The sequence below is a fragment of the Papaver somniferum genome, chromosome 11 (genome assembly GCF_003573695.1).
Source record: "Papaver somniferum cultivar HN1 chromosome 11, ASM357369v1, whole genome shotgun sequence".
Classification (NCBI taxonomy): domain Eukaryota; kingdom Viridiplantae; phylum Streptophyta; class Magnoliopsida; order Ranunculales; family Papaveraceae; genus Papaver; species Papaver somniferum.
In genome coordinates, this window is record NC_039368.1 from 91,914,788 (window position 1) to 91,986,876 (window position 72,089).

At 36.3% G+C, this 72,089-nt stretch overlaps 4 long non-coding RNA genes across 5 annotated transcripts; 2 read left to right on the forward strand and 2 right to left on the reverse strand.

Moving 5' to 3' along the window:
- Window positions 1-9,029: 9,029 nt before the first annotated feature.
- LOC113320778 lies at window positions 9,030-11,858 on the forward strand. The gene is made up of 2 exons (XR_003346288.1): window positions 9,030-9,663; window positions 10,149-11,858. It is a non-coding gene; the product is annotated as an uncharacterized LOC113320778 (long non-coding RNA).
- Window positions 11,859-13,446: 1,588 nt separating this feature from the next.
- On the forward strand, window positions 13,447-15,798 carry LOC113321014. 2 transcript variants are annotated; one of them, XR_003346419.1, is made up of 5 exons: window positions 13,447-13,613; window positions 13,800-13,963; window positions 14,592-14,685; window positions 14,978-15,249; window positions 15,428-15,798. It is a non-coding gene; the product is annotated as an uncharacterized LOC113321014 (long non-coding RNA). The 2 variants fall into 2 exon arrangements; XR_003346420.1 differs by lacking the exon at window positions 14,592-14,685.
- Window positions 15,799-30,069: 14,271 nt separating this feature from the next.
- Window positions 30,070-30,950, reverse strand: LOC113323620. The gene is made up of 2 exons (XR_003347721.1): window positions 30,660-30,950; window positions 30,070-30,525 (listed from the first exon to the last, which is right to left on the reverse strand). It is a non-coding gene; the product is annotated as an uncharacterized LOC113323620 (long non-coding RNA).
- Window positions 30,951-37,980: 7,030 nt separating this feature from the next.
- On the reverse strand, window positions 37,981-40,486 carry LOC113323292. The gene is made up of 2 exons (XR_003347524.1): window positions 38,851-40,486; window positions 37,981-38,210 (listed from the first exon to the last, which is right to left on the reverse strand). It is a non-coding gene; the product is annotated as an uncharacterized LOC113323292 (long non-coding RNA).
- Window positions 40,487-72,089: the final 31,603 nt, after the last annotated feature.

Below are 72,089 nucleotides of genomic sequence, written 5' to 3' on the forward strand. Positions count from 1 at the left end.
AGTTCACAAAGACTCTTTTCCCTGTCAGGGGATGCATAATTTCTGGGGACTTCGCCCGCAAAATCGTGCAGTCTATGATGAAACATTTATGTGAGATTCTATATTTCCCCAAGGCGCAACGTCAAGGCATATTTGCAGCCCTCAACCGCACTGCACCAGGGAAGCAGCTATTTCCAACCAGAGAAGTCGTTCCCAAACCCCAACCTCTCCTGAAAAGCACGATTGATAGATGGAATTGGGGACTCCTAACCATTGTTCGCTTGAAGGGTGTCCAGTTTGACATCACACTGATTAATGCAGCCGCTCCGTTTCAACATCCTCCAGCAGCGACTTCGCTTCAACGGTCACTCCGACAGCCGCTCCGTTTCATCGTTCTCTCCATAAGCTTCTCCATGATCCGAAGACGATTCAGCGTTCGGCTTCTTAAGTTTCAATATCTTCTCCAAGAGCCGAAGCTTCTTCATCGACGCTTCTTCCTGCAAAGGGTCGTACCACCATGCTCCCTATGTCAAGGATCGTGATCACAGCCAACCAATCTTCGTAGTCATGGACAGTTTGCTCGCTTACGCATCCAGCCAATCATTTTACTTCCACGGATGCCCGCACAACTCCATCCAATCCTTTTACTTCCACGGATGCCCATACAATTCCAGCCAACCTACTTTGTTACCACGACAATGTAGTCTCTTCTGATTACATCTGCTACCAAGAATTGTTGTCGCTCATTTGTTGATACCAGACAGAGCTTCACCACAGGAGCAATCACTACAAAGATGGAAACATGTAAACCATACTTGAGGACTGAGGATATACACGGAATCCCTTCACTGTCAAAGCTCAGAAGACACAGTCAACTAAAAGGCCATAGCCGCAACAAGGTCATCTACTCTTCAAGGTTTCAATGCAAGAATATCATCACCTCTTTGTCTAGAAGACGCCTTCAACACTTTACGAGGCCGCGGAGGATCCCAAGCCTGATCAGAGGAAAACAACTTCAGAAACTGAAGAAAAATGCGATTGGGGACTTCTCTTCGCAGTCCATCGACGACCATCAAAGACTCATGAGATAACTCCAGAGACGCGGCTGAAACATTTTCTTGAAGAAACAGAGGGATCCATGATAAACAACATAACTATCTCATTCCTACATCTTCGCTATCCAGAATATTTCGTCCATGCGATATCCTGAGCATCCCAGCGTCACAGAAGAGTACGATAAGCTTGTATCAAATCACGTGGACGTGTATTCAAGGCGATGCAATGAAAATAGGATACACATGGGACTACCAGCATGAGACGCTTTCACTCCCCTCAACCAGGTTATTTCTGATTTCAACATCATCACTGTTGAAGTTTCACGAGCCGCGGGAATTTCTCAACAAGAAGCCGTACATGTACACCGAAGACTTCAAGAGCACGCTACAAAGATACATTCACATATTCATCCATGACATCGGATCAAACCGAAGTATAACTGGGGACTTCTTACCACATCTCATTCCATACGATAGTCCAAGATTCAGAAGATGGTTCGAAGGATGTAGCTTGGAACAAAGTCCTGGAAGACTTGATAGAAGTACATCGTCAACGGAATGTCTCCCTATTTCATCCGGGGGCGCCAGAAGTTTTCGACCATACAAGCATTCACAGCACATCATCATCACGATCAGAAGGTCCAGGCAATGAAAAACCTAAAGTCGGGGATGGACCGACACCGCAACCACAATCTCCAAGATTAACCCTGACATGATCGTTGTCGAGCATATATTCCATCCATCCGTCCCAAGAATGCAATGGAGTTTGGTAAATTTTGGAATCCACTGGAGAGACATTGTAGACGAAAGCGCGGATACAAACGAGCAACAGAAAACAGAAGAAGGTCAATACCTCTTTTCATACTGATGGAGTTTCTAGAGTTTTGCACAGAATAAAGTTCCCTTCTTGCTCCATGAACGGGAACAGATGACTCGGCACGACTATGCTACCCTGGGCCCGCAACATCCCTCCTGAATTCTTCCGAGTTTCACTGTCGGGCCGTTTTCACCTCCTAAACGAGCTCAAAACCTAAATATTCACGCTTAAGGAGATAGGAAATTCTTTTCCGGTCAGATATAGGGGCGGACCGTCGAAATATGAGTTCATACGAGAATTATACAACGATTTTAGTAAGGAGCGCTAATTAGGATTTCGGCATCCCAAACCCTGATTTCGACAAAGTTGCCAGGCACCATCACTACCATTTGATAACCGAAGTTCCAGCGTCATCACCATCGTTTGGTAGTCGAAGTTCTGAAAACAGTTTACACCATTCTGTGAACTGAAGACAGTTTCCACCATTCCGCTGACCGAAGCCAGTTTCCTCCATTCCAAGCCGACCAATGCCTGCGGCTCCTATTCCAAGCCGACCAATGCCTGCGGCTCCCATTCCAAGCCGACTAACGCCTGTAGCACCCATCCCAAGCGGACCAACGCCTACGTCTCCCATTCCAAGCCGACCAACGTCTGCGGCTCCCGTTCCAAGCCGACAATCTACGTCTCACCACTTCACGGTCTAGCCAGCAACACCACAAGTAGAATCTATGCAAGGCCGCCAACACGAGAATCACGAACTCTCCTTACCTCTCGAAAAAGGTTATCGGGTCTTCTTGACCATCTTTTCACGACTTGTCATTTCGATTTTTTCCTCGCCTGTCACCATCTTATGCTTACCTCGCAACAATACTCCGGTTCCAAGCTAAGCAGGGGACTTAATGTTGATGGTAGTTTTTAGCTTAAGGTTAAAACTGTAAAACCTTACATCTGACATGATGTCACTAGGATCACTAGCGCATTTATTGAATCATTCAACACGCCTACGTAAGAATTACCAGGGTACCTTTTTTTTTTACATATATATGTGTCATGTTCCACGGTAGAACCCTTAGTATTGACCGACATCACCTTCGTACACCAAACCCTAAATTCTTACACCACTGTGCCAATGGAAAAGCATGCCAGCCACGTCTCCGCGCCAAAGCATGCCAACCATGCCAGCTGCGCCACCGTGCCAATGGCAAGCCGTACCAGCCACATCTCCGCGTCGAGGCATGTCAACCATGCAAGCCGCACCACCGTGCCAATGGAAAACCATGCCAGCCACGTCTCCGCGCCAAGGCATGCCAACCATGTCAGCGGCGCTACCGTGCAAATGGCAAACCATGCCAGCCACGTCTCCGCGCCAAGGCATGCCAACCATGCCAGCCGCACCACATGTGCCAATGGCATGTCGTGCCATCCACACCTCCGCGCCAAGGCATGCCAACCATGCCAGCCGCGCCACCGTGCCAATGGCAAACCATGTCAGTCACGATTCCATGCCAAAGCCATGCCGGCCCCGCTACATGTCGTTGGCTACCAAAACGAAGGGTTGCAACAATCAACGACCACCCTTCCATCTGAGATGCAGATCTTAGCCGTCCAAGGTCGCCATCCAACGCATGGTAACCTTTGTCACAACGCCAAAACCCTAGTTTTGGCCACGCCTAAACCGCGCCAAGGCATGCCGACCATGCCACATGTGCCAATGGCATGCCGTGCAAGCCACCTTGCCGCGACTAAACCATACCATGTCGTCTTTCCCTTTGCGGCTGCCAAAACGAAGGCGTGCGCTAATCAAGATCCACCCTTCCAATTTAGATGCAAATCTTAGCCGTCCAAGGTCGCCAGCCAACGCATGGTAACCTTTGGCCCAACGCCAAAACCCTAGTTTTGGCCACGCCTAAATCGCGCCAAGGCATGCCGACCATGCCACATGTGCCAATGGCATGCCGTGCCAGCCACCTTGCCGCGCCTAAACCATACCATGTCGGCCTTCCTTTTACGGCTGCCAAAACGAAGGCGTGGGACAATCAACGGCCACCCTTCCATATTAGATGCAAATCTTAGCCGTCCAAGGTCACCAACCAACGCATGAGAACCTTTGGCCCAACACCCACGCCTAAACCGCGCAAGGCATGCCGACCATGCCACATGTGCCAATGGCATGTCGTGCCAACCACCTTTCCGCGCCTAAACCATACCATGTCGGCCTTCCTTTCACGGCTGCCAAAACGAAGGCGTGCGACAATAAACGGCCACCCTTCCATCTTAGATGCAAATCTTAGTCGTCCAAGGTTACCAACCAACGCATGATAACCTTTGGCCCAACGCCCACGCCTAAACCGTGCAAAGGCATTCCGACCATGCCACATGTGCCAATGGCATGCCGTGACAGCCACCTTTCCGCGCCTAAACGATACCATGCCGGCCATCCCCTCAAGGCTGCCAAAACGAAGGCATGCGACAATCAACGACCACCCTTCCATCTTAGATGCAAATCTTAGCCGTCCAAGGTCACCAACCAACGCAAGATAACCTTTGCCCAATGCCCACGCATAAACCGCGCCAAGGCATGCCGACCATGCCACATGTGCCAATGGTACGCCATGCCAGCCACCTTGCCGCGCCTAAACTATACCATGCCGGCCTTCCCCTCACGGCTGCCAAAATGAAGGCGTGCGACAATCAACGGCCACCATTCCATTTTAGATGCAAATCTTAGTCGTCCAAGGTCACCAACCAACGCATGGTAACCTTTGGCACAACGCCCATGCCTAAACCGCGCCAAGGCATGCCACGTGTGCCAATGGCATGTCGTGCCAGCCACCTTGTCGCGCCTAAACCATACCATGTCGGCCTTCCCTTTACGGGTTCCAAACGAAGGCGTGCGACAATCAACGACCACCCTTCTATCTTAGATGCAAATCTTAGCCGTCCAAGGTCACCAACCAATGCATGATAACCTGTGGCCCAAATCCCACGCCTAAACCGCGCCAAGGCATGCCAACCATGCCACATGTGCCAATGGCATGCCGTGCCTAAACCATACCATGTCGGCCTTCCCCTCACGGCTGCCAAAACGAAGGCGTGCGACAATCAACGGCCACCTTTCCATCTTAGATGCAAATCTTAGTCGTCCAAGGTCACCAACCAACGCATGGTAACCTTTGGCCCAACGCCCACGCCTAAACCGCGCCAAGGCATGCCGACCATGCCACATGTGCCAATGGCATGCCGTGTCAGCCACCTTGCCGCGCCTAAACCATACCATGCTGGCCTTTCCCTCACGGCTGCCAAAACGAAGGCGTGCGACAATCAACGACCACCCTTCCATCTTAGATGCAAATCTTAGACGTCCAAGGTCACCAACCAACGCATGATAACCTTTGGCCCCAACGCCAAAAACCTAGTTTTGGCCACGCCTAAACCGCGCCAAGGCATGCCGACCATGACACATGTGCCAATGGCATGCCGTGCCAGCCACCTTGCTGCGACTAAACCATACCATTTCAGTATTCCCTTCACGGCTTCCAAAACAAAGGCTTGCAACAATCGACGTCCACATTTTCGTAGATCTTAGCCGTCCAAGGTTACCAGCTAACGCAGGGAAACCTTTTGGTTCGACGCCAAGCCCTAGTTTTGGTCGCGCCCAAACAATGCCAAAACCCTAGCTTTTGGCCACGCCTAAACTAGGCCATATTAAAGCCATGCCGGCCATGCTTTCATGCCACTGGCTACCAAACGAAGGGTTGCAATAATCAACGGCTTCCCTTCCTCTCAAGATGCAAAATCTCGACCGTCGAAGGTCACCACCGAGCCGGCAAGTCTCCCAAGCTCAACTTGCCAAACTACAGCAATATGCTACATGTTTTCCACGAAAACACTCGAGACATCAACATATGTCACAAACTGGGGGATGCTCATTGGGTATGGTTTGGCGGTTTACAACGTACGGCGTACACTACGCCCGTTATAAGAGAGTGTCATAAGGATGAGGCGGTTAGTAAATACAAGGAGTAATGGTGAAACACTTTCTTTTATGGAACATCAATTCCAGGCATTACCGGTTACTAACTCCTCTCATTTACTCACCCGTTTTCCATTTCTTAATGAGACCAGAGTACGTTTCACTTCGACTTGTATAAATAGGTCTTACCTATTTCCACCGAACAACAAGTTCTGGTCAGGAGCATACAACACTCAGAAAACGTTTGCTAGCTTTCCCATCTGTTAGCTTCCCACTTTTTGATGCAAGTCACAAAACAACTACTCTTCCAGGATCAATTATTCTTGTCTCAACACTCTCTTCGCTTCCTTCCCCAAAATCAACCCTTCTCCTCCTCTTTGTGATCGAAGCAAGTCTGGAACGACCATTTCTTGGTTTAGGCCGGATTTGTACAGATTAATCTCTTGAATCTACAGTACTCCCTTGCAGTACATTGTTTAGGGTTTATACTCGTTTCTCACCCACACACCCGAAATTACCGAAATCAACAGAAATCGTTTTCACCCACAAACACCAACACAACAAGGAAGTAATGATAATAACAATATATATATGCACAACAGATACCTGATTTTCAAGGAGGAGGAATATTGGTAGGAGGATGAACTGACTGACGAGAGGAGGAAGAAGAGCTCGATTCAGCTGGCTCTGAGTGATCTAATAAGAGATGAAAGCAAGAGAAAATGAGGAAATAAAATAATTTTATCAGATTAACACAGGAAATGAAGATGTGTATATAGATCACTAGGTGCATTCAATAATAACAACAGAATATTTTGACTGGCACGTGTCAGTACTCAAAACCTAACAAGGGGCAGTGCGATGTAGTCACGAGACTTAGAAGGGGAAGAGCTTTGATTCTTGGCGTTTCCCTTAAGTCCACTGTCTTCTTGGGAGTAATCGTGAACAAAGTGATCCGACTCAGACTCGCTCGCTGCACCTAGCATATCGGAAGGAGTATGAAGAGGGTGATTAGGATCTTGAACCGTCTTTACAATCAGAGGGCGAGTGGAGTGTAAAATCATACGGGAAGAAAGCACTTCAGGACCACTTTGACTAACTAATCGGCCTAGTTGATGTTCCACAAGCTCAATGAACGAACTCGCGGACGGTGACCCCATTTTTGGAGCCTGCGGGGAAAATGGAGGGGAAATATTAGCAGTAAGAATGGAAGGAAATCGTGGAATAGGTAGCACGCCAGCATCCCACTTCATATTTTTATCCATCCGATCAGCCCTCCATTCGTTGAGAGGCAGGTTAGTGTACTCTTCAAAGAGGAGGCCCATAGGCTTCCAGCCAATAGTCGGAGAATTCTAAAAGAATATGAAAAACAAATATAAAAGAAACTAAAGTAGGATTCGACTGGAAACAAAATAAAATAAGAAAGGAAGGGTACCTTAGTAGGAAGAGACGTGACAAGAGGAATGTCCAAGGGTTTCACTGCTTGAGGGCGCCTCCTCTTCTTAGAACTTGACGGGGGAGGTAAAAAACTACCTTTCCCATCCTCTTTAGAAGACTTCTCGCCTAGAAGAGGATCCCAACTAGTAACGAGTGGACGGAGAGGGCAACCTTTGTTGCTCGAGGAAAGCTTGTATTTCTTGGCAATCTCCTCATTCAGCTTCACGCGTCCTGATGCGTGCATCTCTTTGAGATCCTCCTTAGTTAAAGCCGTAGGAACATATGGTTTCTTGAGGAGAAGGTTTAGCACATTCTGGTTAATGCTATTATGATACCCAAGCCACTCGCTAGTGACACTGACTTGCCGCTGGGATTCAGGTTGGAAGAAATCAAAATGGCACTGACGATCACTCATCTGAAGACCATCTTTGAAAACAAAGCGATTAAAATTCTTTCAGACCTCTATATCCTCCTCAGATGAGGAAGGGAAAGGAGGATTATAAGGAACCCCTTGATCAAACTCAGCTGCCGAACCACACGAATGGTGTTATACGTCTCGGATAAAAACTTCCCACCATAAAAACCAGGAAGACGTCCCGGTAAAGTAGAGACAATAATGTTGAAATCCTCGGATGAGGGTGTATCCGCGGAAGACAACCTCCTCTGAGGCTTGATAACAAAACTATAATGCAAGGAGCCAGTACGACCGTCTTGATAAGTGATAGGGTTGAAATCACCCCCTCTATCCATGAAATCTTTGAGCTTAGCCTTAGGCAGAAAAGCCTTCTTGTGATAAAGAGCCATCCGACGGTGGGACTCGGGCATTGTCACAAGTTGTTTGGAACCATCTTTCTAAATGACCTCCTCTTGCCGCGAGAAAACAAGGGGATTCAGCTGAGGAGGCCTGTATAGGGGAAAGCGCTCCTAAGCCCATGCTTGGATAAAATTGGCAGGAAGGAACGTCTCCACCTCATGAGATCCGTCCACTTGATGAATATCAGGCGCCAGCAAATCCAGATGATGGTATAAACCACCTAGGAACATGGGGGCGAGTGAGAATGACACGCCACGGGACATCAATACCGCCATGGGAATAAGCTCATTCTTGATAGTGTCCTGAGGACTGTACTCGAACATATCATGACATAACCAAAAAAGAAAGAAAGCTACCAACTCCGCTCGATCTGTTTCCTCTTCACGAGGAGGAACACCTTCATGCGCACCAGAGATCATAGGGGCCCAATATTTAATTCAATAGGAGAATGAGGCTTGGCGTTGCCCGGATTTTGGTTTCTGGACGCTCTTTATCTCCTTCACATCATCGGATTTTTCAACAACATATGACTTTGGATGAGCAACTTTAATGGCGGATGCCATGAGTTTTGAGAAAGGTAAGACATTAACTGGAGAATCGTGAGCAACGCACGCAACAACTTTGCCCTTTCTCTTACCTATCGAGCCCTCTACTCCGCTCGGAGCTTCAATTTTGACCTCCCACGGATTCTGGAATATTATAGAACTTGCCTTGACTGCAATCAAATGATCACGAAGGATTCTGTCACTCTTGTTCAAAGACTTATGAAGATAACAACCCTCAAAAACTGTATCACCATGGATAGGTAGGCCGATAAACGCCACTACGACTTCTAGAATGGGGGTCGCTTCGCCCGAAAAAAAAATAGAAACGTGTGAGGATCAGTTCCCCAGCGTGCACATAAACGAATCAAGCTATCGTGATCCCCCGGACATAGGCTGGGACACATCCGTTGTATCAACTTGCGGGTGTGATCTCTCCCTCCCCTCCCAGCTCCATAGAGCATCTACGCATCCAATGGTTGTGGTAGTAGGGGTTGATCAACTTCCTTCACTGTGTGTTTCATTTATTTTCCGTCTTCAATACCATAGACCCTCTTTATCATCGAAAACAGAAAATGGATCGAATGAGTTTCTCATCAAAACAGAAAATGGATCGAATGAGTTTCTCATCAATTTTGTAGTGTTGCGAATTCAGCGATTACGTTTCCTGAGATATTCCCCTCTATTCTTCTAATCAATTGTTCTAAAACCCTATCAAATTTTACTTGCTTTTTTTTGTTCTCCAGATCAAATTCTGGAAATAAGACCTCCGATTAGGTTTTGTTGTTGTTCATAGCAAAATAAGTAGGAGCATTCGAATCAAAACTAAGGTTTTCCACTTCTGTTATTAGTTCACTTTCACAATTATACTATCTTCGTCATACTAATTTATTCAGGGTTATAATGGTGGAAGCGATGAAGATGCCTGCTGAAGCTCTTGACGGAAAAAAAATCTGTAGATGAAACTGCATCTACTCTTTCGCAACAACAACCTCCATCTGTAAACTTCATTCTGATTTTTGATCTGCTATTGATTTTTTGTTTAGGTAGGTAACATACTTAAACCAATTCATTGAATTTACAAAGAATTGTATGCAGTTTGCTAAAATCCAAATTATGAGATTTCGGTATTGTTTTTAATGTTAAATTTTTGGTATATGGACTTTGAATCAATTCAACTGTGTTGTTTTGATTGTTTAAATGGAGGAGAATTTAGGGTTCACTGACCTAGGTGTGGATGCGCCTATCCTAGCAACATATCATTTGTTTTGCTTCTTTCAGTGTTGTTTAGTTGATCATTAATTGATATATGCACATCTCCTCCTCTTTTTAGGATCATCTGATTTTGTTTACTTTGTTTTTGACTTTGGCATTCTTCAGAATTAAGTACTTTAGATTTTAGATAATTTTAGAGTGCATGATTGTGTAACTATTTCAGGTAATAGCAAAGTGCGCATATCAGTTAAAGGTATTCAGTCATGTTATTTAGCAATTCTAAATCTATTCACTAACTTCACATCTAAACTTGCAGCAGCTGGGCGTGGTGCCGAAAGAGGTGAATGAGTGACGGAGTATCAAAAAAAAAAAAAAATTCACAACTGTACATAAGACTGTCGTTCTGCTTCAAGTTGATGGTGTGAATTTTATTGCAGAATTCTTTGCTAAGCTTGAAGACAGAAGGTAAATAACAACAGAAAAGTGATTATTCCCCTGAAGTGTTTGAGAAAATGCTTGAAAAAGAGTTCTACCTGGAAAGATTACGATTAGAACTCTCATTGCTAGGCTGTGGAAGTAATGAGGTAAGTGTTTCCATTGAATTGTGTAAGAAGATGGTGAATGGGAATGATTTGTTTACTGCTACCGTAAATGGTCATTGCAAAGGCGTTTTAATCGGTTGGGCTTTTAGTTTCTTCTTTGAAATGGTTAGTGATTGGAGCATTCCTCCTATGTGTTCCTTTACAGATTTCTGATTAATATACTTTATGTTTCTGGGGGATTAAGTACAGTCATAAGAACCTCGACCATTGGAATTTTAAGTGCAAGTTCATAAGAACATAGAGAGTGGTGCAAAAAATCCTGAGATTGCATACAAAAATACATTGCAGGATGGTTTTCAAGGTTTTAGTTTTCAGGAGTTCTGGCCAGACTCTGAATTAAATAAGTCTTTAGTTTCTTATTGCTGAAATTTAAGATGCATGGTTGATAGTATGAAAGTGACCTCTAGCTTTCTGCTTCTTCTTTTTCCCAAGGAAACACAATGAGACATTGTAATTGCAGATGTGTCTGGACTATTTAAGGATAAGTTTAGTTTTCTTAGGTACATGTTCTGTCTGGGGCTTCCCAAATTGAGAGATTGAAATTTGGACTATTCATGGTCCAAACACAATCAGAGATTGTAATTTGGACTATTGATAGGATAAGTTCAGTTTTCAGAATGATTCAACGTGTTAAGGTGATATTTAAGGTATTGAAAAATATTTTGAATTTGATTCAGAAAAAATAAGAAGATTTTTAGTTTTCCGAAGTAAATTGCAGATGACTAACCATAGCTACTCAGTAATGTTCTTCTTCTTCTTCACCTGTTGGTGTAAGGAAACAAGTAATAGAGTTACTTCTTTCGAATTACTATTATAGTTAGATCTTCCTGATTATGTATAGTTATAATTATCTTTCTCTTTTACATGGATACTGTGGTACTGCTTATTATCTGAGTTGTAAAGCTAAGTTTGACGAAGTTTTCCCTAATGTGAATGGTATGGATAAATTTTATACGTTTTCTGGATTCCTGGGGGTTTTCGAGGAGGGTGAAATTTTTCATGAGCAAGAATTCAAGGAGTCTGTTGAACTGTCGTCCAAAGAGGCTCTTAAAGAGGATGACCAAGAAGATGACCGTGAAGATGGGTTATTGGAAGAAAAGAATAGAGTGTCTGTGAACCAAGGAGAAGACAATTTCTTAGAGAAATGGGAGACTGGGGATGAAGATGAACTAAAAAGGAATTATGAAGGGTCGAGCAACAGTAGCATGAGTATCAAACAGGGTGAGAATTTTCCACGCCTAACAAAAAGAGACTCACATTTGCAGCTTCTGAATTTTCAGCGGTTAGAAACATCTGCTGTGATGGCAGTTGGATTGCAAGAGTTATTAAGCTCCATCGACAATAAATTAGATTCATAAGGAGTGGTTGAAAAGAGAACGATGCTTGCTTCAATCTTAAATGGATACCTCTGATGGTTTTTCAAATAGTGATTGTAGTAGTGGTAAAAACTGGGTCTTTTCAGACTTGTGAAGAAAACAATTTTTATAGATTTAAATTAAACAGGCAACTAAATAAAATAATTCAAAGTTTTGGAGAAAAATACCAAGACTAGGATTCCACCATTGACCAAATAAATAGTAAACTCTAAATAATATTCATGCAATTTTATCTTTAAAAATAATTCTAATATTTGCCTCAAGTATATTCTTGAAGTAATAGTTGTAATCAAAGAGTATAAAACATCAAAAGTATTTAAAACCCAGCATGCTTCATCAAATTAATTCACAACTATTCAATAAGAACTAATATTTCAATTCAATCCCATGCAAATAATCAAATAATAATATTGCAAATAAATAATAAAATTAGAATTATACCAATTAATGTGGAACAATGGCTTCCTCCGTCGCCTTGGCTAATGGGTTTAGCTCTTCATGGTAAAAACACACACAAAATAATCACTCATGGCTGAATAGGTGTTTTTATTGAAGAAATAAGATGAAACAGAAATTCGCAACGCTGTAGAAGTGTTACAGCGTCGCTGTTACAAAACAGATGATGCTGTTTATATACGATAATAATGATATGCTGTAGATAAACGACAGTTTTATTTCGCTGTAAGCACTGTGGAAAAACGACTGACTCTGCGAGTCCGTTCTTCCTTCTTCGTCTTCCTCCTCGAGCAGCAGCAGCAGCAGGTATGATTTCTGTTCTTCGTTTCGGCTCTGAACTCTCTCCTAATTCTCTCCTCAGGGTTTCTAACCCTTCTATGACAAAAACCCAACTATATATAGCCTTCAGATTCCTTAGAAACTCGATCAAATTCGAGAATAAATCTCTTATTCTTCACGTGCAGTTTTAACAATAATTCCATCTGTCGATCTTTGTATGCGTCTGTTAGCTATTCTATTGCTCCCAAAATCTTCTCTGACTTGAACTCAATTGTTTTGAAGTATATCCCACGCAAGAATCTCTCCCAAATCTTTCAAACCAATTCAAAACCCTAAACAGGGACCGTGTGCACTGTCTTGACTTTGTGTGGATTTTCTGACTTATCCAGCCCAATTAGATGGGTCTAATCGCTTCTAACAGGTCCCTTATGTCTTGTAGAGTCCGTGGGTACCAAATTTGCCCATTGAATCGCCTGCTAGGTCGCTCAAATCCTTGATCCAAAACTGTTGACGCTGCTGCTTTTTTTCCCGCCAAAATCCAGTTTTGAAACTTTGAAAATGACCTCCCCCTATCCAGTTCCGGTCTCCCTTTAGCAGATGCCTGGAAATGGGTCACCCCTTAGTAATTAGGTTACCCCTTATCCAAAATGAGAGTCCGTATAGTAATTTTCTCCCACGGGCGCAAAAACCATTTTTTAGCCAATTTCGCTGCAAAAGCTTTATTCTTCCAAAAACACCTACAAATACATAAAATAACCGAATAAGTACGATATCGAGTACTAACAATATATACAAATGAGCTATATTAGACACATAAATGCGTCTATCAACCTCCTCGGGCAGCTATTAATGGCAATCGAATTATTTAATACTGGATTTCTGTGTTGGATTCTTGAGAAAATGGGGAAGTCAATTTTCGGCAATTGGATTTATACATCGCTAGAGTTAAAAGGCTGTAATGATTCAAGTTAACCCGCCATCATAAATCAGAAACCCCTTAGACTCCACAGTATTTGGTAGATCGATCACTTTGAGCACTTAGGTACAAACAAGCAACATCTATATACGGTATTGGAAATTTATAACCACCAACTAGAATGACTTCGATATTGTAAATTGTTGTTGTGAAATCTTATTGTTGTTTATGGTACTTTAGCCATTCAACTTCCTACTAAGTAATTAGGTATACCGTGTCTCTCTCAATCATATTTTTAAATTTGGTATCTGATGAAATGCTTTTTTGGAATTTTCCAGTAGATATCAAAAGAACCGACGAAACAGCCTTGCAGATGAATCGCGAACCCCAGAAGGTAGCATCCTCACCGGATGAGAAGACTCCTCTCTACTTTTTTCTATAATGGAGAACATTTGATCATAAACCCAACAAACGAACGGATTGAGAGAATCTCATGATAATGGTACGTTTTCTTTCTTTCTTTTTTTTCTTCTGATTTTTGCTTAAAAGTCTAAACCGAATGCTATCTTTGTGTTATATTTCGTTCTATCATCTTAAAGACTGTATAAAGGATTTGACCTATCAATGTGAACTGTGAAGTTCAAATATTCATGAGTGAACTGTGAAGTTCAAATACTCATGAGTTAAGAAAAACAACTGATTTTGTCCTTAATTGTGTTGTTCTGATTAAGATGATTGGAGTGCAGGAAGTCTGTGGCTCTTGTTATGGATCAATATTATTTTACTAAATCTAATAGCAAACTGAATTATCCATTTGTATCATTAAAATGGGAAAGTCAAAAATTTGAGTTAGAAGGTTGTAATGATCCAAGTTTTCCTGTCATCGTGAATAAAAATCTCACAGACTCCAAATTATTCTGTAGATCAACCACTTTGAGTACTCAAGCACTTACATACATATGTAGAATATCCATAAAAAATATTAGTATAATTCACCTAAGGTGGATAATGAGCAATATCCTTGGACCATGGTCATTTGCTTTCTTTTGCCACTCATGGTTATTACTGTTTCTCATTATGATAGAAAGTATCTCTTTCATTCTGATGATTGTTTCAGTCGCCTTTTTCAGCGCTGATGATAATGGTTCACGTTCATCAACTACATGGTCTAGATGCTGCAGTTGGGTTTAAACATCAAGTTGTGAGCAAGAGCAACTCAGATAGGTGGTTTAAAAGGAGTGATTTCACTCATTTTGGAGTTAGGGACTGCATAGATTAAAAGTCACCTCATTTATCTATCTATATGCATTTATTATTTGGAAGGTGTTTCTGAAAACGTTGTTTTCCTCTTGATTATGTATTGCCGTAATTCGTCTTTCCGAGTGTCAGAGAGGTTTCCTTTCTGGATTTTGGATTTATCACCACTACATTGTTTCTAGCTGTGTCCTTTTTATGGACTTTTCTAGGCAGAAGGGTTTATGTATCTATGGGTTTAACAGTTACACATTGGTTGCAGGTTATATATGGCACGGAGCGAAGGCGAGCTGTTAGGAATGTTACCTAGGCATGCTGTATATGTGAATTGTGCGAGACGGAATTCGAGGAACCTGCAGATGTTGGAATTTGCAAGTGATGACAGTAGCATTCCAGTTAGACGTTCAAACTGTGTTAACTTGAAGAGCAAAGAAACGCATGAAATTGGGGTTGTCTGTCGTAGCCCGTAGCAATGAACGAAACCAATGTTCGGTAGCAAATAGAATGAAATGAAACGTCATAATCCCAGCTCAGGTAATTTGATGTTCCAGTCCATCTCCGTTGATGATATGTAAATAACACTGTTTGAACTCAGGTAACACTGTTTGATGTTCCACTCCTCTTTCTCCTATTAAAATTCTGGTTTGTTTCGGGATTGCTCTTCGATATAAGTGGCTTGATGTTAGATATTGTTTGTTGATGAATAATGCAGGAAGGACCTTCATATGTTACTAAAGTAGGCTTTGAATTGATACAAACAATTCCACTTTTGCTGCGTATCAAAGAGATGGCTAACAGATAAAACACTAGGAATATTGCATAAGATAACAGCTCTGTTTTCAGCACAACTGAAGTACAATAGTTGGAGATTGTTTGGTGACCCTGAGTAACATAATAACTATAGGGGCCAATCATTAGCTACGCCATTCTTTGGGAAATTTGGAGTGAGCGCAAATGCTAGGGCCTTCGGTGGTCGCGCTAAGGAAGAGAATGGAGTGATTTTTCTTGTAAAACAAACTGTAATTCTCTGGAGAGAGGAGGATACATTAAAAAATTTAGATGTAAACCAAATTCTTTTCAAGTGGTATACGGTTATTCATTTGTAAATTGTGTCCTCACTGTCTCTGTAAGTTTTTTTTTTTTTTTAATATAAACTTTTTTTCCTCAAAAGAAAAGACTATAAGAGCCAATCAGATCAGTTCCATCTGGAGTAGTAGTTTGGGGTTCTTAACTGTTTATTACAACTCAAATTATCACCTAATGATCAAATTTTTCATGCTACATGCATATAAACAAATTTCATATGAGCGTAACTCGCGAGGCGACGCGAGCACACGCACTGTATTTAATTTGGCACATGAAAATCCCCTCAAATAATGATTAACCTGAAATGTAACTCATAAAAAAAAAAAAACAATTTTACTTTCGGCGGCGTATCAAGGTTTCGCAGTCTTTGACACTAACTCACGAAGAAGAGCAAAGGACTTACTGCCGCGTATTAACTGTCCTCAAATGATCAGAAGCCTCCATTGATTTAGATCAATGAAACTGATAGTAAGAAAAAAGGAAAATAGTTAAACTTAATGAAACTGACCCGTGCCTATTGGTGTGATCTTCTTTCACAAATTTTTAAAGACCGTCTAACACCCCCGCATAAAATACTGTGAAATAGCACGTGCCGTTACGGCATGGGTCATTTCCTAGTCTACATAACATGACAATTCATGAAACCCGTCGTGGTAACAAGTGGATTAACTATGAAGATGAAGATTTAAGGCCTAAGATTCAACCAGAAGAGGCTTTCCTGCAAGAAACTATACGCTTTTTTTTTTTAATAAAAAAACAGGGGAACTCCCGAAGTTACAAAAGGAATCCGATACATACAAGGCTTAAAACAAAGTAGTCCCTAACCCAAATCCCATAACCCAAATCATCTCGTAACCCGAATCTCTACCGGACCAGAATCTCTAACGAATCGTAACAGTAGAACAACAACACCCGCCTTTACGGGAGAATTTGAATCGATGAAGCTTGATTCACAGCTCAGGAGAAGAATTTTTTTAATACTAACCATCTGATAAAATCTCTCCCAAAAGAAGAGATACCGTAAATCTCATCTTGATTCTCATCTTCAATAACTGGTACAAGGAAAGTATGTCGGACACGACGCAACTTTATTTCCCACCGGAAAAGACAAAGATCAACACTACTCTTCTGGGTAACAACCAACAGACAGCAAACCACAAACCCAAAGATCCGGAGATGAATCACAAGACCAATGATAACAGGGACTAAGCAAGGAACAATAAAAATTTACATAAGCCTAGATCTAGTTGTAACAAGATAACAGAAAATAATAACATAAAGAAATAAAATCCGATCGGCACCATCAACCAAAAAAATTCCCAAACTGAAAAGCTCAGGTAAAGTTGAATCCACCTAAAGAACAGTTGCTGCTTCTTTAAACTTGTAGGAATTCGCTGAAATAGGTGATGTGCTTAGATTTCTTTGAAGCCCGGTAACACAACTCATCACTGCAAAGATATAACGATCATTTACCTGCCGGAGAGACTCGCCGTGAAAAGAAGGATCGCTGCAAACCATAACTATTTCAAACCCCTTAATACAACAAAATGAGAGAACCCCAGAAGTAAACCCAGAGAATCCACTCCATGAAGAAAAAACTACAAGAACTACTGGTACAAAATACTAGAGATCCACAAAAGAGAATAAAAACAACGGGAAAAAGAAGATTACAAACTAATACAGCATAAAAAGAAAGGGGTCTGCCCAGATTTGCTCCGAAAGGAGCGGATCTGAGCAGAAAAATAACCGCCGATGATGAAGTTTTCGTTAGGTTAAAGGAGAGGAAAGAGAAGGAGAGGATTGAGGAAGTATCAAACACAAGAAACCATACGTAAATGACTAATTACATTCAGAAACCAAAATTTGTATGACGGGTTAAGAGTAGATCTAAGAGTGAATCTTTAGGTAGAGTACGGAAGAGCCTGCGGGTGTAATTATCAAGTTTTTTTACATGTCTTAGATTTAACATTAATTTTTAATATGTTTGTAATATGTGTTATTCAATATTAATTTTTATAAAAATATTTAATTATTACTTAGCAGTTTTCAGTTGATCAAGCGATAAACACTTTATCACCAAAGGCAAGTTTTCCCTAACAACTTTCATTATATCCCTATATATACTCAATTCTACGATTTCAAAATCACACCTTCTAAACTATCCTTCTACAAAAATATTCTCTATCTAAACTCAAATATACCTAATCCTAACTTTACTATTGCCGAAGATTTATCTCTTTGCAAAAACTATGTAATATACTATCTGAAGAGGGGTGCGCGCCAAGTTGGTTTAGTCAGTCAGGTTTATTGGGGTAAAGTTCATAAGACCTTCTGCAATGATACAGGTAACCCTTGCAATCGGGATCGTGCACAACTATTCTGTCGATTTTTTGAAATAAAAAACAAACTAGAAGATTTTATAGCCTTAGTTCGGATTGTAAGTCAGTATAAACTTAGGGGTGAAACCTATGATGAAATTGTTGTACGATCTCGAGAGGAATGATGGAGATGAAAAAGAAATAATTCTGAATACGAAGCTCATTTTCACATCGTCAAGGAGTTTTTTATAACCCGTATTGGATTTTAAATTATGTAATGATGTTAATGTGATGTTATAATTAAGAAAAACCTATTAAGTAAAATTCAACAACATTTCAAATTAAGCAAATTTTCATTTCAAATAAATATTCAGTAAAATGCAACAAAAATTCAAATTAAAAATCAACATTTCAAATAAAAATTAAAATATACATTATCTAGAGGTACAACTACATCGAACTCATCATCATCACCAGTTGGGTTGTTATTAAATCTAGCTTGTTGTTCAATCTGTGTTTGTATCTTGTCAAATTCGAGTTGTCACACATGTTTTTGTTGGCGTTCATCCGCACCAAGAATCTTATGCTTGTCATAGTCATTCACATTTTTTTCTTGAGAAAGCCGATTTTTTCGTCTCCCTGTTTTGAAATTTCCGGTCACCCGTTCTTTACTTCTCGACGGTCTTCTTTAGGTAGAGTACGGAAGAGCTTGCGGGGGTAATTATTAAGTTTTTTTCCATGTCTTAGATTTAACATTTAATTGTTAATATGTTTGTAATATGTGTTATTCAATATTAATTTTTATAAAATTATTTAATTATCACTTAGCGGTTTTCAGTTGATCAAGCGATAAACACTTTATCACCAAAGGCTAGTTTTCCCTAACAAATGTACCTTAGCATTTGTATGGGGATGCTTTTCCTATTGCTAGATGGTTTCCGGAAATGCACATCCAAAGAAACTTATTAAAAACAATTGTTGTTTGGGTAAAATTTTTAAATCTTCAACCCATTCATTTCGATGAGTACATCATTGCGCAGATTGGCACCCATTTAGGTTTTGTGACAAAAAAAGTTATCCCACTAATGTTATACCAATTCAGGGCCAAGATGTCTTTGCTAGGATATATATAAACATCGAAAAACCCCTCTCAACTTTTGCTAGAGTGAAGGTGGGTTATCACCCGAAATCAATTATCGCTTTCATATATATGGACCTACCTTACAGGGTCTGTAACTTCTGCAATCGATTAGAGAATTTAGAGGAAACGTGTGCCATTAACTATAATCAGAGGTTAGAAGACATTGAGAGTCCCAACTCGGAATCGGTTGAAGAATCGCAGAGTTGGGCCTCATGGTTTAAGGTACTCATAAATGAACAAATAGATAGAGAAACTATTTCGGATGGTGCTACTGCACAACCAGTTTTTATCCCATCACCAGATTCAGTTTTTCTCAATAATAACCGATTCATAAGCATCTCATCTAATTCTATTTCTTCTGATGGTGAGGATCTGGTAAAAGAAGAAGCTTCATCTGTAAGGGGGAATCAATTCTTGGCAAACGTCAGAGACTCTGGGATTCATCTTTTAATCCTCTTTTTTTTCTCTTCTACCCAATACCAAGACATCTCAGATTCGGATTACAAAATCAGAAACGTGGGTCTCTTACAAGAAGTAGACAATCATATCTTATCCTCTCCCTCTCTACAAGATGATTTTATCCTTTTGGATGATGGTATCATGGATCTAGGCGATTCAATTGAACAGTATTTCACACCGGAGGAAGACATTTCTGACAACAACTCTTTGCCTAAGCCGGCGTTTTGCATCACCTTATCTGATTCGTCGGATAACATCAATCCTAGTCTAGAGGAAATTTCAGATTCTTTTGTCTCCAACCCAATCCCGGCATTCTCTATGTCTTTCTCAAACCAATCTGACTTTGAACTGTCGCCTAATAGCTCTCTAGGATCTAATGATTTCAACCTCTCTGTCTTCAAAACAATTTGGAAAATGAATTTCTAGATGACAATGTTTTAAACCAGTATGGGTATTTTAAAATGTCTCTCAATACGAAGACTGATACTACACTTCCCATAAGTGAGAAGATTGAGCTTCTTAAAGACCAGGCTGCAGAAAAAGGAAAAGGGATAATCCATGTATGTCTCTCACAACCCATCTATATAAGTCTATATCTCTACCTACATTTTTAACATAACCTAAAGCTCTTCTGCAAGTTTCTTTCCTAGACATTCTTATATCATTTTTGTAACTCTGCCTGTGTTTCTATACCCTGCTGCTTTTGTTTTTCTTCCTGCATGTTTAAGCTGAGGTTTAATTAGACTCAAAATTGCTTTCTCCTTTATTGTTTATTGCTTGTGCTCTGATAATTTTGATTGCTTCCCATGAAAATCCTAGCATGGAACACACAGGGGTGTGGTAAAAAAAACACACAACAACACTTAAAACCATTGTTAAATAATGAAAATCCTGACATTCTGTTCTTATCTGAAATCCAGTCTCGAAGGAGCTTGGTGAGAAGGATATTAGATTTTTTTCCAAACAACCACATTGTAGATCCAGATGGAATAGCTGGAGGTCTAGCAATTTCTTGGGTTGGTGGAATTCACTTTGAAGTGGTTCAATGAAACCTTAACATGATCAATGTCATTGTTAAAAAAAAAATTTATTCTAAAGAGTGACTTCTAAATTATTTTTATGAAGCACCTAAGAATGAACACAAGCTAGAGATAATGGGATATCTAGAGGATATAGCACAGAGAGTGAATTTAAAGGCAATGCCTTGGCTAGTAATAGGCGACCTTAACATAATCTTCAATGGTGAAGAGAAAGAGGGAGGTCTTCCTTTTAACAGGAAAAAAATAGAACCCATATTGAACTTAATTCAGAGAACAGGCTTAGAGGATTTAGGTAAAGGGAATATATTTACTTGGAGTAACAAGAGAAAAGGGAATTCTAACATAAAACAAAGGTTAGATAGAGCTATGGAGAATGCAGAATGGAATGAGGAATTCCAAGAAGCATCGTTACAAAATCTAGTAGCAATTGGCTCAGATCATGGGCCAATATGTCTTTCTTTTGATTCTCTGCATAAGCACCTAACAACAACTTTTAAATTTTATGATACTTGGTTAAAGGATCCAACTTGCATAGAGGTTATAAAACAGTCATGGAACATTAACACCAACAAACCAGCTTTAGATATGCTAGAAAATATTTCTAACTTAGGAAATAATCTGAGTATGTGGAAAAGAGACATTTTTGGAAAACCAAATAAGAAGATCAAATGCTTATTAAGAAATATAGAAAATCTAGAAGCAAAACAATCTACACCATCTATTCAGACTTTTATCCACAAGAAACACTTAGAATTAGAAGCACTATATGACACACAGGAAGAAATAGCGAAACAACAATCTAGAAACAATATTATTGCCTTAGGAGAAAGAAACACAAAATTCTTCCACATCCACACTCTCAAAAGGAGGAAAAGAAACCATATAGATTGTATTCAGGATAAGAACAATCTAGTTGTATCATCTAGGGAAGAAATAGACGAGGTTCCGACTTCTTATTTCTCAGAGCTGTTTACTGAATCTTCAATAGAATCTGAAGAAGAAATCTTTGCTAACATTAAGAGTACAATCTCCATGGAAGAGAACTGTACCTTAACTGCAATACCTTCTCCTGAAGAAATTTGGCTTGTTGTGAAGAATCTTAAATCTAAAAAAGCACCGGGCCCAGATGGATTTCCGGTGAGTTTCTTCAAGCACAACTGGGATATATTTGGATCTCAATTAGTGGCAGTAGTGCAAGACTTTTTTAGAACCAAACAGCTGAATAACAACCTAAACAAAACCTTTCTATTCTTAATATCCAAAATAAAAAAATCCGAAGTCCCATACTGATTACAGGACAATTGGTTTGTGTAACACACCATACAAAGTTATAGCTAAGTTAATGGCCAATAGATTCAAAAAATCACTAGAACATATCATATCCCCGCTACAATCAGCTTTTCTATCTTCTCGACAAATCTCAGACAACATGATTGTAGCACACGAAATAGTTCACTCAATGAAGAAAAGAAAGAAAAAAATAGGTAACATAGGCTTAAAGATAGATATGTCGAAGGCCTTCGACAGGTTGAATTGGGCCTCTTACTCAAAGCTTCAAAAGCTTTTGGATTTTCTAAAAAATGGTGTGCCCTGATTTATCAATGCATATCAACTTCTTCCATTGCGGTGTTACTCAATGGAAATCCTTGCAGTGAGTTTAAACCCACTAGGGGCATTAGACAAGGAGATCCTTTGTCCCCTTATATATTTATCTTATGTATGGAAGTCTTTTCAAGGCTCCTTAACCATCTAGAAACACAAAAAAAGGGTTTAGGGCATCAAATTGACACCAAAGTCAACACCTATTTCACACCTCTTTTTCGCAGATGACCTGCTTCCGTTCATAAAAGCTGACTTAATCAGTTGTAATAATATTCTAATTGTTATCCAGATGTTTAGTAAGGCATCAGGACAAGTCATTAACTTCACTAAGTCTGGGTTGTTTTTCAGCAAGAAGGTTCACAATAAACATCAAGGAATTATCTGCAGACTCATGAAAATTAGGAAGATAGATATAAAAGACACTCATTTAGGGGTTCCACTTTTCATAGATAGGTCTAAATTGAAAGCCCTTGATAACATTATTGAGAAAATGGAACAACGGATTAAATCTTGGTTAGGAAAAATTCTTTCACAACCCAGTAAGATTGTCTTGAATAAATCAGTTCTCTCCAGCATACCCATCTTTAGTATGGGTTGTTTTATCTTACCAAAAAAAATAACTAAACAAATAAATAACATTCAGCGTGATTTTTTGTGGGGTAAACACACTAACTCCAAAGTAATTTACATCAAAGCTTTTGACTTTCTTTGTAGACCTACTGATCAGGGAGGTTTAGGATTTAAAGAAGCCAATAAGGTTAACCAAGCAATGATTAGTAGAATAGGTTGGAGGCTTGTAAGTCATCCAGATGACCTATGGGCTCAATTTTAAAGGGTAAATACTTTAAAAATCAGGTGCTTTACTATCCAAGAAGAAATTTAATGCTTCTTGGATATGGAATTGCATCTTGCAAGGCATTGAGCACATAAAGAAGTACAACATCTTGGAAGTATGGGAAGGAAAGTCAATTAATATATGAGAAGATAGATGGTTACCATCTAGACCAGAAATCCTAGCTAATTCTGTCCAAAGGATAAACACTCACATAACACTTGTATCTGAATTGATTAATTCAGACACGAAAAAGTAGAATACGTTACTGTTGCATTCAGTTTTCGATAATGCAGTACTTCAAGACATTCTAAACATCAATCTGTACACGACTAGAAGTGGCAATCTTAAGAAAGACAAACTAAGATGGATTCTAACTATGAATGGTGAATTCTCAGTAAAATCCCTATATGCAAAACTCTTAAACTCTTCCAATTTTTCTTCTCATTCTTCTAAAAAATTCTTGAAGGGATTATGGAGTATGGATACGTCGCAAAGAGTAAAGCTTTTTGTCTGGAAATGTTTACAGGATGCCTTACCAACTAAACAAAAGTTGGGATCTGCCAGAGATGAAGATAAAAATTGTTTTTTTTGTAAAAACAGTGTAGAATCAACTTATCATTTGTTTTTTTAATGTGATTTTGCAAAGGCTGTCTAGAGCTTACCACCAATGGCTACACAGGGAGTACATCTAAACTTACTCAATGCAAATAGATCCTTTCTAGACAACTACAATGAATGAAGGATGGGAAACATACAGTCCATCTCAATGGCATTAGCAGCAACAACATGCTGGTTTATTTGGAAAGAAAGATGCTTAAGAGTTTTTGAAAATAAAACTAGATCACCTGAACAACTAGGTACTGCTATTTTAAGACATTTCACTTATTGGCACCCAGAAAGAAAACCCATCACAACTGAAATTAGCAGCACTACTCTAAATATGCACATTTTTTGGAAACTTCATGTTGTTAACACTTTTAAACTGAACTGTGATACTTCTTGGCTTTCTGAATTTACTAATGCTGGTTTTGGTCTTATTCTCCGCAACTGGACAGGTACCTTCCAAGCAGCAGAAATCGGATGCTGCATGACCTTCTCAGCTGAAGAGGCATAAGTTGTAGCTCTGATAAAGGCAACACAATGGGCCATCAGAAACAATATGCAAAAACTGGTCATGGAAGGGGATAATCAGGCGACAATATGGTATCTTCAGGGAAAGAAAGTGAATGTTCAATGGCAGTGCGTAGCAACATTATAAGAAGTTAGAGTATTAGAAGATCAATTAGTTGCATTTCTAGGATTCCAGCATGTAGATAGAAGAGCAAACAAGGTGGAAGACTTGTTGGCCAAAAAAGGGAGGAGCTCAAGCAGCATGGTTTCTTGGAATAACAGGCTCCTAGTTTTTTATTTCCTGCAATAGATTTTGATATGGTCAAAGCTTATGATATATATACTTTCAATAACAATGTTTTTGTAATTTCCTCTGTCGACATTAATCCTACAAATTCAGTCATTGGAAAAGCAACTCAACTCAACATGACTCTGTCTCTGAAGAGCCTGAATTTGCAGATTAAAGGTTGACCTAGTAATCTATGTCTTATTTTCAAAAAAAAAAAAAAAGGGGGGGAGAATAATTGTATGGTGAATGGTATTTGGGTTTCTTTGCTTTCCCTCCCCTAAGATTAACCCATCTTCTCTCCTTGTAACTTAAGCAGGACGTGAACGACCATTGTCTTGGTTTAGGCTCGTCCTGTATGATTTGGATCCCTAAAACTAAATAAAGTACTTCTACGGTACATTGTTGAAAAAGCGGGGTATAAAAACCACACCCAATAATTCATTCGACAATCTGTATGGACTAAACTCAGGTATAATTTCGAGAGCACCAACTTAAAAGTGAGACTCAGTCAAAAATTATATCAAAGAGTTTTATATCTTTCTCAATACAATCAACAAATCAAACAAATAGAAATTTGCGAGCCTGATTGATATGAGAAATAACTTGGACGGTACCTGTGACGGATCAGAGAATCTGGACTTCCAACGAACCTGATTTCAGCCCGCTAGGCAAGCTCCGACTCCCTGAAACGCCACTCAAGTCAAAAAAAAAAAAAAAAAAAAAAACTAGTTCATTGATAAAAATCCCTATCTCAGTAGGTAACAATCGTTTCTTCCCGAACAACAAACTTGCGATCCTGCTGAACAGAAATCTCATTGGTATCAAGGTTAGAATTCTATGAGCATATGTCACATACCATAATACTCATAAAATTCCACAAGAGTTCCAATTTCCAAACATATGGCCAGTTGCCAAAATTAACAGAAGCCAATTTCCAAAATTAACAGACGGCCAATTGCCCAAATAAACAGACGACCAATTACCAAAATTAACAGAGGCCAATTGCCCAAAATTATTAGGTGGTATGAACTGTCGAAACAGCAACCATCACTTTCAGATGATATGAACAATCTTGTAGATTTGTGATGAACCGCATATCGGCTTCCTACGTACCCTCTCCATTTCTCGAAGGGATCAAGCACGACCGTAGTTCGTCATCTTTATTTAGATAATATGAACTACCCTCAAAAGTAGCAATTATCTCTTAATAAATATCAAGTAAACTTATTCCACTTGCAGTTCCCATAATGAATTACGAGTAGACTACTTCTCTTAGTAAACCAAAAATAGCCGCTACACTTAAGCACTCAACAAATACATAAGAGATAGATGAACATGGTTATGTCAAACATAAAAACTTACAAGCTATTAAATCATACCGACTTCCAGAATAGAAATATAGTTGCCTCACCTCTAACCATTCCTATGACTACAGTACTGAATATAGGCTTACACTATGATAAATCAAAGAAGTGAGTCTGACACTCCGCTAGAAAGTTTAGTACGAGTCTTAGTTCTCTACGTTCCAATAATCTTAAAGAAAGAATATACTTGTATCAACAACAATCTTAAATGTTTTCAAACTAATCTATAATACAAAACAATATGGGTTTTTGAGCTTGGACGGTAGGATAACATTTCAAGAGACAAACGTTGTATCCAACCATCCCAGTCTCATCCCAGCTATAGACATCCGACGGCCATCATCTTTGTAACCTCTTTCACAATGAATTCAAATTTATTAACCTTTAATTAGTGCATCACCTCATAACTCAAGATATTCAAAGCAACATTAAATAAAAGCATAATATCATATATACATTATTAATTTGTTTTTGGTTTGTTTTTTGAAAGCATAGATATAAACACACTATTACTGAAATGATTGTGCTTCAACAAAAATTACTTAAACTATTGGGATTGGTTTATGGGTGATGCTAATGACTAATTTTAAAATGTATGAACATTATTTGTGCTCGAAATAAAGCACAGAACTACCTCGCATTGAGCACGATTGAAAAGTAGGAAAAAAAAATACATCAGTTATAGATCAGCTTAAAGCAGTGCCGTTACGACACGACATGTTATCCTTTTTTGTACGATCTAACCAATTTATTTTTCATGATTATTTGTGCTCCTATCCACATGTGTGTTTGTAATATGCATAGTTAAATGCTTAATACAAAAAAGAACTTTAGAATCTCCAAAAATAAAATAAATACTAACAATGAGTTTACAAATAAAAAAAAATATTTTACTTTTTGTATTGTCAAAGGTTCTAATGTTGTTGTTTCTTTACATGATGAAGAAAGATAATTACATTTATACATGATTGTAACCTCGAAAGATATAAATAATGGTATTGATTTTTATTTAAATATTTAATTTTTTAATGATCTTAATTATGAGGAAATCCAAATAATATATATATATATATATGTGCGTTCACAATTCTTAAATCAGTCGGATGTTTTTGTCTGGGATGCGACTGGAATGGTCAGATCCAGCACTACCACCACCTGTAAACATAGTCATGATTAAGAAAATGATAAAAAGAAACCACCGTTTGATGATCTAGATAATAGTCATGATCTGAATTGTATTTGTTTTCATTCTGGGTTATTTTGACTTAAGGCCACAAATAAATGGCCAGATTTGCGTTTCGGTCACAAAAAAATTAACATTAGAATTTGGGTCACAAGACCGTGATTGGCCGTCTTGATCATCCAAAAGAATAAAACAATTGAGTTTCTTAAATTTTCAGTCGGCCATCACATTTAAATAGTGTATAACTCACAATAACCCCACCGTCCCAATATCATCACATCCAAAAGACATCCAACCGATGTAATAGTTGTAACCTCTTTTTATTATGAATATATAATTTAAGCGAGTTCTCATATTTGGGATCATAAATAAAAACTAAATTATATGTGAAAAACATATTAAGATAATTAGTTTTAATTATCTCATTATTTAATTTTTCTTTTTTTAGTTTATATTCTCCATCTATAAATAAATATTTAAATTAAAAAAACAGAAGAAAATAAAAAATCCAAAAATTTCAATTAAATTCACAGAATTAAGTGAAAATAAGTTACTCTTCAGAAGAAAATAAAAAATAAAAAATTATAAAATTTCAATTAAACTCACAAAATTAAGTGAAAATAAGTTACTCTCCGGTCAATGGAGAATTGTACATAAAAACATCAATCATAGAAAAAATCCATGATATCCACATGTATTCTATGAGCATCTCGAAAGTCGAACTCATTTTCAAGCTCATTCACTGATTTCCAAATTATTCTCTAGGTAAAAAAATCTGTGAGCATCTTGAAAGTCGAATATGGAAGAAATAAAGATCCAGCATAACGGTCTGAGTATAACACACTCGGTATCAAAGAATACCAATCTTTGGGGATCAACCAAAAAATTTAAAGCCCAACAAAAAAAATTTACCTAGCACTTTTATCGGGAATAATTATTTTATTCAACCACGAGTGTAATCAAATATATAACTAAGTGAATAAAAAATATCTAAGATTTTCATAACTACATGTTCTCATGGTCAAAATAAGTCTCATGATAGTTTATAGTAATTATTAAAATCATCAAACCAATAATCATTTAATTAATCTCATGTCGTGCCGTTACATGACGGGTTATTTCTAGTATCTTACACTAAGAAAATGACGAGACTAGTTGACTGTATTTAAATAGATCTGCAACCATAATAAGTATGGAGCGCGAGTGCACGGCAACATTTACAAGCCGTAATACAAGGATGCCTGAAGTCAGATTACATTTTATGTATTTTATCAAACCAAAATTTAACCCAAACAATTCTATATAACTTCACCCAAACCATTACTGCCAACTACAGTCCCAAATTTGAATCAAAGACAACTTGCTATATTAACAAGATTAACCACGGTCCACCAACAGTATCGTTTTCTTCCATAAATTACTTTGAGCAAGTCCCATAATTTAGCATCTAAGTAGGCTAACAGAAAACAACTTAAAATGCTTGCTGCTGTAATCTACCCAAAATCTAAATTTTCAGTTTCAATTTTCCATATTGTTGTACCCATCAATTTCTAAAACATTTTAGAACCACTCTCGACAATTCCAAGACTAACAAGTAATTACACCGCAACAAGGCTAAATCGATTAGCGACAGTACATATCTATTTCACAAGTTGAAGAATCTGTGCATGTAAGTGATGATTTTTTCTAGAAATATCATAATGCCGAAATATATCATTTTAAGTCAAACTTAGATACTGCTTTGTTCTACAAATACATGCTAGCTAGGTCCATTTCTAGTCGATCCCATCAAAGATTCAAAATAAACGAAATGAAATAACGAAGCATATAATGTAGAAGGGTAAATGACAAACAACAACTCAGATGTACTCAAATAAAAGTAAGATGATTCGTCTACTCAATCCACTTTTACCACTGGGGTCAGAGAGCGCTAAGCTCAAGAACGGAGACAATAAAAATGAAAAGTTCTATTTAGCATATTGATAAGTCATGCTCGTACGTCCATTACCATTTCATTGATCTTATGCCACCACATCATAAAATTGCACGGACACTATTAATTAAACCTATCAAGACATTCAAATGAACAAGCTCATAAAAATGAAAGGCTTACTTTTATTAGTTTGAGATAATGGTAGAAACATGGAAGTAGAACACCATTTATAGTTAGCTTTTTCCATGTCCCCACTTCAACCACTCCACAGTCACCTCAGCACTAGCAGGTGATGGCTCGCATGTAAAGCAACCATTACATGTCGCAAAGGGGTCAACTCCTTTTAGCTAGTTAACGTGTGGATACAAAAACATTAAGCTAGCTAACATCAGAAATGCAAAACAGAATAATATAGTTAACCTTTGAAATACAACGAGAAAATTGTAGTATTTTTGAATGCTACTGTAAGAGCTATGCTTGCCAAAATTCCATCCGTACGTTAGACTTTGTGGCTAACCTCACAAGACATGCTTAGCATCAATACTCAAAAGTAATAATATTGTAATCAATTAACGACAAGAATTCTACTCTTGTCATTCAATTCATTAATTTAGTTCAAAGATCCGAATAATCAGCATGCAACTTAATATAGATGTGAGTTACTATCTTAATGCGCAATGGGCAAAGAATGCTTTAAAGGTCCACAGAAATGGACCATCAAAATGATTGGTAAATGTATCAATAATCACCTGTACAAGCACTAGACCTCATTCAGAACATCATAGTGCACCAGTGATGTCCAACAGATTGAGACTAGGTATGGGATTTTTAACTTGCGAATATGAACACAAAATCAATACTGTAAAAATTAGAATTTCACTTTCTAGCTAATTATAACCCTTCTATTTTTGCAAATGAGAAGAAATGTTTGCGGTCTATATAAGTAGAAAAATCACTTAAAAATGTATAATGAACTCAAACAAGCCAGAACAAGTGACAGAGTAATACCACCAGATAATCATTATTGCTAGTAAGAAAATAAATACCAAACAGGTCAAATGCCAACCCAGCCAACAACACAAACGAACACAAGAGTGATATCCGAAGTATCCTAAGAAAAACTCATGCTACAGCTCTACATGAAGCAAGACCCAAATTATCATTTCAATCGATATAAGATAAATTTCAAGCATGGCCAAGACACCAAACTTTAACAGTAATAGTAATACTAACATCATTCAAACCCATATTTTATTGCATGCCATTTGAAGATGCGAGACACTTGCATAAATTCAACATATCAAAATGCATACTCCTCTAGCCATTTTTTTTTCCTCTGTGGAGCGTTTCACCGAACAGTTTGTGGTTCTGGGCACTTTGATGTTGGTGAGGACTGAGGAGATGAGTTTTCTGTAGTATTTCTAGCTTCTTTTTTTATACCTCTTCTTCACTGCAAAATCAAATTGGTAAACAAACTCATCAATCCTAGTACTACTAGGACTCCAAGACATTCATAATCCAAGCCAAAATAGATTCTCATCCATTCCTCTCACTGCTCTTGCCATGCAATTAATAAGAAAATACCTTGACAAATTGAGTTAGGACCCATTACTTCAGATCAAACCCCCAATTCAAAATTCCCAAATCTAAATTAGGTAATGCAAACAAATTGAACCAATAAGCCACAAATTCGGAAATGTTACTTCAAACCCAGATCAACCATTTGTAATGCAATCAACCTAAACTCCATCAGCAACTAGGTGTGACTGTCTATAGAGATTACTACTACCTTTTTGTCATTTTAGTCGATTTTCTGGGTTTGAGACGAATCACCAGAGAAAGAAAAGAAAGGAAAATGGGAAGACAGGAAAAAGATCAGAGCTCCCGAAAAAGACCCCATCTATTTTTATTTCCAGTTTCTTAAGACTACATGTGTGCCTCATACATGCAGGGCTATTAAGGCACCAATGATTTAGACTTAGACAACCTCGGTGTTTAGAAACTAAAATTTCACCATTAAGGCACCCAAAATCGTTAAAGGCGCCATATATTAAACTTTTAACTAATCGTAGAATTTGGTTACTAGGTTCACTTAAACCGGAGAACAAGGTATGTACTGTTACACTACCAAAGACCAAAGTCCGGGTATCAATCAAGTTTTATCCAACAAACAAAGTCGGATTTATCAACTGATTGAACTATGCACAACCTGTGATATTTCAATTATATAAACAAGAGTTAATTAGTGTTTGGGTCCTGGATTTTGGTATGGTAGAGGATTTGGGTCCTAAGTTTGTCCAATTTTGAGTTTGGGTCCTTAAAAAACCGGTTACTAGTTCTTCTAAGTTTCTATATCCCTCCAAAATCATAATAGCATCAACTCTTATTTCACATGATAGGTTTTATATTTTATTTTTCCCTAATATAACCCCTAATATATAATAGTGTTGTTTAACGATTTTGGAATTTTGAGTTTCTGTTTAGTGATTTGATGAAATCGATTACTTGTTTGTGTGTTGATTTAACAAAATATGGGTTTTCAATTTTGGAGGTGCGATTTTAAGGTTACAGAGGTTGCACAAAATGTTTTTAAGGACCCAAACTCAAAATTGGACAAACTTAGGACCCAAATCCTCTACCATACCAAAATTTAGGACCCAAGCACTAATTAACTCTATAAACAAATATAATGCAGAAAAGAAATAACACAAACACAAGAAATTTTGTTTATGGGGAAACTGCAAATGCAGAAAAGCCCCGGGATCTAGTCCATATTTGAACACCACATTATATTAAGCCACTACAGACTCTAGCCTACTACAAATTAACTTTGGACTGAAATGTAGTTGAGCCCTAACCAAGTCTCACACCGATTAAGGTACAGTCGCGTTCCTTACGCCTCAACAACCACGCCGGGTTCTACGCACTTGATTCCCTTAGCTGATCTCACCTATAACTAAGAGTTGCTACGACCCAAAGTCGAAGACTTACAAACAAATCTGTCTCCCACAAATATGTCTATTCTTTATTCGGTTTTTGTTCCGTCTTTTGATACAAAGATCAAGGTGAACAAGAACCAACTAATAATCCGGTCTTATATTCCCGAAGAGTTGTAGCTCCCCCTAAGCTAGCAGCTGACTAATCCAAGTGATTAACTAAATAAGAGGCACTAAAATCTAAATCAATTATTTAAACATTCAATTAAGAATTCTGCTACAAAACTTATTCCAAAACTAGCCCCGCTCAGAAATATATATATACAAGAACTTCTCTCAAATTATACATATACAATAGTCATTTGGTTACAAATAAAATATACAACATAATAAACATAGCAAATGTTAACCAACTAACGAACTCAACTCCTCGAAGCTTCCGTTGCGCAACTCTTATCTATCTCTAAAACTGAAAGGTGGGTATGGGTGAGCACATCATCCCTAAAAGGGGTGCCCCGCAGGAATAACATTTAACTTTCAAGTAATTATTGAAAATGATTTGAAAACAATTCATATTTTCCCAAAACGCTAAAGCGCAATCAATTTCACATAGGTAAACAATCATGTATATGAAACTAACTACTTGCAAACAATATATAATATGGTGACTCATCCCGCACCTAGATAGCTATATGGTGAACTCGTCCGGCACCTTTTAAGCATAAAAGCTCGAATTCATGTAGATATAAATGAAGGAGCAGTATCGCATATACCACAAATGGAAATTCTCATTTCTCAATCAATTCATAAAGACAAACAACGCATTACAATTCCTTTCCAAGCAATGGAAAGATTAAAAGAAATAACATAACTTTCGTAATTCAAAGTTAAACAAATGCATGGAAAGCACAACCATACAATGCATGAATTTGTTAAACATAAACTTTTGCAAAAAAAAACTACAATAATAACAATAGGGTTAAATATAAATGTCCACTTCTTTTGATGACAAGCCACGCCTACCTCGAGATCCACGATCCACTGGTTCTCCTTTGAATCGATCGTTGTTAATACAGACTAATTGTTAATCACACAAGAAGTCTAAGAAACTAGCCAGAATTGCTCATACAAGAATCATACAAGTCTATCTAATGGTTCTAAGCCCATTTATGACTTTACACATTATAAATCTCTATCTTTAGCATAGCCAAGGTTTACTAAATCTATTAGGTTGATTCCATAGTTCACTAGCTAGATCAAAAGAGTATCTACAACTTTGTAGAAGAATCCAAAGGTTAAATCAGACCATAAGGGTCCAATACATCAAAATAAAAACTAACTATAAGCCCAAGCCCAACAAACCATCTTCTTAAACTAAGGTCTGGTCCTTATGAGTCAACTAATGGTCACTGACGGTCGAACTAACGGTCACGGGTCAACTAACAGTCAACGTCCAAGGTCGGGTCAAAGTCCTGTTCAAATATCAGGTCAACTCGGAAAAAGTAAAGTCAACTAGTCAACTAAGGTCAATACAAGGAACTAGGTGAGTCAACGATTCAACTCAGTCAGATACTCAGTCATGCAAGCTTAACTAACACACTATGTTACAGATCACTTTAGCTCTAGTTCTTACATCTTCATCTACCATTTTAACATAACAACATCAATTCAACATTCTTAAACAAATTATAACTTCATTTACAAATGTACACTAGGTTCACCTGCGATTGCAGCTCTAAACCAAACTATTATCAGCTCAACTTCTCTCTTGTGACTTTACTGTCACAACATCATCGTCTCAGGTTATAAAATCTCCCTGGACTGTAGTCAGACTATCAATTACAATGATTTATATAAACTTCAACTCATCCACAGATGAATCTCAATCCATTAGTATCAGTTTTCCCTTTTCAATTTCAGCTGCAATCTAGTCAACATCCATAACACCACTTAAACCAGCCACCTTCTAGAAGTTCAATCATACCCTACACCTTAACACAACAACACCAACATTCACATACTTGTAACACAACTCAATACCCTCATTTACTTCAGCAATAAAGCAATATACAAATCCACCAACCAATATAATCTTGTGTAATTCAAAACAATAACCAACCTTCGTTCCATATCCAACATTCAGCCTTAACCCAATTACCAATCACAAATACTCAATCAAATTATCTTCTTAAGAACCTGCAATAACACCAACCTTTTCACCAGCATTCTACAACAACCATTCACTACTGATATCCCATCATCCATTTATTCTTTTCTCCCATCGACACAACTGCAATATCAGCCCAACTACAGAACCATCACTAAGTATCTTAAATCCATACAACAGGTTCTGTGTTCAACTCGTAACGCAACCATTACATTTAAGCTAAATCCCAACTCAAGTAACATACTCTTCCTTATATCAAAACAACTCTAATTTGCTACTCATCTACCAGCTCAACACCAATCCAAGTTTCCTTCTTACATTTACAGCATCACAGCAGCAACAATCTCACCATTACTACCTCAATTCATCCGTTAAACACTTATTACTTCAATATAATCAACTCAACCTTCACCTCTAACAAAGATAGCAACCACAGACCCAATCCCAACTATACTTCAACCTTAACAATTCATCTTCTATCAACACCACTTCTAACTACAATTACAGTTTCATTATCTAATAACTTAATCTCAACAATTTAAACAATCCAATACAAAATCTTGAAATTAGAATAATTAGAAGCTTACCCAAACTTTAGCATACCTTGAATTGTTAATATGCTGAATCAATTCCACCGAAGACCTAATTTCTATTTTGGGGAAGAACAGAAACCCTAATTCGCAAATCTTCACCAAATTAACTTTTAAACTTCAATTAAACATCTACCCATTTATCCTCAATCCATCAGCAACTCGATCTACATCTCAGATCCACATAATTCTTCAACAACTTTCATCTTCAAGAAACCCTAAATTATTCAATTATTCTCTGAATCAGCTTTAGAACTTCCATTAAACAGCGACCCAGTCATTCTTCATCCCTAAACCACTCAAATCCATCTTTAATTTCTCAATTCTTCTACAGAGAAACCCGAACTCAAACCCTAACTTCCTAATTCTCTCTAGATACCATTATTTTTTTCTTCTCATAACAAATCGACAGCAACACCACCCCCATCACTTGATTCTTGGTTAATCTCTTCTTATATCGATCTCAAAATCACTAATTTGGTTACTCAACCATCTCATGACCGAAGAACAGGAAAAACAGAGATGAGAAGAAGAAAGAAGAAGAAAGAGAAAGTAAGGGAATGAATGAGCTTATCTGCTCGATTCAGAAGGTGATAAGGCAAACAAGAAATACTATTCCACATACTCGCTTCGGTAAGGGAAGCCTAGGTCGTCCTATCTGCGAAAGACCATTTTTCCCTCCAAATCAATCTGATGATATCCTCTTCGTCCGATATCCGAATAACACGTTCGCATAGTCCATTCTTCGTAACTTTTCGAGATCTATCTTACGATATCAGTTTCGTATCTAAATCTTTGTTAGATTATTTCCTATTAATTATCATTCGTGTTAAACTAGTCGAGTTATTAACAGCTAAAACGAACTTGACCGGTCAAATAACGTTGACGAGCTTGCGGGTCTTTACATTCTCCCCACCTTATACATTTTCGTACTCGAAAATCAAACCATCTTTCGGGTCATCAAAAAATCCCCACATTTTAGAGAACTACTATCTCTCAACCAAGCGCAAACAAAACGAACCAAAGCACAAACCTTTATGGCATTCTACAACTAAAATTTGTGGCTCTAGGTTCAATAGACTAGTTTGTATTTCAAAAAGTTACTGGTTCTAATTACGAGAGAAATTACTCTATAATAAAGTTCTATCAAATTGAAAAGTTTAAGTTTCTCATCCTAATTTCTATAATTGAAAATTATAAGTTTTAGTTTCTAAGCTCCTCACACTAATTTCTATTTTATAAAATTCTTGTCTCTAATTACAAGGAAGATTCCTATGAGTTTTTCTAAGTGAACTTCCATCTATTGGTTTTCTAAATTAATTTACAACATACTTCTATGATCAGTCATCTCTGAATGTAGTTGCCATGTCAAGGTTGGCCAAGCCCAACAACGCCTTCCTACGAACAGAGAAAACAAAACCTTTCTCTAGTCCCTAGTGCTGATTAACTATTTATTAATTTATTAAAATTAATTAGTTTCTAAACTTTTACCGTAATTCTTATTATTTTACTTCGTAAATATATAAATGGTTCACGGCATTTTAAACAACTTAGTTATCAAAATTTATTTTATTTTATTTTATTTTATTATTTGTCATTATTTTTATTTATTTATTTTATCAAGATAAATAATCCAAATTCGATTCACGTCAATTTATAATATCTGATATTTTAACTTTAGTCTAATACATATAAAAAATTTCTAAATATTATTTACTATAGATTTACTACTAGTCTAATTCTTGAATATTATTATCAATTGTATTATCATTCTCATTATTCTTAAGTTGATAGTCCAGTTGGTATACTAAGTATTAATATTCTAAATACAATTTTACATTCACGTAAGGGTTAATATGATAGATTTTACTTATTCATACTGAGTCCATATACTATGTCTCGTCAAATGTTGACATTGGAAATTTTAATATAATTTAAATTTGAGTCTACACACAATTTAGAATATATCCTCATTGAAATTTTAGTTAAACTAAGGTTAATACAACACTAATTGATAATTGCTAACTACTTTATTAAAATTATTATTACTTTGATTATCATCTATAATTACTATTATAATATTTTCTTATTAACATGGATGGTCGAACTATTATTCTAACTACTCTTACAATTATTATTGAGTCCCAAAAATATTATTAACATTTATGTGATTATAAATTATTGACCCTACGTATAAGTCAAGGTGCTTAATAAGTTTATACGTGACTTCCAAGATTTATAAATAATACTAATCTCACTATTTTTATAGTATTAGATTGTGTACGTGTTCATACTATTTAGATCAATTACTCTCAAATCCTCATCAGCTAAATTTATTGATGTACCCTACAATTTTTACTTCATTACAAACAGACAATCAATCAATCAAATAATTCTTTTAATTGTAGATAGTTTTTAGTGATTAAGATTTATCTCACAACCCAACCCAGTTATAAACTAAACTAGTTCTCTAACTGACATTGGCTATTCCTATTGTTTCCCATATAAGATCTAATAGTGAGCTCTGATACCAATATTGTAGCCCCCTAAGCTAGCAGCTGACTAATCCAAGTGATTAACTAAATAAGAGGCACTAAAATCTAAATCAATTATTTAAACATTTAATTAAGAATTCTGCTACAGAACTTATCCGAAAACCAGCCCCGCTCAGAAATATATATATACAAGAACTTCTCTCAAATGATACATATACAATAATCATTTGGTTACAAATAAAATATACAACATAATAAACATAGCAAATGTTAATCAACTAACGAACCCAACTCCTCGAAGCTTCCGCTACGCAGCTCTTATCTGTCTCTGAAGCTGAAATTGGGAATGGGTGAGCACATCATCCCTAAAAGGGGTGCCCCGCAGGAATAACATTTAACTTTCAAGTAATTATTGAAAATGATTTGAAAACAATTCATGTTCTCCCTAAACGCTAAAGCGCAATCAATTTCACATAGGTAAACAATCATGTATATGGAACTAACTCCTTGCAAACAATATATAATATGGTGACTCGTCCCGCACCTAGATAGCTATTATGGTGAACTCGTCCCGCACCTTTTAAGCGTAAAAGCTCGAATTCATGTAGATATAAATGAAGGAGCAGTATCATATATACCACATATGGAAATTCTCATTTCTCAATCAATTCATAAAAACAAACAAGGCATTACAATTCCTTTCCAAGCAATGGAAAAATTAAAAGAAATAACAGAACTTTCGTAATTCAAAGTTAAACAAATGCATGGAAAGCACAACCATACAATGCATGAATTTGTTAAACATAAGCTTTTGTAAAGGAAAACGACAACAATCACAATAGGGTTAAATATAAATTCCCACCTCTTTTGATAACAAGCCATGCCTAACTCGAAATCCACGATCCACTGGTTCATCCTTTGAATCGATCGTTGTTAATACAGACTAACTGTTAATCACACAAGAAGTCTAAGAAACTAGCCAGAATGGCTCATACAAGAATCATACAAGTCTATCTAATGGTTCTAAGCCCATTTATGACTTTACACATTATAAATCTCTATCTTTAGCATAGCTAAGGTTTACTAAATCTATTAGGTTGATTCCATAGTTCACTAGCTAGATCAAAAAAAGTATCTACAACTTTGTAGAAGAATCCAAAGGTTAAATCAGACCATAAGAGTCCAATACATCAAAATAAAAACTAACTATAAGCCCAAGCCCAACAAACCATCTTCTTAAACTAAGGTCCGGTCCTTCTGGGTCAACTAACTGTCACTGACGGTCGAACTAACGGTCAAGGGTCAACTAACAGTCAACGTCCAAGGTCGGGTCAAAGTCCTGGTCAAATATCAGGTAACTCGGTCAAAGTAAAGTCAACTAGTCAACTCAGGTCAATACAATGAACTAGGTGAGTCAACGATTCAACTCAGTCAGATACTCAGTCATACAAGCTTAACTAACACACTACGTTACATATCACTTTAACTCTAGTTCTTACATCTTCATCTACCATTTTAACATAACAACATCAATTCAACATTCTTAAATAAATTATAACTTCATTTACAAATGTACACTAGGTTTACCTGCGATTGCAGCTCTAAACCAAACTATGATCAGCTCAACTTCTTTAAGTCACAAGAATTGTGACTTTACTGTCACAGCATCATCGTCTCAGGTTATAAAATCTCCCTGGACTGTAGTCAGACTATCAATTACAATGATTTATATAAACTTCAACTCATCCACAGATGAATCTCAATCCATTATTATCAGTTTTCCCCTTTAAATTTCAGCTGCAATCTAGTCAACATCCATAACACCACTTAAACCAGCCACCCTCTAGAAGTTCAATCATACCCTGCACCTTAACACAACAACACCACCATTCGCATACCTGTAACACAACTCAATACCCCATTTACTTCAGCAATAAAGCAATATACAGATCCACCAGCCAATATAATCCTGTGTAATTCAAAACAATAACCAACCTTCGTTCAATATCCAACATCCAGCCTTAACACAATTACCAATCACAAATACTCAATCAGATTATCTTCTTAGGAACCTGCAACAACACCAACCTTTTCACCAACATTCTACAACAATCATTCACTACTGATATCCCATCATCCATTTATTCTTTTCTCCCATCAACACAATTGCAATATCAACCCAACTACGGAACCACCACTAAGTATCTTAAATCCGTCCAACAGGTTCTGTGTTCAACTCATAACACAACCATTACATTTCAGCTAAATCCCAACTCAGGTAACATACTCTTCCTGTATATCAAAACAACTCTAATTTGCTACTCATCTACCAGCTCAACACCAATCCAAGTTTCCTTCTTGCATTTACAGCATCACAGCAGCAACAACCTCACCATTACTACCTCAATTCATCCGTTAAACACTTATTACTTCAATATAATCAACTCAACCTTCACCTCTAACAAAGATAGCAACCACAGACCCAATCCCAACTATACTTCAACCTCAACAATTCATCTTCTATCAACATCACTTCTAACTACAATTACAGTTCCATTATCAAATAACTTAATCTCAACAATTTAAACAATCCAATAAAAAATCTTGAAATTAGAATAATTAGAAGCTTCCCCAAACTTTAGCATACCTTGAATCGCTAATACGCTGAATCAATTCCACCGAAGACCTAATTTCTGTTTTGCGGAAGAACATAAACCCTAATTCGCAAATCTTCACCAAATTAACTTTTAAACTTCAATTAAACATCTACCCATTAATCCTCAATCCATCAGCAACTCGATCTACATCTTAGATCCACATAATTCTTCAACAACTTTCATCTTCAAGAAACCCTAAATTATTCAATTATTCTCTGAATCAGCTTTAGAACTTCCATTAAACAGCGACCCAGTCATTCTTCATCCCTAAACCACTCAAATCCATCTTTAATTTCTCAATTCTTCTACAGAAAAACCCGAACTCAAACCCTAACTTCCTGATTCTCTCTAGATACCATTCTCTTCTTCTTCTCGTAACAAATCGACAGCAACACCACCCCCATCACTTGATTCTTGGTTAATCTCTTCTTATATCGATCTCAAAATCACTAATTTGGTTACTCAACCATCTCATGACCGAAGAACATGAGAAAACAGAGATGAGAAGAAGAAAGAAGAAGAAGAGAAAGTAAGAGAATGAATGAGCTTATCTGCTCGATTCAGAAGGTGATAAGGCAAACGAGAAATACTCTTCCACACACTCGCTTCGATAATGGAAGCCTAGGTCGGCCTATCTGCGAAAGACCATTTTGCCCTTCAAATCAATCTGATGATATCCTCTTCGTCCGATATCCGAATAACACGTTCGCATAGTCCATTCTTCGTAACTTTTCGAGATCTACCTTACGATATCTGTTTCGTATCTAAATCTTTGTTAGATTAATTCCTATTAATTATCATTCGTGTTAAACTAGTCCAGTTATTAACAACTAAAACGAACTTGACCGGTCTAATAGCGTTGACGAGCTTGCGGGTCTTTACAGGAGCAACGTAGAAATATTAGTCATCTCACAATAACCTAACTGATTGACACAAGAAGTTATTTTGGAATCACAAGAGTCTGAGACGAAGAACTGTTGTGATTACTTTTTATATCTTACCTATCGAAGATAAATCTCGAGTAAATCTTACAGAATATAAAACCCAATACGATAAAACAAGTAAGATCAGAATACACAACTACATAGAAAATAGTTGGATTTGGCTTCACGAATCCCAAATGAAGTCTTTAAGTCGTTACCCTAATAATGGTTTTGGAAAACCTTGGTTAAAGGAGAATCGACTCTAGTTTGCAACCAGGACACAGGAAAGTATTGGGTCCAGTTATTAGAGTTCTCCCTTATATAGTATTTCAAATCATGGTTTCTTTCAATCAAAGCAAAGATAGCTTAGTAACAAAGCATTCAATATTCACCGTTAGATGAACTCCTGATTTAAGATTCAAGCTAAGTCTGCTTAGAAATTAAGCAATCAATCTCCACCGTAGATGGTCTTAGCTTGTTACACACAAATGAAATATACTTATATTTAGATTTGGGTTACCGTACCTAAACGTGTATATTGACTTGGCTTAATAACAGTTAACCGAAGTTAGTCATTTGAGCACTTTTATCTTAGTCGTATTCATCATCTAACACTTGTAGATCAAAAATGAAGATCAATCAATCATGATAGATAATCAAATGAATCTAACTGTGTTTCATTAGAGTTGTTCAATTGTTCACTATCTCATAGAAATATATGTGAACAAATTGAATTGATATCAGTTTGATTCGTAATCGTACAAAGTACTTATACAAGAATCAATTCATGAACATTAATCCACGGTTTGCAAAGTTAATTTGCATTCCTTAAATCATAAATGTTTTAGTTCATGAGTATGAGAATCATACATAACCGATTATAGAACTTCACCACTGTGTTCGCTAACTAGGTACCCGAACAGCAGCTCCGGACCTTGTCCTAGTCAAGACGTTCGCGAACAACTGTCCCGGACCCAACTCAGGTAAACCCGTTCACATACTAGGTACGCAAACAAGAGTTTCGGACCTGAATCATCATAAAATAGTTCGCATACTAGGTATGCATACCGTGTTGTATCCAGACATGGATAATTGTTTTAAACTCTCATTTCAATCATTGAAACATCCTTGGAAGACGGCAACGGTAATCTCACACATACCATTAGCTTCAAGTAATTTTTAAGTGATCGAATGAACAATACGAAACTTCCCGAGTTAACATCAAATGACTGTCTCACACAAATCATATAAGATGTTCAAGGTAATTTTCACATGATCATCTTTTGACTTAATATTTAGTTTCCAACAGATAAATTGTTTCCAACTAAACTCGTCAAGAATACGATGAACACGGCTAAAGAAAAAAGCTTCCAACACATATTTCGAAAAATAGATAAGCGAGATAAACTCAACTCGAAATATCAAATGTGTATAATGTAAAAGTCTATATAGCTATACGACTTAATCTCATTAGAATATATAATAGAGTAGACTTCTGAGTGATAGATAAGTTTTAGTCTCCATATACCTTTTGTTGATGAAGTTCCTCCAAGCTTGATAGACACATTTTTGTGTCTAAGTTGTTCTCAATTTTCTCTATGTTGGTACTCGATTTTGTACTTATCATGGTGTTTTGTGTGTTTGTAGGTATTTTTAGGAAATAAACATTTTTGGAAAAATCGGTTCGAAAAATTATGTGGAGCACCCCCAGAAGACATTTGCTATGCGGACTCTCACTTTGGTTAAGGGGCGCCTCAATTACTAAGGGGTACCTCAATTACTATTTACACCCAGGGGCGCCAACTGATATTTGCACCCCATCTCTTTAAAGCCGAGTAATGGAGGATGATTGGAGTTAATGAGGGAAGATTCTTGTCACTGTGGGTATAAAAAGGGAGCTGGGGACTCATATAAGGGTTATCGAGAGTGTGGAGAGATAAGGGACGCTGCAGATATAGTTTTGATCATCAGAGAAATGAAGAAGGTGAAGAACAGAATACAGTCAAAGACAACAATTTACTGACTGTCATCTATTCTTCCCTTTGTAACGGTGACTCTGTTTTCTTTATAACAGTCAGTTTACTGAATTGTGACACCCTTTTACTGTTATGAACCTCTGTTTTACTAGAATTTCATCTTTGTAAACACCTTTGAGCAATAAAAATGAATTTTGAGTGTGTTTCCATCATGATGAGATGCTAAGTATCCGGTGACTAAGTCAGTGAGGGAAACTATTCACTCATGCTTTATTGGTAATTTCTTTTTACGATTTCTTTAATTATTTATTTTATTTAATTCACTAGGATTAACATAAAGATAAAATTGGTTTTTTAATTAGTTGTGAATCAATGAGTTATGCTTAGAATGAAGTCTTTGATAATTCATGCTTAGGGATTACAATCTAATATTTGGACACCTTATAGATTAATAGTGAATTAATGAGAAAAATATCTTAATAATAATTTCAGAAATATCATTATAAACCAACCAACTAGAAGGAATAGTGGAATCTGGAGTCTTGGTCTATTGTTAAATCTTCACATCACTTTTTTGAGTTTGCTATATTTTTAATTTTAAAATTAAGTCTGAAATATACTTTCACAAGTCTAAACGAACCTATTACTACAACACTATTGAAATCCCATCAATTTTTCGCGCCGCCAACGCGAACTTGTCTTTAGGTTTATAGTTTTTAGATTATTTTTTTTAGGTTTTTGTTTCTTTTTTTGTTCTATTTTACGTTTTTGGGTATTTTTCTTTTCATTACAGATTTTTGGAACTTGGAGCGAAAGAAAAAGAATTTGCCAAAGCTGTTGGTGATTACTTAAAGATTTGGAGTCAAAGGACAAATCGAAAAGAACGAAGAAGTCAAAAAATATATAAAAAAATTCTAAAAAAAGAGAGAATATTTTATTAGATTTTGTTTTTATCTTTTAGATTATTTTTAGTTTTTAGCAATTGTATTAGGATATTCTCTATTTTCTTAATTTTCTTTTTATTTTGCACTTTGTTTTTTGGACTTCGAACTTTGGACTTTGGACTTGGACATTTATTTTATTTTTAAACTCTAAGAAAGGGTATATTAAATATTAAACCGTTTGCAGAGAAGGACGGCAATTACGATATTGCCTCGGCCCCTCGGGTTCGCACGCTGACATAGGTTTTGGTGGCCCTAGTCGACTTCAGCGGTCCATCCCCCGTCTAGAACGGGAGGTAAGTTTGTCTAAACACCCGCGAATCCCCTGTCAGCGGGTTTACAGTCTTCCTTCGTGTGCTTGTATGTTGAGGAATTGAAAACGGTTTAATTTTCTAGTAAAGGGAAAGGACTGGCCATACAAGATAAGGGTTCAGATTTCATCACCGTTCTCTTCTTGTCTGTTTTAGGAAAATGATGCCAAATGCGAACCCAAGCCTAAAATACTGACTAGAACGATAGCGATAGGGTAACGAGCTTATAGGAAATTATTTCAAAAGGATCGTATTGGGTATCTTGTTAGCTTATCTCAAAGTTCAAGAAGATTATTGGAAGTCGATTAAAGCCGCCTTGCAACCAAGGGAAGCGTTGCCAAAGAGGTGGGGGTATCAAAGCTCCTCTGAGCTTCTCCCGCTTCTCTTCAACTTACTTTATTCGGATCGTCCTACGAGGTTTGCTAAAATTGTACCTAGTTGCATCTTGGAAGAGTATAAGCTGGTCTAGAAACAATCTAAGTGGAGAGTGGAGCCATCATGCTTGTTGTTTGCTAGAAATCAGTAGGATTGCTTTGGTGGAGTCAGCCTTGTGTGTGTTTGCATGGAACTTCGCTTCCTTTTAGGATTTTTATTTTTAATTTTGTTTTTCTAGTGTATGCCCGAGGTTATTAGAGACCGACCTTGGAAAAGAGACAATCTGGGTCGATTGATTAGTGAAAAACCTAGTAGTTCTTCTTGTGGAAGCGGGGAGCTCGAAGACTCTTCTTTTGAGAGCCCCGTTTTGGAAACTTCAGTTTTAAGAATTTGTTTCTTCGTGAGGAAAGTACCCCCTAGTACTTAACATGTGCCAGAAGTGGCTACTTTGAAAGATTTCATGTATCCAACTAGGACCAATCGACCATCGTGTATTAAATTGCCAGCCTCTGCGACTAATTATGAGTTGAAACCTGGTATTCTTCATATGATCCCTATATTCTTAGGAAAAGATGATGAAAACCCTTACTTTCATGTTAGGGACTTCGGGGAAGACCTCTTGAAGATATTTATGACATTACAGTTAATTCACCTTATCCAAGTAACGATATGAATTGGTTAAATAACGTCTTAGTACAAGTTTGGAATCCTAAAGACAATTTTAATCACACTGGGGTACCTGTTCCCGTGCAAGAGTAATTAAATCAACCTGGAGTACGTGAAACGTTCCATGAAATTTTTAGAACCTACGTCGAAGAGGAACCTGCACTGCGTAATGATAGTCATGCAAACCAAACTAGAACCCAACCATCAACATTTAATTCTTATGATGTTTTAGGACCGTTTATCATTACTGATTCTTCGTCTTCTGATATAGACATGCCACTAGCTTCATTTACTGTTCTAGGTAAACGAACATTCCCGTTTAACTTGCCAGAAAATTTTATTCCGTTACCGTCTTCGGATGATGAATCGTTCTGATCTGCTAACTCGGAAACGTTCCGAGTTTTGGCTGAATCGGAGCCGGTTTCTATTGTTATTCTTGAGGCCGGTTCTGACCAGGATACTGTTATTGCGGTTCAAGTATCTAGCTCTCCTACTAGGCCTATCAGCGACAGTTTATTGGGGGCAAATAGAAGACTCTCTTTCTCATCTCCGATTTTGGGGAGGGATACTTTGGAATCCCTAATTTTCCCTTCTTTGCATTGGAGCTCTTCAATTAGATCTGCTACCTGCATTGATCATAATTTTTCCATCGCATCATCCTTTCAAACACCCATAACTCAGCCAAAATCTGCTTTCAAAATCTCGGTCTCTGATTTCATTTCTTCCTCATCGTCTGAACAACTTTGTTCCTTTCCCTCTCAAGAAGGAAAATCTTTTACAATTAATCAATATGGGTCAAACATTGCTGATCACAAGGAAAGCTCTAGCACTTATCAGCCAATTCCCTTCCCTGATCTGGTCCCTCCAATGCAGAAGGAAGAGACACATGTACTTTTATTTTAAATTTCATATAAATTCACCATATCACTGAGTCTACTAAATCCTCTTTAAATTTAACATTTTGTTCTCTTTAGCTGTAAAATCATTTAATTTGCTGCTTCATTTTGTTGTTCTGTGAGTGAATTTCTCTGCACTTTTAATTTTGAGTCTCTTGTTTGTTTTCTTGAAATATTTGCTCTCTCTAGTACGTCTAGCAATATGAAAATTCTTGCCTGGAATGTGCAAGGATGTAGAAACCCCTTAACCAAAAGTCACTTAACCAATCTTCTTCATAAAGAAAAACCAGAAATTCTCTTTCTATATGAAACCAAAAATCAAAGACCCCTTGTCAAAAAATTAGTATCCTCCTACCATAATTATCATATTGTTGACCCTAGAGGAACTGCAGGATGTTTGGTTGTTGCTTGAATAGATGATTTCATTTTGAAATAGTACAATGAAATATTAATATAATAAATATCATTGTCAAATCCTCTATTGAGAACAAAAAATGGATTATAACATGTTTTTATGGCAGTCCCTACCCAGCCAATAGAAGCATAGCTTGGGATTTTTTTAGAAGCAATTAGTAAACAAGTTTCTCAAAGAATGATGCCTTGGATAGTAATAGAATATTTCAACATGATTTTCAACCAAACTGAAAAACTAGGAGGTGTACCTTTCAACAAAAGTAATAGTGATTATTATGCAAATATCCTAGAAAGATCAGGACTATATGACTTAGGCTATGCAGGTAATGACTATACTTGGGAAAACCATAGGTAAGGGAATCAAAACATCCAGGAAAGACTGGATAGAGCAGTGATCAATGCAGAATGGCACAACCAATTCCCAAATGCTTCCCTTTCACATTTAGTAGCAGTAGGTTTTGATCATTGCCCCATTTTACTTACAGTAGATTCTAAAATATCTAAAACTGACTGGGTGTTTAAATTTGATGATACATGGTTGAAAGACCTATCTTGCTTACAAGTAATTCAAGGTTATTGGAATGACCATACTGAGTTAGAAGCATCAACTAGTCTTGTTCATAACCTTAAACGGGTAGGGATAAATCTTGCTGACTGGAAAAAAAAACATTTTTGGCCTACCCTTTAAAAAAATAAATAAACTTCTTAAGAGCAACCACAGTCGACGACCAAAACCAAATATTTGGTCAAGAAACCAATCACTATCGAACGGAGTAAAGATCAAATACCAGACTAAAACCAAAAACCAAACTATATTTGATCTTTAGTTTGGTTTTGGTCGGGCGTAAGTATAGATTGCGTTAGAGGTGGGGCGAAGTTACAAATTACGTTTCAAAGGGGCGAACATTTAAGTTACGTTCGAAATTCAGGCGCAAATTAAAGTTGCGCCCGTATGGGGTGAAGGCTTAGACGTCAGGCGTGAATTATAACTACGCCCATTCTGAACGCTCTTTATAACTACGCCCCACATCAAGCGTAAGCATATCATTACACTCCACCATATTTACTCCTCCACCATAACGTCGCACCACGGACTAAACCCATTTCTTTTAAAAAAATTGGTTTTTACTCTTTAGTTATGGTCGCACCACTGCAGTTGCTCTAAGGAAATTGAAAGATTACAATCTCAGGGAGTTACTTTACATCAACATAATAAAATTAAAGGTAAATTAAAAGAACTAGAAATCCTTTATGACACCCAAGAGACCATAGCTAAACAACAATCAAGAGACAACATAATCAATCTAGGAGAAAGAAACACTAAATATTTTCATACAATTACTTTGATAAGAAGGAAATGAAACACAATACAAAGTACAACTAATGAACAAAACCAAATAACTAAGGACAGGAAGGAAATTCATAATATTTTAACTTCTTACTTTCAATCTATCTTTTGTGAGATTTCCTCAGAAGTGGAGTTATCTAACCCAATTTTTACAGATAATCAAGCATCTGTTTCTACTTCTGAAAATGATAGAATTCTAGCTATCCCCTCTAATGAGGAAATCTTGTTGGTCCTCAAAAACATGAAACATAATAAATCCCCAGGTCCAGACGGCTTCCCAGTTAGTTTCTTTATCCATAACTGGAATTTGGTAGGTTCACAAGTCACTGACACAATTCAGAACTTCTTTAAAGAGAAAATTATGAACCCTGACTGTGAATACCAATATTCTGCGGAGCATGTGTCACGATCTCACTGGTCGCATACAAGATAACTGTGTATCCCTCGCTATACAGAAGAATCCAAGTGACAGAGGATACCTTCGTAGATCTACTTTATCTCGTCCCAAGAAAGGATGCCTCGACGGCTAAGATGAAAGAAGTAAAAGCCTAGTCTATGAGGAGGCAGCTAGCGAAGGGACAGAGGTAGATGACATATCTAACCAGCATTAAATGCACAAATCTCTTATCTACACGCATAATCAAAGCATGTGGAGATAGATTATGTGTCGGAACCAGATTGGCAGAAACTGGCGGTGAACGAAGGTACAACCTGTACTGAGGTTGGGAAGTTCCCGAAGGAACGTGGGTCAGCTAAGGTGGCAGAGTTCAATTGGAGAAAGCACGCGGAGAACGAAAGTACCATCTGTACGAAAGGTATATCAGCAAACGACAGACCCAGAGGCAGCAAAGATATACCTGGAGCAGAAGGGGATATAAATACCAAGCCTCACCGACAAACTAAAGGCATTCAATTTCTAGGAGAAGAAGATCTAGTCTTAAGCTTATACCTCTTTAATGTTTAGAACTTAAGTAATGACTTCAACTTGATTTCTCTGTATTACTTTGGGAAACATTTAAGATCTTTTGTAACCACTACAACTTAATATAAACAAATCACTCATTACCCCGGGGATGTAGACGAAAGTCGAACCACGTAATATCTTGTGTCTCATGATAACTTATTAGCATTTACTTTATATTTGTGTTCTTTGTTATTATTGTGATCTTTGATATATTTTGTTACTTAGCATCATCAGTTCAACTGAGGCATCGATACTACTTAGTATCTGATTCTCTGAACTGTATACATCACGTAGACTACGGGAAAACGAGTAGTCACACTGACCTAAACATAACTCATCTTTTCCTTATTCCTAAACTAAAAAACTCTAAGAATCCTAGTCAATTCAGTCCCATAGGACTGTGCAATACTATTTACAAAGTCATCGCTAAGTTGTTAGCAAATAGAAACAAACCAACCATAGAAAAAATTATATATCCATTTCAATCTGCATTTATATCCTCTAGACAAATCTCATAAAACATCATTGTTGCTCATGAGATCATACATTCTTTCAAAAAGAAAAAAGTTAAAACTGAAGGTCTAGGAATTAAAATAGATATGTCCAAAGCCTTTTATAGGGTTAATTGGAGTTTTCTTTTAAATGCTTTAAAAACCTTTGGTTTCAATGATGAGGTGTGTAAACTAATAGAACAATGCATTTCAACTACTTCTATTGTTGTGTTGTTAAATGGTAGTCCTAGAGAAATCTTTAAACCATCTAGAGGATTACGGCAGGGTGATCCCCTCTCCCCTTATCTTTTTATCATTTGCATGGAAATCTTCTCTAGACTCTTACTTACACGGGAACATAATCAAATCCTTCATGGAGTTAAAATAACTCCTAAAAGTGAGCCTATATCCCACTTTTTTTTGGCTGATGATTGCCTTCTTTTTGTGAAAGCTGACTTAGTGGAATGTAGAAATCTTTTAGACACAATAGAAACCTTTAGTAAGGTCTCAGGACAAGTTATAAACTTTGAGAAATCAGGGTTTTTTTTTAGTAGGAAAGTTGAACCTAAACATCAAAGGATAATATCCAAGTTACTAAAACTAAAACATATCAATCTAAAAGACCCTTATTTAGGAGCTCCTCTGTTCATGGAGAAACCAAAAATAAAAACTTTTACTCCCATACTGGAAAGAATGGAATCTAAATTCAAAGGGTGGAAAAGTCTTGTACTTGCCCAACCTTGTAGATCTGTCCTCAGTAAAGCTGTCCTTTCTAGTATTCCATCTTACTTAATGGGATGTTTTGTACTACCAAAAACAATAACTAGTAAAATAAATGTCATACTGAGAGACTTTTGGTGGGGAAAAGAGGCTGGAGGAAAAGGTTTTTATCCTAAAGCATGGCCACATCTTTGTAAACCTATTCTTAAGGGAGGTCTTGGCTTTAGAGATGCTAGAAAATTTAATTTTGCTATGATAGGCAAAGTAGCTTGGAGATTGTTAAAAGAACCTAATGCTTTATGGGTCAAAACGTTAGGTCCAAAATATTTCAGAAATAAATCCCCTCTTAGGACTAAAGTTAATTCTAGAAGTTCTTGGACTTGGAAATGCATAAAACAAGGACTAGATTTAGTGCAAAAATATAGTATATGGGAAGTAGGAAATGGCTAAGATATCAATATTTGGGAAGATAACTGGATCCCTGGATTAAACCAACATTTACTGCATCTAAAAGGCTCTAGCAACAACAACCTTGTTAGAGTATCTGATCTGATCGACTCTGAAACTGCTACTTGGAAATCTGCTCTTCTCTGTTCTACATTCCCTAGTAAAATTTCTAACAAAACTAAGAAAATACACCTCTTTAAAGAAACTAATCATATTCTTAGGAAAGACCAATTACGATGGACTCTAACTAGATCAGGAGATTTTACTGTTAAGTCGATGTATGAAAAGCTAAATGATAGTGATATGGATATAACTAGTCTATCCTTACCTGAATCCTTCTGGAAATCTCTTTGGAGACTTAATATTTCTGAAAGAATTAAACTCTTTTTATGGAAATGCTTACAAGATGCCCTGCCTACTAATGTTAAACTTTATGGTAAAGTTAAAGATGTTTCTCCTCTTTGTACTATGTGTAGAAATGAAATTGAACTACATAACACCTTCTTTTTCATTTCCCTTATGCTGCTTCTATTTGGAACTCTGCCCCCAACCATGTATCTTTGAACATAGATCATTCCAACACAATTTTGGGTCTTTGTGAAACTTGGATGAAAAACCCTAGGAAAGATATTTCTTTAGAAATATTACTCACGGAAATGTGGTTCATTTGGAAGGAAAGATGTGACAGAATTTTTGAAGCTAAAAGTGAGGATAATACTAAGACAATTTTAAACTTGGAAATACTAAGACATATTGAGTTCTGATCCACAAAAAAAGGCAATACCTCTAAAACTAAGCAGAAAAAAAAGAACAATTTTAAATGGAAAGCACCAAGTCTCGGAAATTTGAAATTTAATGTTGATGCTACTTGGATTTCTGAATCTTTACCATCTACTTATGTTTTTATTTTGAGAAATGAATTAGGAGATTATGAAGGAGGAAAGGCAAGACTTGCAGCAGGTCTCGACCCACAAGAAGCAGTTTGGGCCAACGAGAAGCAGATAAAGAACTTCAGTATCGGGGGTGATTGTGAAAGTCTTTTTAACTACATCAATGGTCAGAATGCAGATGTATCTTGGATAGCTAAAGCTTATATGCAAGAAGCTCACAGATTAGCTCATCTTTGCAACAACTTTTTGGGTTATGTCTTTGTTCCTAGACTAGGAAATCAAGTGGCTGATAACATAGCAAAATTTGCTAAAAATGTAAGCAACTGTTTCGAATGGGAAAATATCCCACCTATTTGAAGTAGAAAACAACTCTTAGTAGATAAATCTAATATTGGGATCTCCACAAATCCCATATTAGATGGCTCTACTTCTTTTGTAACCTTGACTCTTTCAGAGTCCTAGTTCTTTATGCAATGCCTTATTTATAAAAAAAAAATGTTAGGGACTTTGAAGAAATTTGTGGAACAATTAAGATTAAAGACTGATGAAGTCGTGAAACTTAGGATGTTCCCCTTTTCCTTGAGAGATAAATCCAAGTCCTGGATGTGTAAACTACCATCCGAGTCTATAGAAACATGGAATGAACGTACTGCTGCTTTCTACTTAAAGTTTTACCCTAAGCATAGAACCGCATCTGTTAGGCAGAAAATTAGTTCCAGTGTGCAACAAGAAGGAGAATCTCTTTATAGTATATTAGAGAAAACAGTTAATCCTAATCGGAAAGACTGGTCGTCTAGACATACTGATGCCTTATGGGCTTACCGTACTACGTTTAAAACCCCCATTAGAATGTCACCTTATCGACTTGTATATGGAAAGGCATGTCACTTACCTGTTGAGTTAGAACATAGAACATATTGGATTGTTAAGCAGCTAAACTCTTCGCTTGACAAGGCAGGAACCCATAGGAAACTCCAGCTCAATGAGTTGGAAGAGATTCATACGATAGTGCCAAGGAGTATAAGAACAAAATGAAACTTGTGCATGATAGAAATATTTTAAGAAAGTCATTTTCTCCAGGTCAAAAAGTTGTTCTGTATGATACCCGCTTGCATCTTTTCCCTGGGAAGTTACGTTCTCGGTGGATGGATCCTTTTATTATTCGCATTGTCTTTCCTCATGGAGCTGTTGAGATCGAGACACCGGATGGTAGTAGTTCTTCGAAGGTTAACGGTAATTATGTAAGATGTTACTAGGTGATTTTCACATGATCATCTTTTGACTTTAGTCAAGAACAATGATGAACATGGTTAAAGCAAAAAATCTTACCAACACATATTTCGAGAAAGATATAAGCGAGTTAAACTCGGTTCAAAATATCAAATGTGTATATTGTAAAGTCTATATAGCTGTACGACTTTTGTCTCAATAGGAGATAAAATAGAATAGACTTCTGAGTGATAGATGAGTTCAAGTCTCCACATACCTTTTGTTGATGAAGTTCCACAAGCTCCCCTTAGTAGTTCTTTGTCTTCAATCGATGAACACCGTGAAGTCTGAAGATCAACTACACATTCTATCCTAATCCGATACATAGCTACGAGTATACTAGAAATCAAGACTTATAGTTTTGACAACTAAACTTGACAAACAAGCTTGAGATAGCAACGCTTGCGATTTCGACCGAGCAGTGATCTAACAATCCCCCCCTTTGTCATTTTTAGTGACAAAACTATCAATACATATGGATTACAAAATAAATAAACTTTGTAGCTTCTCATCCAAATGCTTGATTTCCTTGGTTCTTCAACATTCCTTGAATTCTTCTCCACTCCAAGTACTCCAGTGATTTTGAACGTGTTCAACTCAACATCATAGTTGTTGAAGATCCGTAGCCATAACAATAAGAAAACAATTGTTCTTAATTATTGTTATACAGTGTCATAGTATTATTACACAAAATCAAAGTTCAATTGTATCACAACTTTGACAATGATACTATGGTGATATGTATCACTCCCCCTTAGTCAATATACTCAATACTTCATCTCATAATGAAAATCACTCCCCCTTACATAATGGTCTGTAAACCATATGTATATGTAATGTGAACTACAAAATAATTCTCCCCCTTTTTTTCAATACAAATTGGCAAAGGTACGAAAACTAGCGGGATCATAATGAAATTCTCAAAGAGATACTTCATGACTAAAAGAGAACATATCAACTTTGTTTCGATGATTTCACATAGTCGAAACTTAGTGTATTTATCAAATAGTTTATAAAGATACAAGATAACTCCTACAATATTCCACAACCACACTCCCCACAAAGATATGGCAATTAAGCACAAGTTCAATTAAGAACTCTCCCCCATAATATGTCATTCCAGAAAGAACAACAAGAGCGACCTTAGTTTTACAAGAAAAGAAGGATTTCTTTGGACATTAACAAATCTCATGAAACATGAATTTGTATCTAGAAAACTCAATTAAATTAACCACAAAGGAACCTTAATGATTAATTTAATCGGAAATGCTCAACATAAGAGAACTTACGGAGCCATACAATACTTTCACATAGAAGTGGACCAGGGAAAGATCAATACTACGAAATATTCAAAGATTCATTCTATTTTTCATCAATATTTGTATAATGATACCATAGACTTAATCTTTGACATATAATTCAAAAGTTCATTTTATTTTCCATCAATATTTGCATAATGACACATTAGACTTAACTTTTGACATGTATGGGATAATCATAGTTCATGGATGTAATAACATTATTTGCAATATATAAAACCAATAAAGATTAATACTGCAAAATCATCTTCCAAAATATCTTTGAGTTTAAATAAATAAATCTAAAAACATTGCAAGATGAAAATCGTTGGCAATAGCTATGTGTAATCACAAAATATGCTATTCCAACCCTAGTTATCTTTCTTAAAATACAAGAATAAATTATAAGAAGTTTCCTAGACAAAATCAAGTTTCTTTGATAACATCATACCTTTGGAAGACTCAATCATAAAAAGTATCATTGATATCCTTGATTATTTTGACCATGGAGACTCCATATTCATGGGTTAGAACATTCACTTTTCGATCAACAATTCGGGAAAGCCGCCTAGCTTTGATGCAGTCCACGATGAGTTTCTTCTGATTCCGAATCAAGATATCTTGATTTTCAAGGATTTTGGTATGGCCATCAATGAGTTGATTTATTTGTAGTTGAAGATTAGCAAATTCGACCTTTAAGTCATTCTGAAAAAGAATTAAATCCTTGACAGATTCACCAATACAGAAGTTGTACTCTTTCCTTGCAATCATCTTTTTTCAAGACAAGTTCTTGAACTGAATCGCATCCTTTAATGTCTTCTTCCATCTCAAGATTCACCACTTCTTGAGGTCTTGAAGAGTTCTCCAAAAAAAATTATTTAGGGAAGGAAAAGACAGTATAATATATATATATATATATATATATATGTTTACGAACAAGAGAAGAACACCCTTGTTAAGGAAACCTTAAAAACTCCCAAGTAAGACACGGACGTTCTTGGACCAGTTATGGAAGGTTAATGGATTAAGAATAGATCCAAAAAGGAAATACACTACGTTTTCAGATATCTCTTACCTTTATAGCTCAATAATTAAAAGATTTGCTTTAAATCAGAGTATATGAAAGAGATACACTAGTTACTAGGAGTCAAGATATGACTCAACATTCACAAGAGAAGAAAACAACAATTTCAAACACAAGGCAGATGGTAACCTATAATATACTTAAGCATCTCGCAAATGTCATCCTTGCAACTCTCAAGGAAGATACAAGGATGAAATTAACTAGAGCCAGGTTGCTAAGTGAGATGTAATTCCACCATGAATATTGAGACATGAGGTGTACCATCTTAATGTTTAAGCCTCGTATTCCTTACCTTCCTTTGGTTGTTTCTTCTCCTAGAGGAAAAAGACATAAACCTTTTTGAGTATCCATCAGAAGGATTTTTCTGAGGACTAAATTTAGAACCTCTAGAGATTGGTTCCAGAGGGTCAAAATTTATAGTTATTCATTGCCTAGACTTACGTCTACCAGACTTATTCTCATTAGCACTGGGAATTAATGGGTTTTCAATGTCGTTGTAGTAATAGGATCGTTGAGACTTGTGAAAGCAATATATTTTAGACTTAATTTCAATTATTGAAACATTATTAGAAGACGACAATAGTTGTCTCACACAAACTATTAGCTTATAAGCAATTTTCAAGTGATCGAATGATCAATACGAAACATTACGAGCCCACATCAAATGATTCTCTCACACAAATCATGTAAGATGTTACCGGGTGATTTTCAAATGATCATCTTTTGACTTTCGTCAAGAACAATGATGAACGTGGTTAAAGCAAAAATATTACCAATACATATTTCCAGAAAGATATAAGCGAGTTAAACCCAACTCGAAATATCAAATGTGTATAATGTAAAGTCTATATAGCTATACGACTTTTGTCTCCATAGGAGATAGAATATAATAGACTTCTGAGTGATAGAGGAGTTCAAGTCTCCACATGCCTTTTGTTGATGAAGTTACACAAGCTCCCCTTAGTAGTTCTTCATCTTCAATCGATGAACGCCGTGAAGTCTAAATCTCAACTACACATTCTATCCTAATCCGAGATATAGCTATAAGTAGACTAAAAATCAAGACTTATAATTTTGACAACTAAACATGACAAACAAGCTTGAGATAGAAACGCTTGCGAGTTCGACCGAGCAGTGCTCTAACAACTAAGCCATGGAATTAGACCAAGAAAGGCCATGAATTGAAGTAATACAATATTAGGGTGAACATATGAAAATATATCCAAGAGTTATATATCTCAATTTCAGAGAATATATATCCAAAAGTTAATTCCAAGTCGTTAACCTACAGGGTTTTGGAAAAACCTAAGGTTAAAGAAGAATCAACTCCTCGCAACTTGCATCACACAAGAGGTGTGGGGACTAGGTTTCCCAGTTTCTGGAATTCTCCCTTATATAGTCTTCACCATTAGATGAAAACCTGATTAGACTCAATCTAATATATTTCAACCGTTAGATCGAACTTAGCTTGTTACACACAAATGAAAAGTGACTTCATTTAGATATGAGTAACCGTACATAAACGTGTACACCTTTGTTGGCTCAAAAATAGTTAACTGAAGTTAGCCACATGAACACTTTCATATCAACAATATTTATCTTAACCATAACTAGTTCAAATGACTCAAATGAAACTAGTTCTAGAGTTTTTCAATTGTTTATATTCGCATAGAAGTATACAAGACACAATTGAAGAAAAATCGATTTTGATTCACTCGAATCAATCCATGAACATTATAGCCACTTAAAAGACGAGGGTACCCAAATATACCTCAATCTAAAACTTTTCCTACCTATAAATCCTTTCTCCGAAAGTGAGTGTCTATGGACTGAGTCGAGACAATGCAACTAATCGGTTCATACTTCGTATGATGGTCTATGGATACGATATCGAGAAAATACAACAACGAGGTATGTTTACTTGATAAAAAGGTTCGGACTTAACCAAACACAATAGGATTCACTTATCAAGTAAATAGGAATTAACGTTTGTGTAATTTACTTTAATTATAATAAAACAATTATAATGCGGAAAATAAAAGTAAATGACACAACAAGATTTTGTTAACGAGGAAAGCGAAAATGCATAAAAACCCCGTGACCTTGTCTAGAATTGAATACTCTCGGGATTAAGCCGCTACACAAAATAACCTAACTTTGTATAGTTGAGACCAAGCAACTAAACCTATAGTTCACCTAGTTCCGTATGTATTCCCACGTCTCCAACTTATAAATAAGTCATGTACTTGGAACAATTCCTTTGGTTCGTATTCCAAACAGTAAAGGAACAACAAATCTGTTTGGTATCAACTCTCTTCAACCAAGTGATATGAGTCGGACAAAGGCTTTTCTGTTTATCTTAACATAAACTCATTCGTCAGGTCCTTAGATCTATCTTATGTTCAATTACCAAAATAATCGTTAAGATTTTGCGATCAACACTATTAATCCAAAGAATTGTGTTGATGCCGATCTACTCAACTAATCAATCCAATTATATCACAAGGATAAAACCGATTACTAGTTGGATCCTCTTTTTGCCGAAACAATTATTGTGCACACCAAAGATTATGAACCCCAAATCAGAAATCTTCAATACCTTCTTTGTCTTCAAATCTTCTTAGATCTTCAATAAATATCTGCACACAACAACTTGAATCTCTTGTGATCAATCACGCACAGAACGGAGTCTGTTAACAATGGATTATTACAAGATCGTATTTAGAACTATAAACAGTCTAAAGATACATGTGGAAACTCTGAACTAGTTTGAGTGAATCATATATTAGAAGAGAAGATCCTCAAGCATAAACAAACTAGGTGCAATCAAAGTTCAACTACCATTAGTCAATCAAATCAATAAAAACAAAAGATAAACCGCAATTATCTAGTTTCCCACCAACGGTACTAATAGAGCTTCTCAATCCCAAAGAAGGATTTAAACTGAGCGGCCGTAAGAGATTTTGCCTAATTGGGTTACTCTCCTCTCCGAATAGGCGGCTTCACCAGTAGCAACACAACAAGAGGTAGTTTGCTGTTATGAAGGATTAGTTTGCTAGAAATGAAAACTTCAAGTATTTATAGACTAGGAAGTTTGGACACCAAGGAATTTCCAAAACCGAAAATATTCTCAAGATATTCATTAAAGCACAAATTCGCTTTCCATAATTCCTGGAAATGCTTTTTCCAAAAATAATGATCGAAATCTCTCGAAAAATCTCTAATTAGTAAATGCACATTACTAATTCTTATTTTTCCTAAAAATGAAATTAATAACCTTAATTAAAAGATTCTTAACTTATTTATGTTTCGATCCTGGGATTCTCTTCCCTTAGCTATTAAGGAATAACTTTGAACAATTAAATATAAACATTCACAGCACGTGTTCAAAGTATGTCGACATCCTTACTTTGTAAGTCCTCTTTCATACTTATAACCTTGAAACCGATTTGCCACACTTCCAAACAAGTTTAGAATTGGTTCATCTGACTTTCAAGAACTATGCAATTGATCAAATAACATTCAATCACAAAACATGGGTGTAACGGTTCTACCAAAACAAGTTTCGGTTCTACCTTCCATGTGAGTACTGTGCTTAGTCACACTAGCTTTCTAAAATTCGGTTGACTAGGTACTAGGATCGTTTCCCCACATATATATGGTATCTAACTTATATGTGTTGCACATGTCCATAGGATCGGTTTCCCTTTGCCTAAAAACTTGTTGCACATGTCCATAGGATCGGTTCCCCTTTCTGCTATAAACCTGTTGCACCTCATACAAGGATTGATTCCCCGTTGTGATGTACTGCACCTCTTACTAGGATCGGTTCCCCTTTACCCAGATTTGGTCAGACATAAAATCACAAACTCGATCATACCATCTCAGGTGATTACTTAAGATCGGTTTCACTAATAAAAGTCATACCAATACATAAGTCAGGCCTTTATGAATAGTTTTACCAAGAACACAAACAAGTCATGAACGGTTATACTAATCACACATATTGGTTGTTCCAAAGATATGCAATGAATAACAATATCAATAATACCTGCGATGTCTTATCACAACAACATTCAAATGTAAACATTGTTCCTCGCCTCATACCCATATATAATCACAATAGCATTCAAATGATTTTGGCGATGTCTTATATACAAAGTTTAATGGTTAGGCAATAAACCTCGTATTGTATTTCTTAATATTATGTCTATCTAAAGTTCAATCATGCTTCGCAGTTTTGTTTTCAATATGCACGACTTGAAAGATACGTTAGGGAATGAAACAGTTCAAGTCAAATATCACTAACCTCAAGTGGAAGGATGATGTTGTCGTTGTAGCTCCTTTCTTCTTCACATCTTCAAGTCTTAGCAATACTTGTAAAGTCTCATTATCCTAATACTTTCAATCTAACCTATACGACGTTGACTCTAGTACATAATCAAGCGACTCTTAACATGAGTTTTGATTCACTAAAATATGACAACCAAACTTGACATAACAACGCTTGGTGGGTTCAACCGAGCTATGCTCTAACAACCAAGGTTTTCAAAATATTGAATTCCTTATTATATAAATATATTAGTTCATGAACAAATCGATTTTAGAACATAACCCAATCAAGTATGCAAACGGGTACGCATACCTAAGTAGCCGGACTTGGACTGTATTCGCCAGTATGCAAACAGGTACGCATACTGTCGTATACTTCCAAGTTTTAGTTGAATCCAGTACGCATACTGGTACGTATACTATAATACCCGCACTTCAACTAACTTTTCCAGTACGCGTACTGGTACGCATACTTTAGATCACGGATTTTATCTGACCTTGCCAGTACGTCTACGGGTATGCATACTACATTCCGGTCTTGGATCAACACATATGCAAGTACGCGTACTGTGCACATAATCCAATTATGGTTAAGTTTCATAAACTCCCATTTCAATCATTGATATTCTTAGAAGACGACAATAGCTGTCTCACACAAACTATTAGCTTCAAAGTGATTTTCAAGTGATCGAATGATCAATACGAAACATTCCGAGTCTACATCAAATGACTGTCTCACACAAATCATGTAAGATGTTACCAGGTGATTTTCACATGATCATCTTTTGACTTTCGTCAAGAATATAAGATGAACTTGGTTAAAGTGAAAGCTTACCAACACATATTTCGAGAAATATATAAGCGAGTTGAACTCAGCTCGAAATATCAAATTTGTATAATCGAAGTCTATATAGCTATACAACTTTTGTCTCAAATAGGAGATAGAGTGGATAGACTTTTGAGTGATAGATGAGTTCAAGTCTCCACATACCTTTTGTTTATGAGGTTCCACAAGCTCCCCTTAGTAGTTCTTCATCTTCAATCGATAAACGCCATGAAGTCTAATGCTCAACTACACTTTCTATTCTAATCCGATACTTAGCTATAAGTAGACTAGAAATCAAGACTTATAGTTTTGACAACTAAACTTAACAAACAAGACTTGAAAAAACGAGCAGTGCTCTAACAATCTCCCCCTTTGTCAATTTTAGTGACAAAACTATCAATACATATGGAATACAAAATAAATAAACTTTGTGGCTCTCAATCCAAATGCTCGACTTCAATATAGTCTGTAACCCAACCATAAACGAGACCCCTAATCGTAGGGATGGCAGTTTGGAAACCTTCGGGACCAAGAGCATATGTAGCATCTTGAAATGCATCAAGAATGGCACCATACCTTTTGTCAGAAACATTAATAGGAAAGTTCTACTTAAGACAATAATAGTGGAAACTGTGGAACGCTCCAGGAAAAATAACTGGAATCGCTCTCTTTAATCCTTTCGCACGATCAGATAAAAATATGATTGGCCTTTGATCGTGATCAAGAACATTACTCAAATTCCTCATGGATCATTCCCAGTTATCATTATCTTCACCATGTACTAGGTCCATGGCTAATGGAAAGAACCCTGCACAGAAGAAAACATATTTCAGACTTAAAAAATATAAAATCAGGCCAACATATACATGAAGTATTATGAATCTAAAACAATAAATTCAGAAGACATTATGCATCTAAACAAAAGGATGCATAATCAGAAAAGTGAAGGCAATAATGCATAAGACATTATGAAGCCAAAATAAATAATGCATGAGACATTATGCACATATATAAAAAGGATGCATAATCAGAAAAGTGAAAACGATAATGCATAAGACATTATACAGCTAAACAAAAAGATGCATGAGACATTATACAGCTAAACAAAAATATGCATAAAACATTATGAAGCCAAAATAAATAATCCATGAGACATTATGCAAATATATATAAAAGATGCATAATCAGAAAAGTGAAAACTATTGTCTGAAAAATTACCTTGTTCAACATTGATACCAGTTGCAGCCATGAGGCATCCTCTAAATCTCCCTGTAAGAAAGGTAGGATCGACATAAATCGTGGGACGAAGGTAACGGTAACCATGGATGCATGCTTCAAAAGCAATAAAAAGATGCAAACTTGTTTGAAGGTTCTTCAACTTCTAAATCAGTTGAACTCTCCTCGTTCAGTTCAGTTTCATCCATTTTAACTTGAAAATCAATCCAAATCCCGGGATTTGTGGTGCGGATGGCATCTACATAATATACTAGATGCAAATACGACATGGCGTCATCACTAAATATATCCTCATACACTTTCTCTTTTCAATTGTAAGCTTGGTAATATTTAACATTAATCCCATAGCTAGATTTATTTATTTTTTCAAATCATAAGCTTTGAAACTCGGATCACTTCTGATTTCATTCTTGATCAGACTAAAAACAAATTTACTGTTGAGCCTGTGGAAAGGCCTTTGACATCCCACACCACAGTGATGACTCCTAACATATTTATTAATCTTAAGCATCTTGTTTCGACATCAACAACACAAACCTTATACTCCCAAGGGCAATTTTCTTTTGAGCATTTTGCATAAAACCTGCTAGATTCATTCTTAGTATATAGAAGAACATACTCAGACTTTAGCTCGTATTTCTTCAGTACAATACGTACTTCTACTACACCTCGAAAAAAAACTTTACCAACTTCACCAAGTAATTTATCCCAACCCTCAGTCCTGAGAACCTTGTTAACAAGCACAAAACTATCTTCAAGGAAATTCACCATAGCTTCTTCGGGTTCAGGTTATATTACACGACTACTTGAAGCTCTATTACGACTGTTGGAAGAATTGCAACCAACTTAAACAAGTAAATCAAAGCTCCTATGACCTTTACAGTGGCAACGAGATACAAAACACTGAAGCAGAACATCAGAATCAACCCGCACAAACTTGGTTCCGTCGTTAAAGGAAAATCTGACATGATGAGGTAATAAACGAGTCCACTTCTGGAAAATGGCTGTCTTCAAAGACTCCAAAGTTTTGTTGACATCAACAAGATGTGCTAAGAAGTAGTGAACTACAACTAGTGCACTAACAACAGGTATTTCACCTTACAAAAACACAAAAATAAAATCAAACATATCTATCCTGCATATTGCTTCACAAAAATTCTTACTCAAAATTAAAAGATCAAATCAACAACCGCATTAAAAGATCTACATTAATCAAAATCATATAAAAAATCAACTAGATATCAAAATCAAAAACATCTACATTAACGTACATAAAACATATAAAAAATCAACTGGAAATCAAATCAAATAAAAAAATCGACTAGAACAAAAGAGAAAACTGGTCTATCAACATCTGAACATGAAATCGAAACAAAAAGGTTAAACCGAAAAGATCTACATTGATCGTAACAAATTCAAAACCTAGAAATCAAACAAAAATCATAAACTAATTCAAAAACAAGCTTAAAAGATCCAAAATAAGCTTCGAAAACCTAAAATAATAGATCCTAATCTTAAAGAAACTAAAACGTAGAATCAAATCAAGATTAAACAAAATCAGAGTCAAGATTAGAATGATGCGAACAAACCTGAAGCTTGAATTTCAGATTATCTTTGGTCAGGAAATTCAATCTCTGAATCAGCTCCTTCTCAGCTTTCGTTCCTTCGGCTCTATCTTCTAACGGAAAAAGAAAAAGAAACTGAATCTCAGAATACTGGTGCAGAGGCTAATCTAGGAAATAAAAGAAGAAGAAAAATCAAATTTTGAAAACGTTGGGTGTCGGAAAAATTTGCTCGCCGATTTTCGGTGCGCCCATGACTTTTTCCACCCGTGGGTTTGACACTGTAAAAATGTGTAAAAAAACGGTGTGGCTGTAGTTTTCACATAAAAAAATGGAAACATTATTTAAATACCCCTAGTATAGCTCCCCTTCCAAAATACCCTTATCATCTTTACAAATACCCCTAGGTATGAAAAAGCCCAAACCCGAATTATAAGATTACCAAAATAGCCTTCAAATAAATATAAACATTCAGAAGAAAAAAGTAACGGCCGGCCATTCATTCATTTCTCTTCTTATCTTCTTCTCTCACTCTCTTTCCTCTCTCATTCCAGATCAAAAAAAACTGAAAAAATTCAAAAAAAAAAACTGAAAAAAAATGCAACGATCGACTACAAAATCAGAAAGAAACTGAAACAAAGCAAATTAATGGTTACAGAAAACGGCAAACTAGATCAAGGAGTAGATTAATTCAGAGATTTGGGGAAAATCTAACCACAAAAACGAAGGAACGAATCAAAAAAGCTTCAAAATCTAACGACAACATCATTTTCAGAAGAACAAACGAAGGTAATCAAAGATTTTGTGTTTGAATTAAGTTTGAATTTTAATTGATTTCAATTTTTAGGGTTTAAAACATGATTTATCTTCAAAAAAAGAGTTCGATTCATTTGATTTCAGTTTTGAAATAGTTCGATACTGGTATCTCCTAGATTCAAACTAATTTTAATTGATTTTGTTGCATGTAATGAAAGACAACAAAATCAACTGATTTTGTTGGTGTTATTGATATTAATTTCATTCAATTTGATGTCGCATGTGATGAAAAGACAAATCGAATTGCTTTTGTTGGTGTTTAAGGAATCAAATGCTTCTGCTGGTGATACTAATTTCATTCGAACTGTAGTTTATTTTGAATCTCTGCAATTATGTTGAATTAGAACTGTAGTTTATTTTGTTCCATTATGTTGAATTATAACTGTTGTTTATTTTGAATCTATGCAATCATTCTATAGGAAAAAGGTATTTTACTACATATTTTGGAAAAACAACATGTAGTTGCCTTCATATTTGAATTATAGTTGTAGTTGCCTTCATATTTGGAGACAACTTATGCTAGTTGTTCCCTATTTGGAAGCAACTGTTAGTAGTTTGCCTTTATATTTTGAGTCAGTTGTGCATCTATGCCTTATAAGTTAAAAACTAATACTCGTTGTATGTTGTTGAATGCAATGCAACATGTTAAATGGTTCTGAAGACATCTTGTACTACTGGACTTAAGCTAGTTTTTCCCATTATGTTCTGAAATGAATTGTGCTTTTGGAAGCAACTGGTACTAGTTGCCTTTGTAATTTGGAGGCAACTTATGCTAGTTGTTCCAAGTTTTTGTGATTGCACTTCTTCTATGTTTTTATATTTTGCTAGTTAGTTGACTTCATTTCCAGAGGCAACTTATGGTAGTTTATCTCAATTTGCTAAGACAACTTAAGATAGTGGAGTCAGATTTTGGTAGTATATATGGAGACAACTTGAATTAGTTAGCTCTATTGATATGGCATGCTAACTATTTATATTCTCTGAACAACACTAGTATGAAGATGAAATCACCAAGATTGAAGGCAATGACAACCAACTTTGCAGATAATGCTCCCAGCAACAAAGCAACAAAAACTGGTGAAAAAGTTCCACTCGGAAAAGGTATGAAAGAAAACATATAAATCTTCTATGTGCTATAGAGATGATGTTATCTTATATATGGGGACAAGTAGTAACTATGTGTAATAGATGTTAATCGGATAGCTTGCATGTTTGCAGGTAAATAGAAGGAGATAAAAACAACATATAAATCTGGATTATTACCATTGTTAGATATGAGTTACTACTTGTATAAAGTATTGAAATACAAGACAGACCATGTGAAAGCCTTAAGAGAGTCTCCGTATTGGGGTTTTGTTGAACCATTCTTTAAACATAAGCCAGAAAACAGGCCTCCAAAAGAGGTAACGGCTGAAAGAGATATATACACTAAGATTCCTCAAGCTATAGAGATGCTTCTCAGTTGCCATGATAGTATAGTAGTGAGAAAGAAGGTGGAAGTTGGATTTGTTTTTAATAATAAGGTTTATGTTCCAAAAGCAGATGACTTTGTTGTTTTCTTCAATGTGCAAAGAAAGCCTGAAGATGCTGAATTAAAGAAAAAATTCAGCAAAATAACTAAAGAGCACATAAGATTCTTGCATAAACATTTACCCCCAATAGAAGGCAAAGATTACAAAGTTACAAGGCAACACATTGATACGTGTTGAGAGAAGAAGCTGAAAATGGAAAGGACCCGACGTTGTTTCTGATTTTCTTTGGCATGTGGTTGTGCACCGTGTTCTTTTTCACGGATACTAGTGGAGGTTACTTTACTCAAACATGGTTGCCATACTTTTTCTCCATGCATAGAGTGTCGTGGCCAGACCACATAGTGAAATATTTGATGGATAATATAAAGAAACCAAAAGGAAAAGACGGTCTTAAACGTGTACCTGGGTGCATACCACTTTTGTTGGTAAAAAAAAATGAAAAATTGTTCACAATTTACTCTTGATCTAAAATTTTTTGAGAAACTTAACTAACATTTTAAATGTCTTTTGCAGTATTGGTTTTTGGAGCATAGCAACTACCTGCCGAAGCGAGAAGGATTTGAACATTCGACCACGAGATTCACTAGGTGGAACCAACTGGAATTGTGCAATAAGTTGACGGTACAAAGGAAAGATAAAGACGGTAATATGGTATTCCCAAAATGATTTACTGTAAGTAAAAATTCTTATGCTACTTTAGTCATTACTGTTTACTTTAGGCTTTATTTCCTAGTGTCATGAAACAACATATGTGGAAGCAACTTGCTCAAGTTGTCTCCATAAAATGAAAGCAACTTGATCAAGTTTGCTCCATAAATGAAAGCAACTTGATCTAGTTGGTTTCAGAAGTTAAAGCTGAAAAAGCGGGGGTCTAACAATACCACCCAATATTTCGGTTAGCAATCTGTATGGACAAACTCGAATATACTTTTAAGAGAATCAAAAAGACTCAATCAATTAAAAGTATATAAAGGAGTTTATATCTCTCTTCTTGATTTGATTTACTCAAGCAAGAACTGTGAGTTCTAATCAAATAGAAGGAATAACTTGGATGGTACCAAAGACCAATATCCAAGGATCAATTAATATCAATCATCAACCGAAGGTCGGATTTCCAATTGATTGATTCAAACGCATAACCTGTATTATTTCAATTATATATAAACAAATATAATGCGTAAATAGAAATAACACAGACACCAGGAATTTTGTTAACGAGGAAACCGCAAATGCAGAAAAACCCCGGGACCTAGTACATATTGAACACACATTGTATTAAGCCGCTACAGACACTAGCCTACTCCAAGATAACTTCGAACTGGACTGTAGTTGAACCCAAATCAGTCTCTCACCGATCCAATGTACAGTTGTACTCCCTATGCCTCTAATCCCAGCAGGATACTGCGCAGTTGATTCCCTTAGCTGATCTCACCCACAACTAAGAGTTGCTACGACCCAAAATCGCAGGCTTTGACAATAAACAAATCTGTCTCATACAGACAAGTCTATCAAAGGATCAATCTGTCTCCCACAGATAAACCCTAAAGGTTTTGTTCCGTCTTTTGATAATAATCAAGGTGAACAGGAACCAATTGATAATCCGGTCTTATATTCCCGAAGAATAGCCTAGAGTTATCAATCACCTCACAACAATCTTAATCGTATGGTAGCGAAACAAGATGTTGCAGAATCACAAACAATGAGACGAAGATGTTTGCGATTACTTTTTATATCTTGCCTATCGGAGATATCAATCTCAAGCCAATCAATCTGATTGTACTCGTACGATAGAAGATGCAAGATTAGATCACACAACTACGATAAAAGTAGTATAGGTCTGGCTTCACAATCCCAATGAAGTCTTTAAGTTGTTAACTTGGTTTTAGAAGAAGAAAACCAAAGGTTAAAGGATAATCAACTCTAGCACGCAAACTAGTATCACACGTAAGGTGTGGGGATTAGTTTTGCACAATACTAGATGTTTCCTTTATATAGTCTTTCATATCAGGGTTTGCAATCAATGTTTGCTTAGTAACAAAGCATTCAATATTCACCGTTAGATGAAAACCTGATTTAGATTCAAGCTAATATTTCTCAACCGTTAGATTGAGAACTTAGCTTGTTACACACACTTGACAATGCACGCTTCTAGGTTTGTTAACCGTACCCAAACGTATGCACTTGTTGGTTCAACAATATTTAACCAAATGGTTAGCCATATGAGCATTTCATATCAACCATGTTCTTCTTCACCATAATTAGTTCAAATGACTTCAAATGAACTAGTTAGAGAGTTGTTCAATTTCAAGGAAATCTTATGTACTACACAAGACACAATTGAAGCAAAGATGATTTGATTCACTTGAATCGGTTCACGAACTTTTATAGCCAAGGTTTGCAAACTGCATTCCTTAGTCTTTTTAAGTTTAAGTTCAGAAATCATCTTCAGATATATAACCTTCTCAAATTCGCAGACTAGGTTCGCGGACTTAAGTTACCGGGTAGAGTTTACAAACTCCAGCAGAAATTCTCGGGTATGAGAACTTCGTCGGCTCGCGGACTGGGTTCGCGGACTTAGCTTCACGCAAATAGTTTGTCAACTCCAGCAGAAATTCTCGGGTTTGAGAACTTCGGCAGTTCGGACTGAGTTCACGGACTTGGCTCATGCCATTCCTCTGGTTCTCTTGATCAACAAAGTTCGCAAACTTTGGTTCAAGGAATAGGACTTATACATAAATGTGTTTCCATAACAATGCTTATGTCCACCATTGGTTATGTAATCTAAACTCTCATTTCAATCATTGAAACATTCTTAGAGGACGTTATATAGTTTTACACCATTTCTCGTCAAAGAAATTTTCAAGATGATTGAAACATATCATGACTTTCGTCACATGGTAAAGATAAAATTGATCGAAGCGAAAATCTTACCAACATATATTTTGAGATATAGATAGGCGAGGTAAACTCGGCTCGAAATACCAAATGTGTATAATCCAAGTTTATATATATAGCATATGACTTCTTGTCTCAAAGAGTAGGATATAGAGTAGATAGACTTTTGAGTGATATATAAGTTCAAGTCTTCACATACCTTTTTGTCGAGAAGTTCCACCGGTTCCTTGAATAGTTCTTATACTTGTATGATGAATCGCCATAAAGTCCTTGAGCTCAAATAAACTTTCTATCCTAGTCCGAGACTTAGCTATAATAGACTAGAAATCAAGACTTATAGTTTTGATCACTAACATTGACAAACATGTTTGAGATAGCAACACATGCGAGTTCGACCGAGCAATGCTCTAACAATCTCCCTCTTTGTAAATTTTAATGACAAAACTATCAATACATATGGAATACAAAAAATATAAAGAAACTTTGGTAGATCCTATTCCACATGTATAATCTTCAACATTCTTCATCACTTCCAAGTACTCCAATGATCCCAAAGGTTGTAAGTTTAGCATCACCGTTGTTGAAGATCCGTAGCTATAACAATGAGAAAACATAGTTTTCGATCATTGTTATACAATTTCATAGTATTATTACACAGGGTCAAAGGTAAATTGTCACAACTTCAACAATAATACTATGGTGATATGTATCACTCCCCTTTAGTCGATACTCCATCTCACATGGAAACCACTCCCCCTTACATAATGATCCGAAAACCATATATATTTGTAGTATGAACTACATATTAATTCTCCCCCATTTTGTCAATAAAATTAGCAAAGGTACAAGAACGGATCATAATGAAATTTCCAAGAGAGACATTTCATGACAAAAGGAAAAAATACATACCAACTAATTTAGATGCAACCATAAAGCCGAAGCTAAATACATTCATCAAGGAGTTTAAGGATACAAGATAACCCCTCTAAAATTCCACAGCCACACACCCCTCAAGATATGACCATTAAGTACAAGTTCAAAAGAACTCTCCCCCATTAGATGTCATTCCCAAAAGAACAACAAGAGCGACCTTAATTTCGAAATAAAAGAAGGATTTTTATTGGACACCAAAAGCCATAAGAATGATTTTCTGTATCCAAAAACTCAATCAAATTAATCACAAGTAAGCCCATGATTAATTTAATCGGAATACGCAATCAAATTAAACACAAGAGGTGATCAATTCAATTTATTATGCTCAACATAAGAGAACTTATGGAGACACTAAAATACTCAACTAGATTAATTACAAGAGAACCCATAATTAATCTAACACAAAATTGGTTAAAAGGACCAAAATCAACAATTCCTAGGTGAAAAAGACATCTAGATTTTGATATTGTTTAAATGGAAAAAAATGTAAAAATAGCCAGGATGTAAACAGTTTCATCCTACCCATTTTCAAATATTTTTTCTTATTTTTAATTTACATCAGGATGCATCCAGTTTCATCGTTATTTTTTAAGTTTAAGCCAGGATGAATCCAGTTTCATCCTTGCTATTTTTTTGGTGTCCATTTCACCCATACTAATTTTTACTCGTCCATTTGAACCAAGTTTTAAAAATATTTGGACAAATGACCCATTTTCCGTTAATCTAATTGGAATATACAACCAAACTAATCACAAAAGTAATCAATTTAATTGTCATTTGTTTTGCTCGACATAAGAAAACTTACGGAGCAATAACTAAATAACCAAACAAGATGATTAATTTAGTTCAATATGCTCGACATAACATATCTCACGGAACACCAACTAAGCTAATAAATCAACTTGGTTGTATAGTGATCAACATAAGTTACATTTCGGAACCTCACAGTAATACATAAAAATATGGATCAGGGATGATCAATACTGCGGAATACACAAGGATTCATTCTATTTTCCATCACTATTTGCATAACGATATTTAATAGACATAATCCTTGAAAACAAAAGCTTTTAACCTATCTTCCATCAAATATTTGACAATATAGGTTTAACTTTTGTATTTGTCAAAAGTCCATTCATTCTTTTATCAATACGTGAATAACGATCGCGAATGACTTTACTTTTGACAAAGTATGGGACATCAGAGTTCACAGACGCAAACACACATATCCCATAACACATTGCAATATATAAAACCATAAAGATTAATACTGCAAAAATCATCTTCCAAACAATTTTTTAGAATTTAAACAAATAAACCTAAAAACATGAAGATGAAAACGTTGGACATAGCTATGTGTAATCACAATAATGGCTATTCCAAACTCTAGTTATCCTTCTCAAAAATAAGAATAAATTTTCATAAGAAGTTTCCTAGGCATCAAGACAAACTCGTAATGCACATACAAGATGATTTGTCCTTACAGGGTAGAATCAATCTTTTTCGCATGGATTTACACCAATAATAGCTACCAAAGGCGTATAAAAATATTTTCTTAACAAAGAAGAACATACACAGTCATGAACGACCATGCACCATAGTTCACATAAAATGATTGTGAAATTCAAGAATCCCATAGTAATGCGTACTACTGCCATTCTTGAACTTCCTTCTTTGTACTTCACCAACAAAATGCTTGTAAAATCTATAAATGAGCTTATAAGAGTACTACTCCATGAATCCAAGTGCCCAAGTCCAAGAGAAGTGGAACAAGTGCGACGAAACGGAGCAAAACACTCAAAAACAAGAGACAGGACAAATACCAATTTTAACTCATCCAAATTCAAGGCTTCTCATTTCCATTTTGAAGAGAATTCAAATAGGAAGATAGTGCAAAAAGAATTAGGTCAATCCGAGTTCGTACGAAGAAGTTACGGCTAAAAAAAGTTTACTGAATATCAACGTCAAGTATGCATACGGGTTTGCAAACGAATTTTCGTGTCCTGGAGCAGTATGCAGACGAGGTTTGCGAACTTAGACCCCTGGATTTTGGTTTTAAATGATGTTATACATACTTGGTATGTGTACCGTGAATTCCAAACATCCCGAACTAATGTTTCTAAACCTAAACATTTAAGAACCTTAAACACAGATCAAGTTAGGTAGAAATGAACGATAATCAAGGTACATGAATCATTATAAGTACTCAAACAAGTAATAAAAACATAGAACTTGCTCAAGTTTATATACATACCTTTTTAGAAAAGTCCAATTGAATTCTACAGCCTTACCGAGTATAATATGTGCGCCCCAGTTGTTGTGCTTCCCTCACCGTATACATAGCAGGGCATTTCTTGGTGAAGATGCACTTTCAACACAAACAAGTTGTGTTGAGGTGAACAATGTCTTGCTCACTATGGCACCAAGAAAGAGTTTATTTCCAACAACTCTTAAATCTTATGGTGTTGAGAAACACCCAAGGAATTGTTTTTATAAGTCTATCAAAGAACTTCAAGAGAACCCAAAAAAATTTGTGTTTCTGATTTCTTGTTTTCCAACTTATAAAAAACAGTTTCTGCAGATAGTTTTTAGTACTGCGAAGGGAAACTCTTTTGATTAAAGGAGACATCCTAGATTCTTCATAAAAGAAGACAATACTACTATCTTAATAGGAAGTATCAGGAATTGAGCAACGAATCAATTCATGCTTTGAGGTGATACACTCAGATGACTGATATTTAAACTCCTCTTGTAATTCGTTTAGTTTATCACAACTAATTGGATTACGCAGAGGAGGAGCATTGCTCTCACTGATTAGTAAATCAATATCAACCTCAACATGAATATTATTCATCATAACTTGATTTAGCCTGTCAAGATATTCTTGTTCTTTCTGGAGGTATAACTCAACATCAAGAGATAAGCTCTCAAGCTTCTTTTCAAGCCCTGAAAATACTTCAAGGGATTTTAAACCTGGTGGAGGTTTAGATAGAATTTCTTCTACGGATTTTATCAAATCAGTCA